This window comes from Solanum lycopersicum, chromosome 9 (assembly GCF_036512215.1).
Source record: "Solanum lycopersicum chromosome 9, SLM_r2.1".
Classification (NCBI taxonomy): domain Eukaryota; kingdom Viridiplantae; phylum Streptophyta; class Magnoliopsida; order Solanales; family Solanaceae; genus Solanum; species Solanum lycopersicum.
In genome coordinates, this window is record NC_090808.1 from 2,376,840 (window position 1) to 2,431,749 (window position 54,910).

Below are 54,910 nucleotides of genomic sequence, written 5' to 3' on the forward strand. Positions count from 1 at the left end.
ATAGTTAGGACAATTATATCAATTCTCGAATGTTATATTCATTCATTTAACCATAAATTCGAACTACTATTAATTTTGTAATATTTATTTTATGATTTACGAATTAAGTAACAAATTCAGAATTTAATAAATTTTTTATTCGAATTTTAGATTAAATTTTTAAAAAATATCGAATATCAAATAAAAGATACTGTCCGTTCGATAGACAATTTAAAAAGAAGTAATTAAAAGAAGAGAGTAGAAATATAATGAGTGGACTTTATCCATATTCTTATTACTAGTAGTAGTTGTACTAGTAGAACTATAGAGTGAGCAACTTAAAGCTAAAGTGAATAATTTTTCGTAAAAAAAAAATTCGAAAAAATTCCATCAGTCCTACCTAACTCCGCTCCGATACGAATTTATTCCAACTTATAGTGATGACTATTTCAAACCAACATGCACCATAAAATACAGTGTTGCATTTTGGACTTTTAGTTTTATAGTGACTTGTAGATATACGTGTGCCACTAATTTTTGTAACTTATACAAAAAAAAAAAAAGAGTATAATTTTATGCTTTTTGTTCTTTATGTTATTGTCATTTTGAGTCATTGATGCAATTTGGATAGTTATGATTAGTTCACAATTAGCCAATCAAATTAAATATTCATGAGGGATTAACCAATAAGCTATTGTCATTTGTCGTCTTATCGATGAAGCAAAAAAGTAGGAAAATATTTATCGAAGATAGAATTAAGTAAATAAAAATATGGCTCTCTTTAACGGTTTAAGTTTCTGGATAAGATGATCAGACACTTTAATATGATAATAGTTTTATTGTTGGTCTCGTGCGGTCATGCCCGTCCATTCTAACAATGTATTCTCATCTATTTACATCGTAAAAAAAAATTAAACTCTGAGACTCACAAGTGAGTGGTAATATTATAGATATAACTAGCTATATAAATAAAAGAAAATTATATTTGTATATTTAGAAATAATTTAATTATAAATTTGTCATTTTATCCTTAATTTAAGAATATATTTCCTGATTAAAATATGCTATATATTATAAATTCATTAATTAAATTATTAGACTTTTCCCCAAGATAGAATTGGCAGCAACATATTTTATTTGGCATACTTTGCCTTAATTATATTATTATTATTATTTTTACTTGAAAGCCAACTAAACTCCCTACAACTAATAATTAAATAATATTGGAATGTGAAAGCTATTATTCCAAAATGCTTAATAAATCTCTTCTCTCTTATTTCTTTAATTAAAATTATTTGATCTCAATGATGTTAAGCTTCAACTAATTTCAAAAATAATTATTAGTTGACATTCCCATAAGATCTATAAATATCGTTTACTTTAATTTGTACTCCATATATTTTTATTGATTTGTTCATATATTAGCCTTAATTACTAAGTACTTAATGGTTATTTCTAATTCATTTTCAACCAAACGTCGTTGATGAAAATGCAATGAGTATTGATTAGTAAAGCTGTAACGCTCGACCTGACCAAGTTTTGAGAGTCAATCGACTAATTTTTGAAAATATAATGGACTAACACGTACAAAACTTATTACACTTGAATTTCTATTATCTGACACTGAAAAAAGAGATTAATGAAAATGGAACGAGTACTACTCACCCTACATGGCCTCTTTTTTGGAGCTCCTTCCAAAGAGGTTGGGATTAGATTTTCAGTTGGATGTTGTCCCCGGTCAAATCGTTAATGACAGATCTCTAAAGACGTACTACTTTCAATCAAACAAGTTAGAGGGCCAATGAAATCGACTGATTTATAATAATTAGGGATAATATAATAAGATTATCATTTTATTTATTGCGTCTATCAAGTCAAATATAAACAAGTAAATATAATTGTTGGAAATAGTTTTAGTATACCTAATATGACTTAGATAAAATTCTTTAATTTAAAGAGTCAAAACACTATAAGATCAAGAAATATTCTAAAATCATTAACAACAAGAGTGGTTATAAGTTACAACTAATTTCCCATACCCGTTTTTCTCTAATTTTTTTTTTTTAAAAAAAAACATTATATTTTTCAATCGATATCTGATAAATAAGCCTTTAGTTATGAATTTAATTTAAAATGACATATTTGTGACGTTGACAATAATCTGATGAAAATTTCTACCGAGAAAATTTATGTGTTTTTTCTAGTATAGTAAACCATTCTTACCAAGATTGTTTTCATTTTGAGGCTCGAGTTGAGATCTTTGATTAAGAATAGAGAAATCTTAATTATCTTATCAAAATTCTGATATTTTAATTCCTACATTTTTAATTAAAGTAAGTCATTTTTTTTCACAATTAATAAATTAAAGTTATCTTTGCATGATATCGAGCTATTAAAACAAATAATAATACTTGCATTAGAATATATTGTCTACCTACATCACATTCTCTTGAAATATCATTCTTAGTTTCTTGAATTCTGAATAAACACATAATGCTTTGTATATCAAGTTGTCAAATATTAATAATCATTTTCAAAAATCTACATATAAATGAGAAGTTAGTACATAAATTCTTTTTTAGCAACCCTAAGTGTGTATGATTAAGGTACTTGAATTATTATTATTAATTAATGATACAAAAAAAGAGTGGAGCTCAACTCATTAAAACATGCACACTACACTCAATAATTCAAACCCTCATGGTGCTTATTTAGTGGAGATAATAATAAAGAATAAATAATAAATTTTATTTATTTGTTTGTTTTTAAAATATATAAAATAATCTTGACTGATGACAGAAAGTGATTAACTTTACCAATTTAATATCATATAATATTATCTGTTTTAAATCAAACTCGTTTAATTTCTTCAAAAAGAATCCATTAGCATTTTTTTTACAACTATATTACCATATCACTCACAATAGAATTTAACCATATAGAATCATCTTGCAAAACCATTGACTATTCTAATATTATTTGTTATGCTAAGACAAATTCAAATACAATCTTAATATGATATGATATTTTTTCGATTTAGATAAAATTCATATAATATTTTTTTAAAAAAATCTTATATTATTAAAATACCAATATATCATATTAATAATTCTTGTTTAAATTTTTTTATAAATATAAAACTTAATTCACGTATTTAATAAAAATCTAATTTTACGATCGAACGAAAGGGAAAAGAATCAACAAAAAGCAAACCATGAGATGAGTGCATGATAGTTTTCTTTTTACCAACTCAAAAGCTACGTACAAAATGATGTCACATAAAGCAATAACTTTAAGACTAAAAATGCTTTACTTGAGCAAAATTATAACTAGTATATTATTATAATTACTATATACTATATAACTTATAATGATTATATTAGAAGGGTTACGCGCCCCTCACAAACCTTAATATTCTAATTAATTAATATAATTATATACTATGGTCTATGAATATAATTATGGGCACATCATACGTTATGAATCTTTCTCTTTCTTCAATTCATTTTTATTCCTCACTTCATATATAGTTCAAAAATACTACAACTCATAATTACAACAATTGCTGTCCAACTTTGTTTAATTTATTTATATATAATCTTTTCCGTATAGTACGTATCTTATTTTTTTTGTTATTAAAATAATTGCCATACATGTATTAGAAGTGCACAAGTTTTTTTTTTTCAAAAAAAAAATTATTAAAGGGAAGTATAGTATTTGATCAATGAATGGTATCAAGTTATTGGATTTAATTTAGATTGGATTAATTACTTTTAATCTATGATTGATAAAAAAAATTATTTGCAAACACTATCAATTACGCCTCGACGCCAAATATATTGAGATCAACGATATGAATCATCACTTTTTTCAGTTAAATTCAATTTGTGTTGTTATTACCCGAAGCAAAAAAAGAGAAAAAATAAGTTAAATATATTTAAAAGTAATTGTTAAAAAGTAATAGTATTGAAGCAATAATACGTATATTATATTAAACGATAATAATAAATATGAGTGCTGATAACCAACACTCTATTTAAAATATCGTAAAAGTCTGAATGTGGAGACGTTAACTTAATTAACATTAATTATAGAAGAAGTGTTTACGAAAACTCTCTATGAATTAACAAATTATGCAATAATTTATAATCTACCACAATATATATTCCTTCAGTATTCATATTTTGAAGCTGACAATGTGAACAAGCTCAAGATCAATATTATACAAAATTGAAGAATTAATAATATAATGTTGTGAAGGTTAGAAGCAACAAGCAAATTTTATGGAAAATTCTAAGGAATCTTTTTTTTGTTTTTAATAAGATCCTTGTGTCAAGGCATTCATTATGGAAATTGTAAGAAAAAAATGGGTCCTAAAAGCTTAAGTAAATAAGGTGAAAACAAAAACACAACACAAACATTCCTCATTGAAATTTGAAAACTTGTTGGGGTCTAATTAAACAGTTACAAGAATGGATATATGGGCCACATGCATCAAGTTGACACATGTTTTGGGGTGGGTAGGGGTGTGGGGGGTAAAGGTAGGATACCGATTTCGGTTTTAATTCGAAAAAAGGATCTGAAAATACTTTTAATTTTGATCAAAATTGTTGCTACGATACTAAACTTTATGAGGGACCTTGCACCCCATGAACTATTTAATAATATATTTTAAAGGTATATATGTGTCAACGTAGACACATTACTATTTGTAATAATACAATATTTTTATGTCCACGTGGGTACATATATCTATTTAAAATACACTATTAAATAGTGCAGGAGGTAAAATGTCATTTCCAAAGTTTGATATTGTAACAACAATATCGATCAAAATTCATATTTTAGACCTTTTGTAGTTTTAATATGTGATACTAACAATATAATACTGAGCATGAAATTTAGGTAAATAGTATCACTCATCTCTTTTTTGCTACACGATGACCTTTCTTCGTTCAATATACTCGTTGATCTGTCTTTTTCTTTATTGGTTATTATTCAAACAAACGCTTATTCATATTCTTATTAGTTATTGAAAGTTCTTTTAGTTACATAAGAAGAAAAACTTTTAAAATTTGTAGCCATGTTTAATATTATTTTTAAAAAAATATATAAGAAAAATATATATATATATATATATATATATATCGCGTAAGTTGGAATAAAACAAAGATTAGTTAATTAAGATGGAGTTCCCATAATCATAAATTGATTGGTAATCACGCAATTAATTCACACTTAACCCATGACAACGTGCACATTATCCAATTCCAAAGCAATAATCTATTTTTTTAAGAACCTATCCTATAGTCTAAACATTATCTTTTGCATTAATTACTCAGCTTATACTTAATTAAATAAACTTAATTCTATATATCACAATCGTTATTTACATTCATCTTTATATTTTTTTATACTTAACTTTGACATATCTCTCAATAATAAATAAAATAATAATTTACTATATCACTTCTAATTGTTATAATTCATCTTGCTCATTTAAGAAACGAATTAGAAATGAATAATACTTAATAATAAATATAAATTAACAAATGAACATCAATTTTAGTATAACAATAAATAAAAATACTTGAACGAGATGGCAATTTATCGATATTTATGTAAATATCAGATGCAAATAAACTATAATTATTTACGTTAATACTAATGATTAATTATATGATCCAAAAAAATGTACACGTTGTAAAGGGGAACATGTCATTATTCCATACTTAACCAAACCTAATCATTTGGATGAAACATAAGATTATTAATTATCATCCTAAAAATTAATTAATTAGGAAATTTTTCATAAAGGACGGCGTGATTTTTGGGTCTTAATCCAATTAATTAATTAATTATAAAGTGATGGGCCTAGTTGTACTAAGTAGTAGCACATAAGTGGGTGGGTCGGGTCAACTGCACATGGAATTTTGCTTCATTTTATTTAACAATCACTAACCCCATTAATCCCAACTAAGTCCACTCTCCCCCACTACTTACGTTATAATCAGTTTGTGTATATCTCGATTAATCATATGAAACATTTATTATTTCTTTTGTCAATGTATATACCATATTAAGACTCGTACAAATAAAAACGTTACTTCAATGTATTTGTCTATACCGCTTGAACTCTAATCATGTATTTAATTAGTAAGGCTTGCGTAGACTACTCCAGCATGGTTTCTGATGGACCATCAGATCAAATAACACATATAAAAACAGATAACGTTTGACTATTTTCACTCTTATTCCCGTTATTCCCCACTTTTATATAATTTGATCTAGGATCGTATCCTTAGTAAACTACATGATGTACGTATGTCATACCTTCTTAATAGACTATCTGAATATATTTTCTTCACTTTTTCGAATCATCTCAATTTCACCTCCCTCATTGTGTCCATTACGAAAGCCACTTTACCTTATCTGAACACTCCCTTAAACATCTTATTCAATTAACACTCCATTAATTATAGCAATAATTATAGATTTATAAAAAGTAACACTTGTTTTTTCTAAAACGGTTAGTATTTTTATAACAAAAATCATTTTGTCAAACAATTAATTAAGATTAGCAATAAATGAACTTATCATATTTATGGACTTGGCAATTACTAATTGACTTAATCAAACAAACAAGTTATTATAATGACAACCAAAAACATTGTTACCCTTAATTATTACTAGTACCTTGTACAACAACAATAACATAACATATATATTCACGATAACGTGTATACAGATTTACCCCCTACTCGTATCGTAGTTACGATTATAACTTTTTTCCCCCTTTTCTTTTATATTAATTGTGTGGTGCCAGGCTTGCACTCCAATCCTCCACAAGGTATATCGTTGGCATAAAGTAATGGGGTTGCTTCAAAGCCAACCGAATCTTACTCTTTTCCTCACTTACATATACAATTAAAACTTTATATTATACAAAAAAAAAATTAAAATAATATCAATTATCTATTTATCTATATATATATATATTGCAAAGTTTGTTAGTGCAAGAAAACAGTGAACATTTTCAAGATTTCTACTCACGGGGGCGGCTTCTTTTTTTCATTCTACCTAAAAGAAAAAAAATCACTCTTAATAACACCATCAAAACTATATATTATATACATATATATAGTCACTTTTGTTACATCATTTTCTCAATCTAAAAAAAAAAAAAGAACTTCTCTTTGTTTGATTACTTTTTTCTTTGAAAAAAGTAAGTGGTTTTTTAAATGATAAAAATCAAGAAGTGTTACACTATGGAAGTTCATGACGATCGTGGTTGTGATCAAGATCAACAGTTGAATATGGTGATTAAGAGAAGGCGGACTAAGAGACCTAGGCCGCCTTCTCCTTTAACTTTAGGGATTACTACTAGCTCATGTAGCACTGTGGAAGGTGCTAGTAGTGGTGAATTGGTGGATGGACACGTGGCGAACTCTTTGTTACGTTCAAATAATTGTGGTGGGATGATTGATGATAAGATTGTTAGGAATACGAATCAAGAAGAAGAAGATATGGCGAATTGTTTGATTCTTCTAGCACAAGGTCATAATTTTCAAAAGTCATCGTCGTTGTCTCAATCTCCAACGTTAGATGTTTATCAATGCAAGACATGCAATCGTTCCTTCCCATCTTTCCAAGCACTTGGTGGACACAGAGCAAGTCATAAGAAACCAAAAACCCTAGAAGATCAAATCAAGAATCTGAAATCAAATGATCATCATCATCATCAACAAGCTGAGAATAATATTCGTCTTAAACTGAACAACAATGATGATCATGTCACTACTCTATCACTCCAAATCCCGAACAACAGCAACAACAACAGTAACAACAAGAATAAGAATAGGGTTCACGAGTGCTCGATTTGTGGGGCCGAGTTCAACTCAGGTCAAGCATTAGGTGGACACATGAGAAGACATAGGCCATTACCAAATAGTATTGCAATTACATCAAATCATCATATCCATGAAGAATCTCATCATCATCATCATCATGATCAACAAATTATCAAGAATAACACAAGGGCATTTTTGTCATTGGACCTTAATCTTCCGGCGCCGGAAGACGATCACCGGCCGGAAAATTCTAAATTCACCTTTGCAACAAAAGAACAAGTCATTGTCTTCTCAGCTTCATCTTTGGTTGATTGCCATTACTAAATCATCAAAAAAAAAAACACTCACTTTATTTTTATTTTATTTCTTAAAATCTTGAATTATTTAATTTCAAACCATTGACAATTGTGAATTATAAATTGTTTAACATTCATTTTTAATATTAATAATATATATTTATTTGATATTTAATTAATAGACATAATTCTTGTATGATTATTTAATTTTCTTGTTTTGAATTCTTTGAGTATGGGGTTTAATTTACTCTCATGTGTTTGGCCTTTTATTTAAAGAAAAGTAATTTTTTTTATCCATCTGATCTGGCTTTCTTCAATATTCTTTACTTTAATCATGTGTTTTTTTAAAAAGAAAAAGTAGTAACCCCCCACCCCAACCCCCACCCCCCACCCACCCAAAAAAAGTACATGAAAGGTCTCATTCTTAATTAGTCATAATTTAGTGAAAGAAAAAAAAACGATTTTATGTACATAGGTAAGTTATATTGACTTGATAAAATGACCAAATTATTTGAATTTTCGATATGATTTTTGTTTTAATTTGTTATACACTAACCTTTCATTATTACACTATCGATAGTTACTCTCTTAAGAAATAATAAATTAAATAACAGGAATAATGTTACTTTTTCCTAATTACTTATTCACTTTTATTTTTATTTGTTCATTTTAATAAGGACGATTCTTTTTTAATTTATTATATCCTCAATTAATCACTTTATAAAAGATAGAACTTCTTGGAAATATTAATTTTATTAATGCATCTACTTCATACTAAGTAATAATTGTAAAATGACAAATTCACTAGGTCAATAATTATTTTCTTAATAGGTGTATCAATTTAAGAGGGCTTAAGGACGTAGGAAATATTAATAAAAAAGATAAAATAGACATAAAAGGTAAATTATCTCTTGATTTTTTAAACTGAATAATTATTATTACATAAAGTAAGTAAAGGATAATGCTAAATGACCAAAAAAATTGGCTAAAAAATTTATAATATCTTTTTTTATTTTAAAATAAACTAATCTTTTTTTTATTTTTTAATTAAAAATATTAAAATTAAAAGGATAAAAATATTTTAAAAAGTAAATTCTTATATTTAACAAAAGTATATATTTTTTGGGAGTTGGAAAAAGGAGGATTATGAGTAAAGAAAAGGAGTTGAGAATAGAAAGGAACCATGAGTTGCTCACAACCAAAAGTGAGGTGGATTTGGTTATTCTCTTGTTTTCTTCACAAGAAAGTTGTAGCTAACCAATAAAACTTTTCCTTTGTTAAATATTTATTTTAAAATACGACTAATTTAAATTCAAAAATCCTTCTTATATGGTATAAAACTCCTTACTAAATTGTAATTTCATCTCAGAGGATTTAAATTTGAAACTACTAATCAAGTATACTAAAATACTTACAATTAGAGGCGACGTAGCTAGGGTACTATTACATATGGGTACAACGAATCCAATTACGTATTTTTTGCTAAAACTTTACGTTTTTATATTTATATTAAAAAATTCATTCATTAAAAACTATGCTTAAATTAAATACTTAATCGAGTAAACTACACGAGCTATGAATTTAATAACAAATTAGCATCCATAACTTTCAAACCCTATACTTAGCTTTGCGCCTCTAACCTGATCTTCTTACTATTGCACCATAACTTTTGATCGTTAATAAATATATATGTGCAGTTGTGGAGCCACATGTAGTCGACACTCCTTTGTTGGAAAATTAAATTATGTAGCTAGACTAAAAATATCTTTTACGTATATATATATTACATATTGACACTCCTTGACTTTATACGATTCTATTTCTTTAGATTTTTACATCTCTTAGATAAAATTCTAGATCTGTCACCGTGTACGTGTGTCTTTTTCGATGACGTATAACAAAACAAAATTTAATTTGCAAGTTGCAAGTGGTCACTATAGGTATATTAGTTAGTAGTATTATATAGCTGGATCATTCATTTTCTTTATTGGATGTCACCCTATTTTGTACGTATCACTCTAAAATTCCTTATTGCGCAATTTAATGGACAATTGCTTTTTATTTAACACAAAAAGGAAAGTAAAAAAAAAGACGTATTTCTTTCGTTACATTTTATATGATATATTTTGACTGAACACAGACAAAAATATTAAAATTTGAAATATAAAAAAATTACTATATTTTTAAGTAATCGTAAATCATTTATGTTAATAATTGATAAAAGGTATTATAAAATAAAATTATTTTATAATTATAGTAAGATCGGACGAAGTACTATAGATATAATCATACTCATATATGTAATTAAAATATTACAAGTTTTTAATAGTATACATACACTATAATGAGTTCAATTAATTAGGTAACAATCCAATATTCTTTGCTAGTTCACTATTGACTATAAATATGTAATTTAATATTTTTTTTTATAATAATATTGTTTATCTAAGATATTATTTTAAAATATCATATCGAATTGTTATTATTAAGAAACATATTGTATTTTATATATGTATATAATACACTAAGGTCTAGTATTATTTGTTTGTATTATGAGTAAGGCATCTTTTTGTAGGCGGTGGATAGATGAAAATGTAAATTGCAAGCAATTCAAAGAATTAATTTGCTGTATTATTTATGCCAATGAAATTATTTATCATATATCGTAAAGTTATTTTTGTATGATTTATAAGTTTATGAATTTAATTTTTACTATTTGTATAATGATAATTAGGTTGTTTAGATTATAATATGTTTAAAATTTTACATGAGCGTGAAATATTTTATATAATATAACACACTATTTTTTATTTGAATAAAAATAAATGTAGAACTGGAAATTAGCTGTTGAAAACTAATTTAAATTGCTTGAGACACAAATTATTATTTTTTCATATTAAAGGGAGAAAAATATGGGCACGATTTACGATGCATGGCACATGTTATCTGCTAATTCTTCTCCATGATTTCCTGCTACATTGGAGCTTGCTTACTTGCATAAAAAAAATTAGAAAATTATTTCAGATACGTCAATTTTCTTTCGTTGATACATCTCTATCTCCTTTTGAATAATACATTATTTTCATTTTGATACGTCTATCACATATATATTCGTATATCTTACGTACTCTCAGATACATTCCTCTCTTCTCGGATACATCTCACATCTCTCATCTATGTACTTGGATGTCTAAGCAGGGGCGGACCTACAGTTGTGCAAGTGAATCCACTTTGTTGAAAAATAACATCGTATATATATGTATATTTAATCAGTTTTTAAAATTATATATATAAATATATAATTTTGACCCCACTAACACAAATTTAAAGCTTGGCCAAATGGTTGAGGAGGTTCAAGTTCTCCCGGCCAATCCGGATTGAATCCCAGTATGCTTTTTTTATTTTTAATTCGTTTTTTTACATTTTTATTTATTTATTTTTTATATCTTGAACTCACTTTATAAAAATTTTTGGTCCGTCACTGATGTCTAGTGATGCCTCCGGAAGTCTAATGATATATCAGGAAGTCCAGTAATATATCGAAATTCATAAATTTTAAGTAATTTTTGTAATTTGAAAAAAAATAGTGAAATAATATAATCTACTCAAAAAATTATGAGATAATTTACTGTTATGTACTCTTATTAGTATTAATTAAGTACTATTCATTCAAAAATACATTTTTAAAAAATATTAATTTCATTATACTTGTATAAACAGTTTACGATATTCAATAAATCATATTAAGAGTATGTTTTAAGCAATTTTAGCACATAAATACACTCTTCATTGAATGTGTAATTTTTGTCTTCATTAAATGTATGTCTCTTTTATTGTTGTCTTATAATAAGTTGAAAAATAAAAGAGGCCAACTTAACAAATCATCAAATGATGCACATACTTCTTGCTGCTACATGAAATATATGTTTTAATTTTATTTTTCTTTTGGGGCAGCTACAAATTTATAATTGGTCTAATTATATGTGCATGAATTTGTTTGGTAATAAAACGGAGAATTTTTTATCAAATTAAGTCATTACATAAAGTAATTTATTAAAATAATATGTTTTTTAAAAATTTTACAAAACTAGTATAAACATATTTTACAGTAACTTTTAGGGTATATTTTTAAAAGTTGACGACGTTAGGTTGATATACGTTACTGTGAATAACGTTTTAGTAGTAAAACGTTACTGTGAGTAACGTAAATAAACATAACGCCGTCAACTTTTAAAATATACCCTAAAAGTTACTGTGAAATACGTTTATATTAGTTTTGTAAAATTTTTTAAAAAACATATTATTTTGATAAATTGTTTTATATAATGACTTAGTTTGATCAAAACCTCTAAAAAGAATAAAATTATCTCAATTTCAAATAGACGAATTGCGTTGAATTTGGATAAATTAAAAGTGATTTATATTACCAAAAGAATAAGTCATTGTATCACTCGACACTCGGCCCGAAAGCTACTTGAGCTTAAATGGGCTAAAAATAGAATCATAACCTCCCGCTATAGATTTTTACTAAGTTTTAATTGTCAAAAACAATTTTTTTTTATTAAAGTTATATATAGTATATCAAAATAGAATAATATTTTGTTAAGATTTATCATAGATTAATTCGATTACACGTATATCAACTCAAGTTTTAATAGACTGAGTCAATCTAGGGATATATCAAATGATCAATAACCAACTCGAATTTGAACAGATTAGACGAATTATATTTTCACGAGCTAATTATTTTACGAGGTCTACCCCTACATACTTGTGTTATTGGCTGGACAAGTTGCTTGTTTTAGAACTCTTTTTCATATATAGTCCCACTTGAGTCTTGCATGTAGAAGTAAAAAGTTTTCCTAAAAGAATGTCAGAAATAACACTCAGTTTCATGTGAAAAAAATGAATATTTTTATATATAGTTTATAATAAATGCAACAAGTTTACTTAAATATAAAAACCTTTATAACTGTCAATATTTGTCTAGTGGAACATTTTCTTTAAATGAAATAAGTGTGTTTTGTGGAATTAAAAAGGGACATGAAAATTGAGTGATATTTTCCTTTTTTAAAAAGAAAGTAGTAATATTTCAAGTGAAATTGAGAAAGAATATTTATAATCTGAAATTGTATTTAAACATGCATTTCACTCGTAAAATAGAATATTAAAGTTTTTTTTGTCCATTACGAATTAATTTTTCAAACTTCAAAGACTCGGTCTTTAGTTTTTGGTGAAACTTTTGACTATATAAAACCATAAACAAATGTCGTTATTTGGAAATTTGACATGTTATTTTTGAAAGTTTCAATTCTATCGTTCTATGTAGGACTTATATATTAATTCGATCCGACTTATTATTTGGAAAAAGAGAAGTCCAAGTAATAATTCCATTTGTTTTTTGATATTGCTTTGGGCTTATTTAGTAACGAAAGTCCAAACTTTCTTTTGGAAAACTATTGGGTAGTTCTTGTAGCAAGGCCCATAAGTTTTCAACGAGCAACTAAACACTTTCATTTGAGCCTAAAGAAATTCGAATAACGTTTATAATCAAATATTTTGAATTTAAATTTAAAAATTTAACGAGAAATTGATAAGAATGTTTTTTTTTTCTAATAGAGCTTCACCATGTTTTTTTTTCTAATAGAGCTTCACCTTTTTGAGATCAAAAGTTATATCAGGATATATCAGGTCAATAAACTTATAAATATGACGGTATTAGATTTAATTACTTACTTAAAAGTTTAAAATTCATTTTATTGTGTAGTTTCACATTAGAATTTAAAAATGATTACATTTTGAAGAATTTATAAAAAAGAATTATTTTTCTGACAAAGAACTTTCAAATGTTGATTATTTTTTTAAAAAAATGTAGCTTGTATGGATTTTTATAGGTATAATACACAATAAATATTCAAATTTGGTATTGATGGCTTAAACACTCCACTTTTAAAGATGATACATAAACTAACATAATGGACACAAGTTAAAGTGTCTGTATGTGCATATTCAAAGTTTGAGTGTATAAACATTAAGTTAAAACTTAAATTTGAACATTCTTTTTTATGTATTTTGTCATTTTTATACATAAATACTACATTAACGTGTTTTTTAAACTTGATCCCATACAACATCTACCTTTTAACTTTTGAGTGTGCATAAAAATACTGTTAAACTTAACTTGACCTCATCTTACATCTATTTTTTATGTTGAGTGTATTATATGCACTAAATAATAGTTTACTTGTGAGAACTTCATATTACGAAATAATTGATTTGTGTTATATCACCAGAAAAAATCGAAGTTACAGAAATGGCGGTACAAAGGGGACGTAACGGCATGATGGGTGAAGAAGATGACGAAGGCGGTTTATTCGAGGAGGAATTGGAGTTCGAAGAAGAGCCAGATTCTCACATACCTCTTCACCTCCGTGACATTTTCAACGCCGCCGAGTCCGGCGACGTCGACGCCCTTCGCCAAGCCCTAGGTTTGTTCTCCGTACAAATTTTTTTTGTTCGTAAATGCTTATATTTAACTCTGTTTGAGTATTATAGAACAATTATAACCACAATAATTGCTGCTATGTTAAGTTATGAGTTCTAGCGTTGACATGAACCTCACATTTATATCCGGTTTAGCTCGAATCGGACCTGTACTATTCCGATTCGAACTCCAGATGCACTGGTATGCAATGTAGGTGTGTAACTATGGTGAATGAAGTGTCTATGTAGGTGTGAATTCATGGTGAATGAAGTGTTGCTATATGCAGCGGCGGAGCTAAAAATGAACGAGTGTCAAAAGGTGGCTCAGCCGCTGTGTATAGGTGTGAAGCTATGGCGAGTATAAGTGTTTCCTATAGGTGTGAAGCTATGGTGAGTATAAGTGTTTCCTATAGGTGTGAAGCTATGGTGAGTATAAGTGTTTCCTATAGGTGTGATTTGTGAAGCTATGGTGAGTATAAGTGTTATCTATAGTGTGAAGCTATGGTGAGTGAAGTGCTTATGTTATATATAGGTGTAGAAATATGGTGAGTGGAAGTGATAAAAGGACACAAGGTAGAGTAAAATTGCATCAGTAAATTATCTAGAGAAACTTGTAACTTCTGGAGTCCATGTAGACTCAGCAAAATAATAACTAATTACATGCTGGTTCTTCTGTTGGTGTGGAACTATGGTGAGTGAAGTATTGAAATGGGACGAGGTAAACTTAATTTGTCTGGAAAAATTTACAACCTCTTGGAATCCATGCATACTTAGCAAAACATATAGCTCAATGGAGGGAATAGATGTGCACAGGTGATGCCAATTAGGTTGGAATAGGTTTTTTGTCATGTTAGTATGTTTACGTTTAGTTCTATGCTTTCTAGGAGTCTTTTGCCCCTACTTGATATTTTTATGCCATAGAAAATATAGGGAGCTTCTAGTACACTTCCTATTATTTATTTATTTTTTGTATAATGTTGGTCTGAGATGTATAAAAGGAGAAATATGGTCAGTAAGGATTCTTTTAACTGAATCTAACTTATTTCGGACTGAGGCGTGGTTATTTGTTGTATACTAATCTCGAATCAAACTAAAAACACTCCTATTAATGCGGAACCCACTGTAAGATGCAAGCATACTAACATATTAAGCTTTAATGTCTGTTGAATTATTAACGTTATTTTTTTCTATTGACCTTATTTATCTGTATGGTCTTTGCTAGTTTTGACATGTTGTTCAACTTACTGTTGTAAAGGGCATAATTCCCAAGGATGAACTGATGGATTTGATTTTATGGAAGAATATTAAGCTTTTGGGGGGCAGGGGATTGTGGTTGAATAGCTGAAGATTTAGTAGTGCTACTCAGAGATTTATATAAATTTGCTTATAGCTTTGATTTTAACATAAAAAAGGAAGTTGTTACAACGAAATGAACATGTGATAATTTAGTCTTAGCTAGTGGAACCAGAAAAACATAGATCTGTTAGTGTAATGTTCAAATAAGTAAGCAATTTATAATTTGAGGTCCGATTTTTAGTAAAAGTGGTGGTACTTGCTCCCAAATATGTAGAATGTATGCATTCTTTTAAAAAACAACAACATTGAGTTGACAAGAAAGTTGGCGCATATTGATGATTGTTGCTATGCCGTACACAATGGAACAACACAAGCACACAACCACGCACACATGTAGATAGAGGGGTAATGATAGAGCACATTTGTGTGAGGTTGTTCTTGGCATTTATGTGGACACATGCAGAATGCCATATTGGTGGTTGAGATGAAGGAATGTTATGGAAACAAGTGTGAACATTGGCTGTGCTTTAGTGTCTGAAACCCCTTTGACAAGGTTGGTTTTGTTAACACTCCTATCCATCCCAAGGGTAAATGAAAGGAATTCGAATGATTTAAGCTGGAATGTAACAAAGCCCATACATATATTAGAACGCAAGAAAGGGAGATCTGGAGATTCACCTTCTTATCAAATTCATTCAGCTAGGTGGGATATAGTACCTACTCTCTTGTGGTTTAAGGGTGATGTGTGGAACATTGGCTTAATTAAGCTTGACTACAGCAAAGCCAGCACCTTCACAACATAGCAGGGTGGAGGGCAACACAATTCACTCAGTCTAACCACTCTTGTACTTCTTGACTGGTAAGACTAAAAACCCACCCTTCTCTCATTTTCTTGTGGTTTAGGTTGTTGGCTTTGAAAGGAGGAGATAACAAGGTTACTCAGGCTGGTGTTAGCAGCAGTAGAAGTGCCTTGCACCTGAAACTTGGTAAATCACACTTTTGAATTGTGATTCACGTGTTGCATCCTATGACTACTTTTATGTGGGAAAGTTTGGAACATCATTTTTCTCTCCTGCCCAGTCCAATAACAATTCATTTCCATTTTCTGTTAATCTAAAATGACTTTTACCGAGCTGCAATTTGATCGCTGCATTGTTATTTATGGTTGATTTTGTCACCCATGTTTCTGGGAGAAGTAAATAAATTGTTCTATATATTTTTACTAATCAAATATAAGTTTTCCTATATACCTTGTTATAAATTTTATCTGTCATACTAATGAAACTACTTGATGGGCTGCTGCAGATAATTTTAATGGAAACATTGATGAACCTCTAGAAGATGGGGACACTGCTCTTCATATTACTTGTCTGTATGGCCATCTGGCATGTGTGGAGGTTGGTCCACTCTCTATTCTCAAGTCGGAAACAGTCCCTACAGCAGACATTACATTACGGTGGATCTTTGGTGTTGATTTCATTATCATGTTTTTGACTAATACTAATATAATATTGTTTTTGACTCAGCTACTGTTAGAGAGAGGAGCTTCTGTGGAGGCTAAGGATGAAGATGGAGCAATTCCATTGCATGATGCTTGTGCTGGAGGTATACCATAAGTTTACCAGTGTTCCAAGTCCTTCATTGACGAATCTTTTCACCATAACGAGATGTAATAAACTAGTAAATTGTACAGTCAGGTTTTAAACGCATTTATTAAGCATTAAGTGAACTAACTACATTAACCCGAGCCTTTTGAGGAAGTGAGGAGTAAGGGGATCAATGTAGGTTTCTGTTAAAAAGGAATCATAAGCTTGCATTTCTTACTTTCTGAATGCTGATTATTTCAACAGGATACACAGAAATAGCCCGTCTGCTAATCAACAATGCACCTGACCCTGAATGCGTGAAAAGGATGCTGGACACCTTTGATGAAGAAGGTGATGCGGTGAGGCATTTCTACTAATATTTAACGCTATGCAAAGTTTCAATTATTTAAATATTGGAAATTAGTAAATGAAACAGCTACAGCACTTGTACTGATTGTATTTGTTGTAATTTTCATAGCCTCTCCATCATGCCGCCAGAGGTGAACATTTAGATGTGATCAGATTATTGATAGCTTCAGGGGCTTCTGCTTGTAGGAACAATTTATTAGGAAGGGTAAGTGCAGCAAATACTCAAATTAGACTTTCTTTTTTTTTAATTTTATGTCTGATTAACTCAATTTGGCTCGATTGACTTGTGATTATCGCAGACCCCATCTGAGCTTGTTGAGCCTGAAAGTGAAGCTTGCATAATCTTAGACGAAGCTATAAGTGCTGAAATCGGCCGTCCCTATAGGTCTACGTAAAGAAAATTTGGACGCTCGGCTATTGTCGATATGTTTCCCCTTGTTCTGTAGGTACTAGTGTTATATTAGAAACTCGGATATTATGCTTGAATGTTAAAATACTCTTTATATAGTGAGATTGCACATTGCAGTATGAGAAATACTCATCTTTTTTGAAGCGACTGTTAAATGATTCATCAACTAGAATTATAGAATATGGAAACTTTATTTGTTATTTTGTTATGCTTCCTCATTTTAAAGGAAGAATTTTGAAGTTGGGATTTGGGGTATCTTCACTTACCAGTTGGCACGCCATTTAAGTAGCAATAAATATAACAATAATCTTAGTGTGTTACACTTAGAATTGACAAAGTAAAAAGGCATATATATATATATCATAATGAACCAGTAAGAACATATAGTGCAATAAATATTTAGCTGATTCTTATAGGCAATTACTGATGAAATGCACATTAAAATTATGAAATACCACCCAATTTGACAGCAATCTGGCAAATATTAACAAGAACATTGGTCAATGACCAACATCGATCAATTACTTTACATGAGACTACTAACCACTTTCAAAGCAGCAGCAAGATAAAAACAGTAAAGAAGAAAAGAAAACAGCATATACATATTTGATATGTGCACCATCTAGTGCACAATTTTTTTTATCATGAGCAGCAACCACCACCGCCCTGTTGTGTTTGCTGTTCTTGTTTCTGTTTCAAGATATTTCTCTTCCCTACAGTGGATCCTTCTTCAAGGAGACTAGGCACCTCCATTATCTGAATACGATAATCTAGTTAGAAAATCGATGGAAACATTAATCCTGGAAAGATATAAGTTGACCAAATGAATCCGGTTTTGAATCAACCAGATCAAAACTGTTGGACTGAAACATTTTCTCAAAGCTTGAAGTTAAAGGATATCAAGTCTGGGAACATTGGACTGTTGACCTGTCTAGGATGTGAAAGTGTTGAACACGATGTATCTTAAAGAATAAATTGAACTGATCTACTGACTGAGTTTTAGCACTACATCAAAATATAATATTTTATGAGGGTATTCGATCTAAAAGGTCAACTTGATTCATCAAAAAGATAATGCTAAATTAATACCTGCAGACCATGTTACTAAGCATATGATGCTAAACTTGATAACAACATATCTTGTGTTACCAACATATCATTTACCTTTAAGGCAAGCTCTTCAAAGCAGTTTTGCACATTTTCTCGAGTTTTAGCACTACATTCAAGAAATAGACCTCCAAGTTCCTTCGCTAAGGCAATGCCTTCTTCCCTGGTCACAGCTCTCTCGGATTCCTGATAAAACCAATAGTAAAGTAAGAACAAAAATTGGCTAACAAACTTCATGCAGAATTTATTCAAGCACCAACAATCGACTGCAATAGAACGATAAAAGATACTCCCACTGAAAGCATTAAGATGTAACCAAACTCATCCTCTAACTCTGTTGTAATTCATTCTGCAATAGAACAATAAGAAAAGATGGATAGTACATTCCCTGAGGCATATATTCTCCAAAAATTATCCAAACTCATCCTTTCTATGTTTTTCTTTCTTTTTTGAGGTCTGTTTAAGTTGCATATAGCTTTTCATTATGGAAACATTTGCTTCAACATATCAAATGTTGTAACTGCAATACAACTATTTGGGAAAGAAAGCAGATCAAAGATCTACTAATCATCGTTTTCATGACTTCCTTTATAGCCATCATGCAAGTTCCCAGATTCCACAAGAAAATTTAAGTATACCACATTTGAAGAGGTGATATCTACTCTTAATTCACTTATTTTCTCCATGAAATAATGTCTCCTAGCATATTCAACAAGCAAATTGGATGGACTTAACACCATTATCGAGAACAGTTGGAGAAAGAGAGAGATGCAAGCATATTCATTTTTACAAGAAAAAACATACTCTGTCAACTTTATTTCCAACCAGCATCTTTACACAATCCTGATTATTACTATACAGCTCCACCTCTTTTGCCCACACATCAGACAGGTTTGTGAAGGTCTCTCTTCTTGTTACATCATAGACTGTAAACAAAATTTAAATAAACAAATTAAATATAATAGATAGAGATGCATTCAAAAATTTAGAGAAGACAAAGCATCTAAGAGGAATGTAGAAATGTGTCAACAAAGAAAGCACAGATAAATGCTTCTTATTATGAAATAAGAAAATTACTTTTCTTGTCATGTATCTGAAAACTACATGGACACCTTTTTGAATCTGAACAATTTCTATCAGTCATCCCACAAACCTTGTTCGACTAATGGAGATTGAGAGCTGTCAAAGGCAGAGATATATGATTCCCTTATCAACCCAGACGCTATTTAGTATTTGTGGTTCGTTACTCTCTAGGAGCCAGTAAGAAAGGACTGAGGCAATAATCAGCAAGAATTTCATCACTGAGAAGTTCTATAGTGCTGTTATGAAAATAGATTGGGATTCCTGATTTCTATTCTTGGCAGATAAAACTCCAGCAACCCAAAAAAACTACAGAAGATTATCATGAAAACTTATCACTGGAACCAGATTTATTCAAGTTTAATCAGATTATTCAAAGAAGGGGAGCCTAGTTTCATGCCATAGAATTGTCATTTAATAGAACAGATGGCAATTAGATTGACATTAACCTAAGAGAAGAAGCTCCAAAAACCAATAGAGCGAACATTCACCAGTATAATCAAGAAAAGTCATTCTACTTTTGGACATGCAATAAACAAATATGAACAACTGCTGCATCAAAAATTAAATTGCAGATGATTGTGTTTGTCCATGATTACTAATTGGAGTTGTGTTTGAATTTTTGTGAGTGATTTGAAAGTGAACATCTTTTGATGTTCTTCATGAAAAAAGAAAACTTGAGGGGTTTTTCAAATTATGGAATTCAACTTAATTTCAAATTATGGCCAAACATGATTTCCAGAATAAAGTAAAAAATATTCATGGCCAAATGACCACTGAATTATGCTTAGTTCAATCATGGTGGAAAAGGGCAGAATGGCGTTAAACAGCAGTGAAGATGAATGATGTAATGACAGAAGTCAAAAGTCCCACTTGTAAGGTATGAAAATGTATAAATTCACTGATTACTTACCAAGAATGATCCCTTGAGCACCTCTGTAGTAGGAGCTTGTCAGTGTCCTGAACCTCTCCTGCCCAGCTGTAGAAACATGATATGTACAGTTACAATCTTCCATTGGATCCAAGTAAAACCAGATACTTTATGAAGTTTCTTCGGCAAAGAACTGAGACAACCAAGTTAATTGGAACAACAGTAGAAATTATACCTATGAAATACTTGATTTCAGTAGGGTCTTTTTCCTCTTTTAATCTGTAAAACTGATTTCAGTAGTTACATCGTAATGTCGAATTCCAGAACTCACGAGCCTTAGACACTTCTCCGGGTAGTGATTCAATGTTGTGCAATATTAACATATTAACCTTGTTGCATAGAAAAAGTCTATGTAATCTGGTCTTATGCTACAATGAGGGAATGGGTTATTGTCTCCTAATGTGGTGGTAGAGAAGCCTCATCTAGTGAAAGAGCACTCAGATTTAGTAAAGTACATGGTCTAATAGCCATCTACCTAGTTGTGTTTTCCAGTGTTGGCCCCAATGTTCTGTTATACACACTCTAGAAATTTTGGCGTGTGGGGAAGGTATTAGCATCAAATATTGGACCAGGGAATGGGTTATTGTCTTCTTAAATGATCTTGAGACATTCTTTACATCATGAGCTAATTTTTTCCTTCTGGGGGTTGAGTTATGACATATCCATTCTCCCTTACAAGTCATGCATCTTAAAATGCAGGTGAAAATCAAATTGACACACCTTTAGTTAAACCAACCAATAATCATGTAGATCAAGTAGTGTTTTTGTTATCAGGTAAATTAGAGGTTTCAATAGATTAAGTTGTTTTTAAGCACATAATCCACACCATTGCATAAAGAGATCTAATTGAACATTCTTAAATCATGGAGTTCTAAAGTTTTAGTACAGATCTCATGAGTACAGGTAGACATTTGGCACCATATAATACAGTAAAATAAATCCCAGAGTCTAGGCACTGTTTTGGTTCTTACCTGTGTCCCAAATGGTAAGCTTCAGTTTTTTCCCACTAACAGTGAGTGTCTTGATCTTAAAATCAACGCCTAATCATAAGAAAAGGAAAAGTAAATTCAGTAGAAAATTGTATTGAGAGATTAACCATCATATGAGCATTTAGTTGACGACTTCAAAAGATGTTTAAGCAAATCACTAGATCTATCAGGACGAGAGAAAGACAGATGAAGGAAAGGAAAAAAAATTGAAACACTCTTAAGCTACATTTCTTAATTGCTGTTTTTTCCTTGTTCTTTCTATCCTACATTCTTTTGCCAGTCGGGGCATTCTCCTAAAGCAACATGCAGACACGAAGGCATTCTAGTTTAGGTTCTTTTATCATGGTGATGGCCAAGCCAACTTGTATGCATGTAGACTGATCCACCAGATACCTTCTACCATCACATTCAGCTCTATGTTACTATCCATAAACAACTTAAGATGTGATATTTCTAAAACAAACACTATCATATTAGTTTAGGCATTCCTAAGATATAGCAGAAAGGTATGTACATTTATGTATAGCAACATTAGTCCTTTGGTATAATATTCAATATTGCATTTCAGATACATAAATACCTTGTTCTATTTCTAATTCAGATAAACTTTATTATCAAGAATTCAGGATACAAAAATACTTTGTTTCTTACTAAAAATGAAATAATTTTTTTACTAGTTTTGGAAAATAATATGTATAAGACAAGTTTGGAGCAGGAGCTAGGATCTAGATAATGATCATTTTCTAGTTCTAAAGTATACATTCAATAAAACTGCTAAGAATCCAAAAAAATCCTCTCAACAATATGCAAACCTCTAATCGCAACACAAACTCCTGAATTCTATGATTTCCGAATCATACACATCTTTCAGATTTCACTTTACGCAGTAAACATTGACAATCAATGTGAGAATCAAAAACTTTAGTCAATCATTAACAAAGAACAGCACAGCCTGCTGATTCGAAAGGACTTGAAAATCATAGTAGTTAGTAGTGATTAATCTGAGAATCAAACAAATTAAACTAAACTACAAATCACAAAATACTCCGGCATGTTGTATGCTTGTTCGTTCATTGACAGAATTTCATGAATCAAAATTCCGAGCTAACTCCAAAATCCAAATCAAATGATCAAAGCAAAAAAAAACTTGAGCTACAAATCATAAAAAACTCCGGCATGTTGTATACTAGTTCATTCATTCATCGGATTCCTAGATACAGAATTCCTAGCTCATAACTCCAAATTCCAAATCAAATGATCATCAAGTAAAAACTACCAAAAAGAACAGGAAAATACAGAATACACATTTTTTTCTTCACAGCATATGTTTGCATTCACGCACACACAAACTGAGCTAAAAGGAGCAAAGAGAGTACCAATGGTAGGGGCCAGATCGTCAACGGCATTAGAAATGAAGCTAACAAGCAAGCTACTCTTTCCAACTCCAGAATCTCCGATCAACAAGATCTTAAATGACAGATCGTAACTGCTGTTGCTCTGCCCCGTCGTCGCCGTCGATGGACCCATCGGCGAACTCCTCCTTCCTCAACTCAACTCTCTCTCTCTCTCCTTCCAATTCAACACAAAAACTCTGCACTTTCTCTCTCTAGAAACTATGCAACAGTGACACAATGGCGACAGAGAGAAATACAGAGGGCCAAGTAAAAGTATTCAGAAAGCTTTTGGCATGATTCACTACTTTCTCTCTCTATATGTATATGTAGAGAGACAAAACGGATTTATTGTATGTATAGGTTTTGTAGAGAGAGAGAGTGGGAGGGAAAACGTTTTGCAGTTATTCTTTTCTTTTTCTTTGTTAACAAGTGACTTCTCAGCAGCTACAAAATTAGAATCAAATAAATATTTAAAATTAATAATGAAAAGTTTGAAATTAATTAAATTATTTTCTAAATAAAGGAGCATGATTTGCTTTTTGAACAATATAAAAAATATATATATTAGTGAAATTTCATAAGTAGGATCGGAAGAAGATAGACATCAATTTTAAATTTAAAAATGAAAGCAATAACTACAATGAAATAATATGAAATGAGAGTCGAATACAACACATAAAAAAACAAACAATAATAATGACAACAAAATAACGTGTTAATCTAACCACACAAAGATCATGTGATAACCCCAAAAAAAATAATTTACTAGAATTGAATTGTTTCGTCGTTTAGCTGGAGATGAAAATTGAATTTTTCACCGTTTATTATTGTTTAGCTACCGCCTGAATTCTAATACAGTAAAAAGGTTTAAAAATCAAACTCTACCTCTTTCCGAATCCTATAGCTTAGCATCAAATTTTCGACCGACAAATATATGAGCAAGCATCTTGAATCTCCAAAAAAAATTATTTAAAATTTTGACGTGATATCTATGATACAATCATTCATATATATATATATATATATATATAAAAAAGAAGATAAAACTTTCTAGGAGTGAGAAATTAGAACATTTCTATTTTAGTTTCATCAAAATTCTAATTTTACGTTCAATTTATATATTATGTAAAAATATATTTAATCTTTTTTTATTTTTGCATGTATTCAAATAAAGTTAATTTACTATAATTAATATTTGCGTAAATATAGTAAATATTTTCCGTTACACAAGGAATCCAACCGCCACCTGAAAATTAGTGGCATGTAAGGTAATTAAGATGAAAATAAGGGGTAAAGAGTTATATAAGTTGGGCTCCAGGCTTTGAGTTGTAACTTTTGGTGGTGGGTCAACATCTAAGTGGGCCTTTTGTTGGTACGGGTTATCGGGTTTGGGCCCAAAATTGTTTGATTATGACTTATGAGGGATCTTTCTAGTGCATTAGTACTTTTTGGTGTGTTGTTTAGGATTCTTTTTCAAGATATTTATGCAAATAATCGATTAAATTTATTATTTACTTTTAGATACTTTGTGTTTGAGTTAAGGCCTTTCGAAAATAATATTTCTATCTATACGATATAACGGTAAGGTTCGTGTATATTTCATATTTCTCGGTCCCCATTTAATGAAATTTCACTATGTATGTTGTTGTGAATATTCCAGCTAATTTTAGTATAAACGGTTGAGCGAGCATTAGAAAAAGATCAAGAGAAAAAGGATGGGATTAGTGGAGCAAAATGAAGGCATATATATTAACTCTTTTGTAAAGCACAATTTTTGGAATTTAACTCTTTTAGAATTTATTCCATTATATAATTAAATAAAGTATGTTTCTAGGCCACTCTATTTGGTGTGACATATCATGACTTCAATTAAGATTGTAGTTTGTTACTTTCGTCCTTGAAATTGGTTATGCTAAGTTTGTCTTATGGGAGATCTAATACATATGGTCATAGTCATATATATAGACTAACCAGATGAGTGGACGATTATTCAGATTAAATTTTTTTCAAGATAAATAATGATAGATGCGAGAGAAAATGAATATCTATTTTTTTAGCATTTGTTAGGCACAAATGTTGGAGTTTTAGCTCTTATAGGATTTATTTCCAATATAAAGTTAGGTTATGTATGTTTGGGACTACTCTATTTGGCTCTTGTAGGATTTATTTTCCAATATAGAGTTAGGTAATGTATGTTTAAGACTAATCTATTTGGTGTGACAATCACTTTAATTTAATTAAGATTATAGTTTGTTATTTTCATTGTTAAAGTTGTTATGCTAAGTTTGTCTTATTGGATCAAATACATATCGCGATAATTAGTATATATATTATATACAGATTATATTTATATTGTATTTTTAGTTGAAACGATTGAGTGAATGGTTACGAGAAATAATGATAGGGCTAACAGAAAAGGAGAAAATTAAATGAAGCATCTACTTTTCTTATAGTTATGCACAAATTTTTTTACATTTATTTCCAATAAAGAATTAGGAAATATATGTTTCTAGGTAGGACTACTCTATTTGTTGTGACATATTACTTTAATTAATATTGTAGTTTGTTATTATTCATCCTAAACTTGTCTTATGGTAGATTAAGATATACAAATATATGATAAATTTTTCAAGATTGTAGCTTGTTATTTTTCATATTAAACTTGTCTTATGGGAGATAGATATCATTAATTTATCATAGAAATTTATTTATAATTATTTGATAGACCCAATTATCTAACCCAAAGTCAAAAAAGAAAAAAATTAGGTCAAAGTGTACTTCTAAATGGTTACAAATATTATTGAGTGTGTTAAAAAAACCAAAACATTGTAGGCCAAGTAGTATTTAAGTTTGTGGGGAATGGACTTATATATTTAACCTTTTATATCAAGAACATTTTAATATACTCGTATTATTATTATTATTATTATTTTGCTTCAATTATATTATAATTAAATACTTATTTTTCAAATTATTTTCAAGATATCATAAATAGGGATAGTTTGATAAAATATCTATATCAATAATTATTTTTTAATATATGCGTCAATTCAAAGTGTGACAGGTAAAAGTGAACGGATGAATTAGTATTTATCAGATATCTAGAATATGTTATGCGCTTTTAGTAATTACTTTTAGATTTTTTAGTAATTATTTGAAATAGTAAAAAGATTTTAAAAATGAAAATAATCACACCTTTTTTTCTTTTGAAACAATATAAATAATATGAGTAGAAGGGGCTAACTATTGAGCAAGAAAATGAATATACTATATATATCCAATATACTTTCGTACGTAGGGTTTGAAAAAAATAACATATATACAATCTTATACACAGATTCAATTAAAATTAATTAGCTTCGATCTAATTTACAATCGATACTAACTCTGTCTGATTCTGTATTTTAATAATACATTTTTTATTTGTCAAAAGATCTCTCAAAAAAGTTGTTGAGCTTCATATTTAACAAAATAATAATAATAATCAAACAAAAAGAAAATATTTGTGCTGGAAATTCTTTTCTTTTGACAAATATAGAGGCCAATTTTGTTTCATAATAAAAAAAAAATCAAAAAAGAGAGAAAAAAAAAACTCTTAAAACTTGTCCAAATGGTCCCAACAGAATCTCTTTTCTTATTAATAGAGTTAAATAAATTATAAGAATATCATATTTTATGAAAATTAATAAAATTTATGACAACAAAGTACATCAGTAAGCGTGCATTATTTCATGATTATGTTGAGGCAACTTCAAATTAACAAAATTAAACATTTAAAGTTTTTATTTTATAAATAATTTTATTTCTTTTCCTTAAAAAAAGAGTAAAGGGGTAGCAATCATTCTTTTAAGAGAAGAACTTTTATGCGTTTGATCAAATATTTATTTAACTATATATATCATTTTAAAAAATATTTACATATAAATTAATCGATAACTTTAAAAAAATGAAAACAACCTTCTATAATCGATCAAAATACTCTAATTATAGAAAATCTTAGATAACGAGTTAAAATATATTAATAGTGTAAAAAACATCTATATTTATAGTGTGTTTAACTAAAAAAAATTATAATGAAATATTTTATCTCAATGCCAATTACCTTAATGATATGATAAAATTTTTATATAATGAATAAAATCAATACTGTTAGTGTAAAAAAAAATTTAATGAAGTATTTGATCTTATATTTAAATTACCTCAATGACATGTAAAATCCATAAATAATCACTTTTTTAATTTTTGTAATTGAAAAATTATAAAATTTACGAAAGACTATTTTCTGAAATATATATGTCGAAAAATGATCCATAAATGTTGTTACTATTTCTAATAGTCGCACAAATATAACTCTTAGAAAATTATCATGATTTTGAACAATATTAGAACTCAAGTCTAATAGTTGTTCAATCTTCCATACAATAAAATATTAAACTGTCATTCAATATTTTTAATAATTTGTATAAATATTTCAATTTGATGTTTCTCCTTTAATTTTTCTCAAAAGAAATTCTTAAAGGTCCATAAATTATAAAAGAACTAAAACTAAAAATAGAATCCTTTATTAAAATCTGTCCTTTAATTTTTGTGAGCTTTTCTTAAGTAATTTTTTTTTTAAGTCCAAAATAAAAGGAGAATATATTTGATAGGACAAGAGTTTTTTTTGTTTGTTTGTTTGTTGTATATTACTTTCTTTAGAAACTTAAAAAGGAAAAAAAAATTAATTGTTCATTTTTATGAGGTTGACCAGTGTCAACATCAAAATTTTAATGTATATCAAAAGACAAACCACCTGATTTATATTATTCAAATTTTTTCCTATTAAATATTGACAATAACATATATGAATCCAAAAATTTAATGTTTGTTGTTGAAAAAAAAGGCCCCCCTTTAATTAGCACACACCTCTATTAATTGGAATGAGTTGTCTCAATTCTCTCTTCTTTATTTTTTAAATTTGGTGTTTATATATATATATATATTCGACTTATGATTAATTTAGTTAAGTTTATGTTATATGAGGTCCAATTTAAAAGGAAAGTATATCATAATAAAATTTTATATCAAGATTCAATTTTAAAACTTCTAATTAAGAATGAAAATCATCATATACCAGAATTAAATTAAGTTCATATTTAACTTTATATCAGGCTATTTTATCTTATTACAATAGATATAAAAAGCACCAACTTTTTTTAGAAAAAATCTTTGCCTTTTTTTTGTTCAAGTATATTTACTAATTAACTAACATGAATCTATTGGTTGAAAATATTAAGTTGATTTTTTTAAAAAAATTTACCATATACTGTTTGATATTCAAATCAAAGCTCTCCTTAATTTGGATTTACATCGTGTAAGGTCATTAAGAGAAAAACTATTTTTTATAAAAAAAAAATATATCAGATTTCATACCTGAAACGTTTAATTAAGATTAAAAATATAATCTTATTCATCCTACTATAAACGATAGTAAATTATATGTAATTACTCTACTACATGCTTGTGAATTGTGATTCATGTGCAAGTCTTCACGCACATATGTATACAAAATATATTATTATTTCGTGTTCAACTCTGATTGTTTATTTTCATGTTCTTTCCTCCCGAGAAAATTGTTAAAACTTAAAGAATTCCATCAAATATGTTAATCTCAATAATTATTCATAAAAATTTAGAAAAAAAACTCTAATTTCAATTTATGATTAAACACAACTCCAATTTTTAGATATCAATTTTGATTTTAAAAATAAAATTATTTTTTTCAAATATTCACAATTTTCATAATTAAACACCATCCTAAATAATTATTGGGCCAATCTATGTGACTTCCAATTGCAAATAGAACTGAAATATTGGGCCAATCCATGTGAATTGCTTAATGACCCGACCCGGCCCGTATGACTTAACCGGGTCGGGTTATCTATATCAACTTCTCTATCGGTAGCTCTTCGAGTTGGGTTCAGTGAACGAAATGGACAGAGAATGGGGTTCGAAGCCGGGAAGCGGCGGCGCCGCCTCTGCCCAGAACGAGGCAATCGACCGCCGTGAGCGGTTGCGCCGGCTGGCTTTAGAAACCATAGACCTCGCAAAAGATCCTTATTTCATGCGAAATCATCTCGGAAGCTATGAATGTAAGCTTTGCTTGACGTTACACAACAATGAAGGGAATTACTTGGCTCACACTCAAGGAAAACGGCATCAGACTAATTTAGCTAAAAGAGCTGCTCGTGAAGCTAAGGATGCTCCTGCTCAACCTCAGCCTCATAAGCGCAAAGTTACTCTCAAAAGAAATGGTATGATTTGATATAATAATCAGTTTTTTTGGGTTGATGAGTTCTGTTATTTGAATTTGGGACTTAATATTGGTGATATATAAGAGATATTAGTGTTATTATTACTTTGTTGAATTAGGGACAGGATTTAGGGTTTAAGACTATCAATTCTTTATGTAACCGTAACCACAATTCCACACTGTAACTGTGTAGCCTAGTAGTTAATGAAGTAGGACAAATCAGTGGAGACCAGGGTTCACTTTCAGTAAGGCAAAGTTCACTGCCGTTAGCATAAGCCTTGAGCTTTAATGGACAAATCTATTAGCTACCCTATATATGTGTTCGTGAAAGGTAGTAGGATAACATTTGATTTGAAACCGTCCAATCACCTCATGAGTCTGGTTCGGCTCTGCCACCTGCCAACGTTGACCCTGCTCGTTTTTGCGCCAAGGTGATAAGGCCTTGATATACATGTCTGCAGTGTATGCCATACGAATTGGACGAACACCACATTTATCAAGAAAAAATAAATTATGTACCGTAAGATTTGATTGTGTTGAAAGAATGTTTAGAAATTACTTCGCCTTCTAGCACCCAAGAATTGGAGAAGTTCAAACATAGGTCGTAGGAGACTGTGGGAGTGGATGTGAGGACAAGGGGCTCTACAAAACTTCCTTGAAACTTCTGGTCGTTCATATCCCTGTGAAACCAAATAAGTCAGCTGATATGTTTTGATCTGCCTAGCTTTGGTGAATGGAGTTTTGCAGAGTAGCGAAGTTGAGGTGGAGGCAAGTTCTCTCAGTTATCCATGATAGTGAAGACAAAATATTTCACCTTCTATGAAACAATACTTGACCAAAGTTCCTTAAACTATTGAACCTTGTAACTATTTAATCAATCAGTTATGCCTTAATCCTAAGTTAGTTGAGATGGTTTTTTGAATCCTATATAAGCATTACATTAAATTTTGCCCATTTACCCATTTGGGATGAGATTCATCATACTTTGAATATCTTTCAGGCTAAGAAGTTTTTAGATTTTGAATTTTTGATGATGATTGATTATCCATTTTCCTCGATTCTTGAGTGTCCTGTGCTAATTTCTTGCGGCCTGGAACTGCAGTTAAAATTGGTAGGCCTGGCTACCGAGTGACCAAGCAATTTGATCCGGAAACAAAACAAAGATCTCTTTTATTCCAGGTGAGACTTACTGTTTTGTGTCTTTTACTTTCAATTTGATGATGTGTCTGCTGTCAATTTAAGTCTTGTAGTCATCATTGTTTGCTGCTGATGGTTCATACTAAGTAGTTCATCTAATGGCCGAACTTCTTTACCTCTGGGAATAGATGTTATTTTTCACTTGTTCCGGAAGTAAGCATTTTCACTGTCGAAGCGAAGAACTACAGAACTATCGTTTGAAAGTTCAAAATGGGATAAGGAAAGGATAGCCTAGTGGAAATGGCTAGCTACCTCCAACAATGGGTTTTGGGGGGTTCAAATCTTTCAGGGGGGAGTGGGAAAAGCCACTATTTGGCTAATGGGAAGGTAGGTGGGCTTTAGGGAGAGTTTAGTGGGTTATAGTATATCCAAATAAAAGTTAACAACTACGCAAGCAATAGTATTAGTTTACTATATGTTAAAGAATACAGTGCTTTGGGTGTTGTTATATATGTTTAGAAATGTGTGAGTTGGGACATCCTACATCGATTTGTTCAGCCATGATATAGAGGTTTTAATAGATTATCTATTTGAAAATATATTCGGGCTTCAAAAACTTTACATCACTTGAACCAGATTGTTGTTCGACTCAAGTAATTTAGGCTTTCTTTTACCTATCCTTCCCATCAGGCGTTGTTCACGAATGGATACCCAGTTATCAACAAGCCTTCCCTATTCTGCACTACAATTGTTTTGCTTGTCATGCCTCTATTTTTTAACACGCCTTTTTAATGTGATTGGATGGATAACCGGTGGTTCCTATAGTTGCATACTTGCGTTTATATTGACATTATATATTTGTTGTAGGAATTTGACCTAATTAATATTAGGAGATGGCCTTATATTTTGTCTGATTGACAGTCACAAGATTTTGAATTTGACTATTTCCTTTCAAAGCAAACTTGAGTTTAACCGATTCCCACTTGCAAACCACGATATTATTTAGGCTAAGAATATGAGAAATGTTAGTCTGTAGTTTATCAAACTGAAGTGATTGTTTTTGCCAAAAAAGTCTCGTGTTGCAGACCAACAGGCAGGCTGCGGTTATTGTTGGGGTTATTCGAGAAAGGAGGTGTACCTAATATGTACAAAGACATCTCTGGGTTACACAGCTGGGTAACAAACTTTGGCATGTTGCCTTGCCCCAAAACTAAAATATGAAAAATAAAAGCAACTATCATGTGTTTCAAAATCTTGGAGGCTAGTGTAAGAACATAGAGACCAAGTCTTATGCTCTGGATGCACTGCATGGATTCTTGTTTATTGTGTGAACTATGATGATGAAACAGTAAAATAAGGCAGCACAAGGACTTCATCCAGATTATATGTAATTTAAAAATGTGATAACGGAAGAAAATGGTTTAATAGTTTGACTAACTATAAACTTTACGTTGCTAAAAAAAAAATAGTTTGACTAACTATTGGTTCCTTAATAGTAATTGGTCTAACTATAGGTTACGTCGATTATTTTCTGCTACTATAATGCACCAACCTCTGCTAATGTACTCAAAGCATGTGTCATGATAGAAGGAAAAAGTTCAGATCACAAGAAATGCACTTTTGGCACATGACATATGATAGACAAGTATATGATGAGTTTGAATAGCCAAGTTTACCTTCCATTCCTTTGGTTTCCCCCTTTTCTTACTTTATCTAAGTGTTGCACTGGCTCATAGTTTCATGATGGTGGTGAATGTTGCAGATTGAATATCCTGAGATTGAAGACAACACAAAGCCAAGGCACCGATTCATGTCCTCATTCGAGCAGGTTTGCATGTCATATATTCATTTCTCGAGTGGTTCCACTGTATTTAACAGTGTGCTATTTAAGTGCCCCTTTTCTGGACTTTGCAAGTTGGAAAAATAAAAAATCTTATATCTTTCCAAGATTAACTAGGTATTAATCTTATCTCTTTTCCTTTGGACAGAAAATCCAACCATTTGACAAAAGATATCAGTTTCTTCTGTTTGCTGCTGAACCATATGAGATCATTTCATTTAAGGTAAACTCTTTTCTCATGGTCGAACATTATCTTGACCACGTTAATAATATGTTCCTACTTTTCGTAGTTTATTGAATCGTTTCTGTTGCATTATGCAGGTTCCAAGCACTGAGATTGACAAATCAACTCCCAAGTTTTTCTCGCATTGGGATCCAGATTCGAAAATGTTCACTGTGAGTCTTCTTACTTAAATTACAAACTTGTACTACTCAGAAGGGTTTCCGAAAATTCACTCTTATTTTCATGGTTAGCCTCTTACTCTCTCTTCGGGATGAATTAATTTCAGTTGCAGTTATACTTCAAGACTAAGCCACTGGAGACTAACAAGCCACCAACTGCTCCTACAGACAACGGGTTGTCAGCACCAGGTGCCTCATCCAGGCCTCTACCTCCACCACCCCAAGCTCCACCTCCACCTCCACCACAAGGTCTTCCTCCTGGAGCTCCAAATCCTCCACCCAGAGGCCCACCATCTGGATCAATGCCTCCACCCCCTCCCCCTATGGGTAACGGACCTAGACCTATGCCACCAGGAGGTAACTTACCTGCCCCACCACCTCCTCCCGTTGGTGGTGGAGCTATGGCTAATTTCACTCCAGGTGGACACATGGGTAGACCTCCAATGATGCCTCCACAAGGTTTTCCAGGTCAACAACAGATGCAAGGCCAAGGAATGCGCCCACCACCTCCACCACCCAACATGGGTTGATGAACCGAAGTCATAGAACCTACCTTTAATTGCATGGTACGAAAATTCGACTTTTCGTGCTGATTTTTGAGTTTGTGGTTTTCGTCCATTTAAATCTTACAAAATCATTTATGTTGCCAGAAACTGTTGTATCTGTTAGGCCGACTCGTTTATCTTTGAAGGCTTTTGAGAATGTAATAGAATACCATTTTAAAAGCAGCTTATTGCTTTTCAGATCCTAAGATTAAAAAAAAGCAACTTCTAAAATCTCTGTTTTAGGTGTATACAAGCTATCTTTTTAACACATCAATCGTCTGCTATGATTTTGGATTCAACAACTTGTAAAGAAATTGCTATCAACTACAAATCCATAATCCGCATTATACACTCTTCAATAAATTACAAACAGCAGCTGTGTGTCTCTGCCATGGTAACCGCTAACAGCTAAGGATACTGTTCAAGTTGCTACAGCATATGTAGGGAAGACCTTTCGAATGAACTCCAAGAACCTCTCCGAGTAGTACGTTGGGTCAACTGCAGAAATGGAAACAGAATCAAACTGAATCGATTTGTATGCATGTTCTAACTTCTTGCTCATGTTGTATTCTTGCAATATATCAATGATCCCCAGGTATAACACAACGTCATATACTTCGTGGAACACCTGTGTTTCACCTTCTTTTGGTATGTACTCCGCCCTTGCTGGCATATTCACCCCAAGCTGAATTTGGAATCTGCTTGACGCGCAAAGAGATGTGTTTAGGCATGTAAAATTGTCAACACCAAAATCATAACATGAAAGATCAACTTAAGTCTTCATTCTTTCTGAAATAGATATATATGTATATATCATTTCATGAACTCGTGAGCAAAGTTGCGCGAAAGAAAGCAAAACTAGATGCGCAAAGGCACAGAGGCTTTCGTGCAACATCTCTAGCAGTTGAAAGGAGGCGTAACAAGTTGCTGGCTTTCACCAATCCCAATTGTCATGTGTGTTCTTCTGTTTGGTGTTTTCCAGTGCAAGAAACTCAATAGGTCTTTATGAAACGGACTAAAATGGAAAGTAAGACCTTCAAATTGAAACGGAGGGAGTAATACATCCCAGTATCTCACTGTGACTACAAAGAGTGCTACAACTTAAGAAAATAACAATGTTCAAGCCTGGCAAAAAATTACCTTGCTGTCCCGGGGAGGAGGAGGTCCACTTCCGCGTCACCGGTAGCAGATGACGCTCGTAATCGGCTGCCTCTGACATGCGGACCCACAACGACACTATCATCACTTCCACGTGGGACCAAAACAAGGCCCTGGGGCGATATTTCATCCTCCAGAGACTCTGAAGTAGTAAAACAAAACAATTGTTCATAGAAAGTCATAAAGCCAAGAAAAAAAAGAAGATATATATAACTTTATTCTTTTTACGAGATTACTAAATTATACTCCCTCAGTTTCAATTTAAGTTTCTTACTTAACTAACTACAGATATATGACGAGATTCGACTTTATTATGAACCATCATTTAACTGAAAAGCCACCAGCTATCAGGTCATACTTCTTTTGTCCTAGTGTTAATTGTTGAGTCTTAAAAGAGTAATACCTCCATTTCACTTTGTTTGTCCACTCTGACTTGACACGGAGTTTAAGAAAGTAAATAAGACTTTTGAATGTTGTGGTCTTAAATAAAAATTACAGATACGTAGAATGTATCAAAATGTAACATGTTATGTGGAAAGTGAAAACTAAGAAATAGTTAAAATTAAGAAATTACCAGAAAGGGAAAGAGACATTCGTCTTGAAACAGACGAAAAAGGGAAGTAAGACAAACCAATTGAAACGGATGCAGATATTTTTTGTTTAGAGAGACAAACCTTCTTCTGCAACAATTTCTAGTCCATCTGCCGTGGTGCGTCCACTACACGAAATGAGAGATTGTAGGTGTTGAGGTGCTCTATAATGAACACCTAACAAGAGGCTGTAATCCATAATGTTCTCTTCCTCCAAGAATTTACTGTCAATTTCGATCTGCCTGTAGAAACAAACGATTCTGTTGAAGATGTAATCAAGTAAATAAGAGCGTACTCCAACAGCTTAAGCTATAAGAGTGTACTCATTCTAATCGCTTAAGGTTTTAGATGAGATAAGTCGCATATTTCAACATTGTATCAGCAGACAGAGGCCCTGCTTTCAAGTCTCACCATCATGGCACCACCCATATAAAAAAGAATTTCCACATGATTGGCCGACGAAAAACGGAACTTGCTCGCACATGAAGCGACATGTTGGATATAATTAGGTAAATATAAGTGTACTCTCTCTAACAACTTAAACTTTTAAATGAGATAGGTTATACAAATTCCAACAGGTAGCGAGTTATTAACTCAACAATTTACATAGATCTTAAATAACTCTAGTGTGATTTCACTGACCATCAAACGCTAAAAGAAAGAGTTAAGGTTGCTTTCAATTCGGAAACACATAACTCCGAGGTGCAAAAGACAAATGTCGCCACGAACCAACAACTTTAAACTGTCATATCTTATGAAACTTGGCAAAAAATACTTGAAACTCTTCCTACCAACCAAAAGATATAGTGAAACAGAACAAGGAGGGCTACCATTTCTTTGCAAGTACATCATATGACTTCAACAACTTACACCAGACCATTACAATCAAGGGAAAATCTTTAGGCTAAAATATGAGGCACATGAACCTGCGATCTCTGCGTAAAACTAGGTCATATAAGTATATATTTTTTAAATTGGTATAATATTATCTGTTGGCACTCATGCTACAAGAAGGCTAAACGGTACACTTGGTTGAATGCTGAGTTATTTACTTAGAGGACTAGGGATCAATACCCACTTACCATCAACATTTAGATATATTTACTACACACTTAAGTTAGGATGGCATTTGAAAGTAACAAATGTAGGTACATTAGAGAAAATGAGAATATTTAATAAAAAGTCACTTACCTTAATAAAGCTTCGCGCCAAGAAGGCTCTAGATAAAAGCAGTAGTTCAAATCTAGATCCTTAAGTATAGTGTTCTCGTCAATTTCAACCTTATCAGCAGATCGTCCTAGTGAAGAACCTTTAAGATCAAATCTTCGGTGGATTCTCAACTCCGTACAAAACATATTTCCCATTACTACAAAGCGGAACTGCAAGAACATCACAAAATTGTTACTCTTATGTATATCAGAAGTGTTTGTTACACTTGTTTTCCTACCTGGAGGAAAATTATACTTTTACTTGACAAGGTACGCCCCTCCCCACCCCACCCCACCTCCACACACCTTCAGACCTTCTAAATCAAACTTACTTATAATAATCTATTAAAATATTTTAATCTTATAACCACGCAGGTCAAATTAGATCTATTTTATTGACTTGGAGGGAGATACATCAACATTCAATTGAACCTTCCAAATTACATATGTCTAGACCTATATGAATTGTAGTGTAAGACATGTGAGATTCTTCCAGTGGCAAGAGAACTCCATATCCAACCAAGAGGTAAGGAGTTCAAGTCATGACAGGAGCAAAGTGGGCAAGGTTCAATGTTCACTCCTAGGTGGGATTTACCACAACAATTCATTACTCCCTTCGTTTTTAATTTGTTTGTTTGATTTTGACTTGGCTTGGAGTGTAAGAAAGTAAAGAAGACTTGAATCTTGTGGTCTTAAACTAAAGATATGTAGAATGTACCAAAATATCCTTTAATCTCGTGGCCTTAAAAATGTCGTGTCGAAAGTTGAAATTAAAGATTTGCTAAAACGGGAAAAAGACATTCTTTTTAAATGGACTTAACAGGAAAATATGACAAACAGGAGTATTAAAGAATGTAGAGTAAATAGAATCCAAACAGCTTTCACATGTCGCAAGATAACGTAAGTTTTGTTTTTTATATTATTTCATTTTTAATGAAATATTAACACAAGTACATAAAAATAATACAATTAACTTTTATTATATGCAGATCAAAATCTACAAGTATATTACCTTTTGTCCACTGGAAGGTTTTATCCTGTGAAGTCCAAAAAATTTAGTGATGAGAGTATTCTCATATGTCTTGACATGGCGATGATAATTCGGAAGCATCCGCAGCAAAACCTATATGTGAGATGAATGGTCATGATGCTCTCTTTTCATACCTAACTAAAACGTAAGAGGAACTCCAATAAAACAGTTAAACAGGCAAATCTTTAAAAGAGACATCTGCAAGGATCTCCCAAAACTTAGCTGACGTTAAAACTGAGCAGTTTTCTTAAGTATGAAGCCTTGCAACAATAAGGGGGAAACTCAACTGGAATAAATTTGACAGGTCAGAAGCATTTCAAGGGGTATGTGGAAGAACTTTAAGGAAAGTAATGAGACAGGTAATATTAAGCAAGAGAGTATTTTGAATAGCCCTGTCTGCTTCTCTTTTTTATACATGCAAAGTTTATGCATAGTCCCACAAAGTGAGGTCTTGGGAGGGTAGAGTGTATGCAGACCTTACCTCTACCTCTGAGGTAGAGAGGTTGTTTCTGATAGACCCTCGACTAGAGGAAAAACAATCCAAAACACTCCACAAAAAGAAGTAACTGAAGAGAAAGCATAACAAAACATTCTGAGCAGTAACTACATCAAAATAATCCTATAATCGAAGTATAAGAAACAACAAATAGTAACAGAAATTGAAGTACACGATGTTGCTGCTCTCACAATCATAATTTCCTAGTGCAGAAGATAACTTGTGGCCCAGAAGAACGATGTACATACATTAAGTGTTGCCTGAGAGGATACTGTGCTATCATCTAACCATAAAATCAAGGTGATAGCGAAACAATTAAACTGAAACAATCAAGATAACCAAAAACTGCCTTTGAATCAATGATTTCCTAATTCCTCTGGTTGCGCCTTTGATGATATTTCACTTCACATACAGAAAAACGACTTCTTAAGATATCACTCCTTTTCCAACTTATTGTATCACTGTGATTTTACATTTTCTATTTCCCCCAGCTAGACAGATAAAAAGTTTCTGATAAAAGTGATTTGTGACAGCGATAGGTTTAAGTCAAGATTACACACCTTAACTTCAGATTTACGTAATGTCTTAATCATGAAACGGTCATCTTGAGACAGGAAAAATACACTGCCACTTTTTCCAGGAGAAGAAAGCTCTCTAAGGGCATCATTTCCACAAATTGACATCATGTAATCAGCAGCATCAATCTTGAACATCTCCCTCAGATTCCTACAAGAAATAAGTCCATTTTAGTTCCTACACGTAAGCATATAGAAAATCAGAAAGCCTAACAAACTAGTTTTGACTTCTAATAATACATCAACAGTAACAAGAAAAAGCATCTAGGGAGGGATACAAGGAGGCTACTCTACTTGAAGAAGAAAAACATCTGCAGGAGGGACGCGAGCTACTTTGGTCGGGCATGCATGCCCCACTTAACCTCCACAAGCGCAAGACCAGCCTTCACAAAATCTCAAATATGATAACCGGAATAAAACCATATAGAAGTTCTAATTATACAGCTTCGGCAAAGAAGATAACATGAAGCCATTTCAGTTTCTATGTGAGTGTAGCATATCCAAAATGCTGATAAGTTAGTGAAGATGCCTCAGAAAACACCAAGAAATAGCATTATTGCTACAGAAGAACATCTATTTCTCAAAATAAGTGACGTTCACTGATCTGACATGCAATAGACATATCTAAGGAAGATAAACAAATAAAAGCAAAAAGAAAGAAAGAAAAAAAGAACATGCATTATGAATCTTAATTGAAAACCACATCTAGCCCGAAAAAATCCAATATGCATGCAGCTGCTTAGAGTTTTTCAACCATTGTTAAATAAAAGATAGCAAACCACCAACCTGAAGACCATTGGGCAATAATCTTTCCACTTGAAATCTTCAGACTGGTGTGTAGGTGTCAACTGAGATCCTCCTTTTGGAAAATACATCCAAAAGCTAGCACGCGGACCAAAATCTGAAGTTCGTATATCTCGTCTTTGTATAGGTGTAATTTTCCCCACAGTGTATCTGGTCACATTTCAACTGGTCACACGCTTGATATATGATAAAAAGGAGCAACAAAATCGTGCTGGAAATGATTGCCTCCCTCAAGAGGATGATGAATTGAGTATGAAATATCAAATTAAATAAGGCAACATATCCAGGGATTTCTGTGTGCCTAACCGAACATATCTTTTTACATCCAAGTTAAATATTTAGAGGATTGTAGCAATCTCAGAGTGATGGAGGAGCAGGAATCGGGAGAAGAAAATTGAAACTCGGTGATTAATTTCATGTGAAAAAAACAGTTCATATTTGCACATGAGATCCTCATTCAATGCTATTCCTACTTCAGGAGTCAAGAAAATCTCAGAGTAGATTGTGTAAGATACTAGTAAGGTTGATACTAAACCCACTTGATCCAGGGATTTTCTAACTTCAGATTACTGTCATTGATTATCTGCCTCAGTATTGCTTCTGAAAACCCGATAACATATTTGTAGTAGTTAGTATGGTAGCTCTAAATACAACAGTTTTAGCATAGTAAACACCAGAGTGTTTGCCAAGTATCATTTTTTGATTATTTTAACTTTTTACGTCCTTCAAAAATCAAGACTTTGTAAACTTACATCTGAATTGGCCATCAAGAAGAACCCAGAATTATCCAATTGATATTTCATGATTTCTTCCTCTGAACGCATTTATATATACACAACTATTGGTACCATAAAGATTTTCAGCAAGTACATCCATATTAAAGTTCTCAAATAGAAGATGTCTTGAAGTTAGTAACTTCCTTTGACTTCCAATGCTATCCAGAGGCATTCTCGTCCTCAAACTATGCATGGCGACACAAGAAAAGTAAGGCTCGTAGGAGAACTTCCTATGATTCTTCTATATGCACATAAAAACTCGAATACCAATGTCCTTCCAGTCTTCTCTCTTTTCATTTTACCTAGAGAAAATAGAACATACCTAAAAAGCAGCTTGCTAAATGCATTAATTCTAGCAAAATAGTATGAATGATCTATACAAAAATAACACAATATTTCTTTCTAAATGCATTAAGTCTAGCAAAATAGTATGAATGATGTCTAGCAAAATAGTATGAATGATCTATACAAAAATAACACAATATTACGTTCAGGGAACCAAGTGAATCAATGAAAAATGAGTGAAATAATCGTTAGAAAATTGGGGAAAACAGAACAAGTTAAAACGTATTCCAACAAACACATGCTATAAAGTCATCAGTAGCCACAAGCAGCGCACCTAATCCCAAGCTGTAGACTTAGCATTAAATCATAACTCCTGTGACCCTTTATGATTGCTTCACCTGGTCTCTTTAATTCCCTTACAAATCTCTTTTGCCTCCTTCTGGCTCTCCCAGATGGTGGTGAAAAACGCTCATTTAAGACAACCTCACTGATTAGGATGCCTTGCATGTACTCTCTTTCCAAAATTGGAGCACTCATAGCATCCTCCATGTCTCCATCTAAATTATGACCAATAACTTTCTCAATGGCTACTTCAAGACTCCATCGTCTTTCCAGAGAAACATTTGTAGGTCGCGACTGACTGAAATTTAACAGGTTTCTCTCTGGAAGTTTACCACTTACTTTAACATTTCCCATATCAACTGAAGCGGCATGATGGATATGGGAGACTTGACTTTGTTTTCTCATATCTGGCAGTAACCCTCGTTTTCTCAATGCATTGAGGTACAATTCTTGACCAGCCGTAAGCCTGCTACCACTAGGATAAAATGTTCCTTTTCCATCCTTTAGACTATGTGTCCATGTACCAATATAACAGCTACCATCACTCCATGTATACATACCGACGCCATGCATTGCACAATTTAACCAGCTCCCTTCATACGAATCTCCGTTAATCCAAGTGAGAGTTCCTTTCCCTGATATTTTCCCTCCTTTCATGTTTCCAAAGTAGACATTCCCGTTATCCCATGTATACTTACCCGGTCCTTCAGGGGTTCCTTGCATCCAGGACCCTTCAAAAATATCCCCATTGGGATACATTTGATATCCTAAACCATGTTTAAGGTTAAACCGCCAGCGTCCCCTGTAGATCACTTTATCAGGTCCAATATATGTCCCCTCACCATGCATATAACCACCTGAAAATTCACCATCATAAACAGCACCTGAAGGAAATTCTAGTTTCCCATGACCATGTGTTATCCCATGTCTCCACTCACCCACATACCGACAACCATCAGACCACCTATACTTTCCAGAACCTTCGGGTATGTTGCCCAGCAGGGACCCAGAATAGGATTCCCCATTTGGTAACAAGAGCTCCCCAACTCTAAAGTTGGTGGATTCAGAAGTAAGACAAGCTTCACCATTTGTCAATTTGGTAATGTCATTATTGTCATTAATTAATGAAGAATCAAGTGACTTTGTCCTATCCGATAAAGTAATCGTTCTTTCAATATTGTCGGCAATGGCCCCAAGACCAGACATGCATAATTCCAGAAAGTTTCAAGTTTATACTGGATAGGAAAGGGCCAAAAATTTCAGATAAGCTAAAGCACACATCCGGCTTTAAAACAAATTTCCCTTCTTTGACCTGAAAATAGAAAAAACACAACAATTAACACCTACATATAGCAAAATCAATCTACAGACACATTTAACTAACTACAAGAGAAAATATTTACCCTGTTAGGTGTAAAAAAAGTTTACAGATGTTGATATGACATTCTAGAATTCTCTGACACTACTAATAAAACAATAATTAGCGATGGACAATATTTTTAGCTAAAAAGCAAAATCGTTGGTTATCCTATTTAGCAATGGGTCATCTGTATTTGCAATAATTGTCCATAAACTTAAGTAGCATAAACTGCATGTTTGCCTTCCGATGTTAGTTGAACTTAATCTCTTATATGAACTCCAAACAAAATTAATGAGCCAAATCTCCTACTAAATCAAAGATTATTGGTACTCAGTATACAAAACACTCCATCCTTCCATCCTCGAGGACAAAAGCATAAGCACACACAAAATGAAAGAGGTGATGGTGAAAGAATATCGAAATGCTGAGGATTCTTAGACTCTATTGATGTTATCCAATCCTATGAAATGCCAACACAAAGGCCGTAAAAGATATATTCACCAAGAAATGGGTAAGATCTGTTTTAAGTAGGTTAGAGTCCAACATTGGTAGGGGAATGGACTGATTGTCTGCTTGTATAGACTTGGACAACCTTCCCTTATAAGCTATCTTTTGGGGTTGAGTTAGACTCAAACGCCATATATTACACGAACGAGTCATAATGACTTCAATCATGAGAATAAGCATTTTCCAACACCATGACATCCCTTAAAATTTGTTTCCTTGACGACATATTAACATTGTACTAACTGATAAGATTCAATACAAATATCCAGTGGGCACAGCTAGACTCTTGGTTATGGATTCAGAGTAGCCCTGTATTTGTCTTAAGAAATCTATTGAATATATACAAATTTAGAACACAATAATTCAAAAGGACTAGAATCCTGAACTCAACTTCAAATCCTGGCTCCACCTCGACGAGTATCTTATTGTTCAAGGTTAAGACCACGATGGCTAAGTTAATCCCATAGGCTCAAACAATTTATTCTAAATGCTCATTTTGTCTTTTTTAGCATTTATTCGCAAAAAAGATCAAATCTTTGTGAAAGAAGTATGTACAATCAAAATCAATCTCTTTTCAATTCTCAGCTCCTTCAAGAAACACATTACAACTCTCCCCCTCTCTGTGTCATTCTTAGCTCCTAAATACAGCTGCTACACAATTGGAAAATAATCTCACATCACAAACCATACCCTTTACTCAGAAACAATCCAACTTAGAATTGAGAACGAAATAAACAAATTATATCACACAAACTTTTGCAGAATATACTTTTTTTACGACTGTAGAGTCCAGCTCGCACACACCTTGACTAACTCATGGGATATCAAACACCCCCTACCAACAACCACTATACATATCTCTATCTACCAAACTAGGACATACGAGAAAAGACTATACAATTAGAAAATATTTCACATCACAAAACCACACCCTTTACTCAGAAGCAATCCAACATACAATTGAGAATGAAAACAAACACATTTATTCATACAAAAATTTGCATATTTTTCTTTTTCTTTATAACCATAGTTTGGATCGACTTTCACACACCTCAACTAATTCACGGGATACCTGAAACCCCTACCAACATAAGTACCACGAAACTCCGTCCACCAAAGCCAAGACTAATAAAAAGTAAAAATAAAATTTTCCAGATATTGTTTTCTCTAGCTTTCACACACCTCACTAATTCACGAGATATCTGACACCCCCACCAACAACAGCTATCACGTAACTCGGTTCATCAAGGTCCGAATATATAGAAAGACATCACCTAATATGTTCAAAATTTTGCAAATATTCCTGCTAAAGTTTCTCAATATACCCATTTTTCTTATTTTCTCCACCAAGCTGCAAAAATGTTGACTTCCATTTTTCACCACAAACACCAACACAAATAGTTGAATAACAAAAATCCCATTTCAAGAATACAAAAAAGAAGCAAACTTTAAGCTCTATAAAACTATATTACAAAAAAAAAAAAAGATAAACAATAATCATACAAAACAGAAGCAGAAAAAGAACTAAAAAAATCACCTTTTTTCAAACTTGCTGATTTTTGCCTTTTTCTGATGACTTCTGCTCAACAAGAGAAAAAAGTCTGAAGAAAAAATATATATATATATATGAAAATTGGACCAAAAAAATGGGACAAATCCCAAGAAGAATAGAAAAGTATAGTGTAAAAATTCAACAAGTTATAAAAAGTTTTTTTGAATTTTTTACTTGTATAAAATAATATTATGTTTAAAATATTATCAAGAAAACGATTAGATTACGATATTGTTTTTTTTAATAAAAATTTACTTATAAAATACTACTTGTGAAATCTAAGAAATAAATAGCGTGTCATTTTCAAGCTTTTATATATAATAAAATAAAATAAACCACCACAAGGGATGTATAAAGACTCTTATACCTTGCAAAAAGTCTTTTTTATTTTATTTCGATATTTTAATGTGCCGTAAGTTTTAAAGTTGTTATTATGTGATTAAATCGTACAATTTTATATTGTGGAAATAGTTTCTTTACAAAAACGTAATAAAATTTTGTGGTTAGACATTTCTTCAGATCTCACGAATAACGGGAATTTAGTGTATTAGATTGTCTTTTTTTTCGTAGTATTTGTGCCAATTTTTTGTGTCAGAACTAATTTTACGAGGTTACCAAATACCAATATATATATCAAATTCAAATTTCTAATATATGTATCAAATCCTAATTAGAAGTTTACTAATTAGGATTAAACTTAAGCGGAAACCCTACTAAAGTACACTTAGATTGCTAATTATGTGTAACCTTTATTTATGTGTACTGTAATATGCAAGCAAATTTTTTGTTATTCGAACTCTTTGAAAATATATTATCGCATTTGAAAATAGCGTATTTTTAAAAAATTCCAACATATTTTTTGATATTTTTGAACATAGGAACAATCTAACTTAAATGTATTGAATGTTCCACTTAGCTATATAATTTGTATTTATATAATGACTAGTTGGATTATATGATTTTGTTTAATTTAATTATAAAAAAATTAGACCATGTCATAGCTAAATTTTAGTCCACTGTTTTTCATAGTAACATCCCATTATGTAACAAAAATATTTTTAACAGAACCTGCCTAATTATGGTTGTTGAAATGACACTAGACCCCACATTTTGAAATTTAATAATAATATATATAGTAATAAAAAAAAATTAAAGCTTATTAAAAGAGCTTTTTTTTTCCCCTCTTGGATAAGCATTTGATTAATATGTATTCACCCTTATTTTTTAGAATAAAATAATAACAAAGTTGGATATTAATTGGGCGATGAAATGATTAAAAAAAAATTCTTTTAAATAGAGATCTCGAATTTAGAATTTTTTAAAAAATTACAAGAGTCTCCCCCGGGAAATGAATCTTGTTGTGAATTTAATGATGGAATTTTGACGCGGATATTAAATATTAAAAAAAAATATTTTTTCTTTAAAGAAAAAATAATTGATCTTCTTGTTATAATATAGACAATTGGAATTCCATCATTAGAAGTTTTTTTTTTTTTTTAATTTCAACACTTGTGGAAATAAGATATGATTAGTTAGTTAGGTGAATGCATTATCATTATTATGCACTAGAGAAGTATTTTAAAGTTTATTTCATTTTTTTTTACCTACATACTTTATATTATAATAATTAATAATTAATAATTAATATTGAATTATAGAGAGAAGGAAGTCAAGGGCAATTTTGGAATTTGAGTAGGTAACTATATATTATGATGTTTACCTAAATATTTTATATTAGCAACTAATATAGGGCCACAAAGCAACTTTACATTGGGGAAAAATATAAACCTAGATATTAGGCAATAGTATTATTATCTAATCACACCACCAAAGGTTGTGTCACTAGAACCATAAAGTATTTCCTGATCGTTTCGAGTTCGAACTTTAAATATAAAATTATTTTTCAGTAGAGAGTTGGTGCAAAACTAAATAAGGATAAGGAATTTCATATGGACTTGATTCGAGAGAAAGTTATATTATTTCTATATGATTAAAATTTATTATTTTATGTATATATAGTAAATGATGAACCTTCTTTGATCTTTTTGTACGTTTAATTTTCATATTTTCAATCCTCTTGATAAACATTCTAGCGTAGCACGCCACTAATAAAGTGTGTTTTATCTTGACGTAAAACTTTGCTGCACGAATCCAAAATAGCAAAGCAGTAAAATGAATAATTAACGGTGGATAAGAAAATGAAGGTACGATTTTTATTTTTGTTTTTGTTTTGTCACTTAGACATAGTTGGTGCATGAAATCATAACAAATTTTACTAACATAATAAAAGTTTTTATATTAAGATAAATATAATAATATTGGAGTGTAAAACATTGGACATGGTCCATAATTGTTTATATCAAACAACAACTACATGCTTATATTTATTATCACTATTTAAATTGCTAAACAAGTTGAAACAAGAGATTTATCATTTATCTATGAAAGGGAACGAATTTATTTATTTATTGTTTTAATAATAAATTACTTAATTCAGGAATATCTTCTTATCTTTAAATTAGCCGGCGAATAGCAAAAACATGTTAAATACAACAAAGTAATTTTTTAAAAATAAAAATAATTGTATTTTGTTTGAGAAAATTATATAACAAGTTCAATTATTAAGAAATCATACTACTAAATATTGCTTTTAATAAAGGGAAAATTGTAAATAATAGCAACTAATAACCTAAAATAAATGGAGTAGCTAGGGTTTGATTTAATTGTGCTCTATAGCAAACGTTTGCAAAAAATTGTCAGGCGTCTCACTCTCAAATATCTCGCTCGCCACTCTCCTCCAATCTCTCGCTCGCTTCCTCACTTTTTATACAAACACAAGTGTATAAAAATTGTTTCTAATTGTATAAAGCAGAGAAAATTATATAAATACATATATTTTTGTTCCCCTCTCTCCCCTATTCCAGATCTCGTTCGCCACTCTCCCAAATCTCGCTCGCTACTCTCGCCTTTCTCACTTATACAAACAGAAGCAAAATGTATAAATTGTGTTTCTGTTTGTATAAAGCGTGAGAAAATTGTATATACATATGCAAGTACATATATTTTCGTCCTAAACACTTATAATTATACAATAAAAATACTCCTCTGCCTAGTTTCTTTTGCCTTTCTCTCTTTCTCGTTTTATACAATTCGATTCTTTTGTATATTCCTTGTCAAGTCTTTTTTGTCTTTCTCTCTTTCTCATTTTATACAAATTCAAATTGTATATAATCATTCTATACACTTATAATAGTACAATTCGTTTTATACACTTCGTTTTTATACAGTTCTCTGCCCAAGTGTATTTCTCTTTCTTGTTTTATACACTTCGTTTTATACAATTTGCTTCAACTGTATATGTATAGCGAATTATACAGTTTCTATGTTTGCTATGGAGCGCAATTATGCAAATTTCACTATAGTATATAAATATGAATTTTTTATTTGCTATATATGAAAGTTGCCCATTAATAAATATATATGAAAAAAAAATGAACCTATAATATCTAGCCACCTTTGTAACATTAATTAATTTATCGTTCATCAAGAAAAGGTAGGAACAATATACCTAATAAATTGGACGGTGGGAATATGTATATATTAGGTGAAACAATAATTAGTTAATAGAATCTATGTTTGGTTTATAAATTAACAATATTCTTTTATAAAGTTTATAAGTTCTTTTTAAGTGAAAATTCTAGATAAAAGCTTTAGCTAATCTCATAATTTGAGTGAATATATATATACAGAGAGATAGATAGATCTTGTTTCTAATTTTGTTGAACGGAAATTTTTTTTCTGATATGCTATCGATTAAATATTTTTATTTAAATTAATAAATTTTCAATTAAATATTTATTTAAATATTTTAAATTTGACTGAATTCGTAAACAAAACTCCGTCCTTACATAAAATCATTAAAAAAATGAATTTAATTAATACTCTAGATGCCATGTTCCATTTAGATGAGTAGTAGCTAATACCTTTGTGTAGGGGAATATGTTAAAGCATAAAAAGTCAATTATGTATGTTGAATATATATATTTATTATTTTCTTTGCGTAAAAAGAATAATTTTATCAATTAATTATCTTAATTATTACAAATAATAATTTTGAAACTATTATAATAATGTGGAAAATTAATACAATACATAATAGGACAAGTAATTAATAGGCTGATCATTAAAATTTGTATTGCCGTGAGGTGATTTGAAATTTACTAATTGTTAATTAAAAGTTTTGAATTCAAGTGTTTAAAGATTGAAAATGAAGAAAATTTTACTAATAATTTCGTATCCAAAAATAATCCTTAGACATATAAAATATAAATTTAATCGAACTTTAATATAACTATCGAATAAAACGAAATAAAGACTGATCAATCATTAAAATTGATGTATCATGCCTGTACAATATTCCTTCACACAGTATATATAAGTCTTTTCTCTTACTTTGAATATATACCACTTCATTATATTCATCATCATTTTGCAATCCACCATACATTTTAGTGGATTTTTTTTTTGAAATATAAATTAAAAAAATCAAAGACTTTAATATATTGATTGTCTTTTAAATTTATCAATAATTAATATTTTGATATTTAAATAATGACTTAATTATTTCAATTGAGCATCTTATCGACACGTGCTAAAGAGTTTATATAATACAGAGAAAAGAATCTAAAAAATATTTTAATTGATTGAAATTGTTGTTACGATATCAAATTTTATGGAGGACCTCTTACTCTCCGCATTATTTAATAGTATATTTTAAATGTATATATGTGTCCACGTGGACACAATTCTATTTATAATGAAACAATCTTTATGATGTCCACGTGGGCACATATATACCTCTAAATACACTATTAAATAGTACATGGAATAAAAGGTCATTTTCAAAAAAATTGATATGATTACAACAATTTCGATTAAAATTCAAATATTTTTCCGTATATTATATTACTAGATTCTTTTATTCAAAATTTGAATTATTTTAATGTATGTATGTTCTCAAATGTATATTATAGGTTAATTATTTGAAATATATATCGTCTTTTAATTATACAAATTAATTTCGATAAATAATAAAATATAACATATTTCAATTAATAATAATGTGTATAATTCCAATTAATAATAAATATATATAAATAAAATTCTAATGGAATAGAAAGACAAATCTTAAAGTCGGTGAGAATATAAAGTACAAAATATTAATGTTATGAGTTCGACATTTTTATTTAGGCCTTATAATATTGGACTATTTCAAAATTTTGGACCACAATTTGGTTTTATTGATGCTTTAATTTAAAGGGAATCTTAATAATAAAATTTTTTATCGATTATTATAAGATAGAGAAAAAATTTATATATATTTTTTCTTTTTCAATTCTGTTTATAAACTTATACTAAATATATCTCTATTGTTGTTTAAAGTGAAATATATATTAATAAAAGATTTACTTAAAAAATTATAATAATATATCCGCCACATTCATAATAAAAATTATATTACATAGTCCCCACAAGTCCACATTTTTAAAACTAAAACTTTGGACATTTCCATGACAATGACTACTCAAATAGTAGCAAATACGTTCACTCCTACGGATTTTGATGGGTAAGTATTTCGGTATTTATAATTAGAGGTTTCGAATTAAAATTTTGTTATATTTTTTTGGAGTATGATATTTATAACGGAGGGAAGATTGTTGAGGATGAATATCACATATATTTTGAAAAATTAAAATTAGTGATGGACAAATTGAATCATGATTAGCAACAGACTATAAAAAAGTATTTTAGTTAATTTTAATCTTTCTTTTTGTAGTACGACATGTTTTATAAGGTATGTTATAAATTCACATGAAGTTTTCGCTATTTGAATTTAACGATAACATAGCTCAAGAATTATATCCGTAAGACTTGTTGAGACAAAATGAACAAAATGTGACATATGATTTTAGGTGACACTTTATTATCGGATGATAAATCGTGACGTATATTTAAATTAATCAAATTTAAAATGAGAGTCGAATACCAAATAAATTTTAAAACTAATTCTCATGAAAACCAGCAAAAAATAAAATATTTAGAATATAAAAGATTGAAGTTCTTATTTTAAAAAATGATGAGTTAAATTTTCAAATTTTTATAATTTAAATGAAAATGACTTTTGTATATAGGGAATAATTTGTCGGTAAATTAAGCATTATAAAAACTATGATGTATAATTTTATAATTCAAATTTTCCAGCTCTAATTATCCTAATTTTGTCTTTTAATAGCAGCCATATGCATTGCCGTCCTTTATATTTCCACCTTCATTAAAATAATTAATCCTTTTAATTCCAAATATTTTTATAAATTTTTTTTTCTCTGGCCTTTTATGATCTATATAATAAGATATTAGTACTAAAAAATTACATTTCTAATGGATCAAAGACAATGACAGAAATATCCTTTAAAATATAGTTTATGTTATTTTGGTTTATTTAAGAGTCTGAAATTATTGTATATTTCTGTGATTTAATTAAACTTTCTTGATGTTACATATTTATTTTTTAAACTTTATTTTATAATAATTCTTGTTGAATCTAACAACCAATGTTTATTAAATTTATTATTATTATTTAACATAGATCAAAAGTGAATTTGAAGGACCAAAACTGCTTCAAAAAATTATTTTAGGGATTACTTTATAAATTAGTCCAAATATAGAGGATCTTTTTTGCCATTTTCTCCACCAAAATTTTTAAAACTTGTGGCTGACCTTTTTTTCCCCTTGTAAATAAATAAATAAATTAAAGGACAAGTCTTTTGTTTACTTGCTTCAAAATTATTTTTTTTAATTTGAATATATTTTTTTTAAAAAGGAAGAGTTATTAATCCCTCTCTATCATTTATATGATACATTTTGTTTTTTTGAAAGTCAAGCAGTTTAAGTTTTATCGAGAATTTACTTATGAAATTTTCAAAAAAGATAATTTTTTTTTATACATTTGTATACTTCATAAAAAGTACTATACGTCACAATAATTAATAATTTAAAATATTTTTTAAAATATATAAAAATTTATGATTAAAAATAAACTTATTTGAAATTCGAAATACGAAATGTATCACATAATTGAGCTAGATGAAGTATTTGAATTTTTAATCCTGAGGGGTAGCTCGGCTGGTAAAGGCTTGAGGACAAAGTCCTTCAGGTCACCACTTCGAGCCCCAGCAAGGCCACTGGAGGCATTACAAACCGGTTGCGTTTCCATGACCCCGTGGAACTAACTGTGGTACACCCGCTTTGAAACAGCAGAATTCGGTGAATACAGCTAGTCGGATTCACAAAGCGACACCCGAAAATCAAAAAAAAAAAGTATTTAAACTTTTTAACATTATATATAGTTATATTCAAGAAAGCAATTATTAGGTTCAATTTTTTAATAATAAATTTGTTTCATTGTGTTATTGCTCTGGGTTTTTTGTGGGTTATGTAAACTTGAGAGAAAAAGATAATGTGAAAGTTAGCATCTTTGTCTTTTCTCTTTTTGTAGCTTTGTATGATTAAAGTTGATTCTGGGAAATATATCATTTTCAGCATGGAATTAGAAAAAAGAATAAGCATGCCAAAAATAAGTTACAATTTATTTTGGACATTTCCCTATGGACACACCTACTCTTGATAAACTTGGTTGATGATTTATTATTAAAAAAAAAAATTATTTGAATTTTCGCTTGATAATCGATATTCATATTGTATATCGATTTAATTTAAACTCATGTTGGGAGGTTTCATATGCAACATGGGTGATGGATGTGGTGGTGAGGGGGATATTTTTATATAGAGGTTACTTCGTATATGAGATATTTGAAGTCGACACGGCGCGCGATATGGTTAATGATGGAAGAGTATTACCACTCCAACACAATCCTTATTGGTTGTTATAAAAAAAATTAAAAATATAAAAGAGACTAACAAAATCACATAAAAACGCATTTGAGGAATTCTGATTTTCAAGTTTCATATTGAACTATAACCCGTGTAAGTTTCCTATTTATACTATCATCTATTATATTTATCTAAACACACTCAAGGTTATCAATTGTTCCTTTTTCTTTTACCTGTCTAATCACACTTTCGATGATTTGATTCTTCTTCGGCCTATCTCAACCTCTCTTAAACTTACTATAATTAACTTTTCACACCTCCTCTTTACATATCTGAATCATCTCAATCTTACTTTCCTCATTTTATTCGTCATGAAAATCGCTCCAATATTTTTTCGTGTATCCTCATTCCTAATTTATTATCTTAATATATAGAAAAAATGCACAAAGTACCTCCTCAACCTATGCCCGAAATTCCAGAGACACACTTATACTATACTAAGGTCCTATTACCCCCTGAACATATTTTATAAGTAATTTTCTACCCCTTTTCAGCCTACGTGGCACTAGCTTGAAAAAAAAAAAGTCAACAAACATTTGGCCCACAAGATAATGCCACGTAGGCCAAAAAGGGTAGAAAAAATTACTTATAAAATAAGTTCAGGAGAATAATAGAACCTTAATATAGTATAAGTGTGTCTCTAAAATTTCGGACATAAGTTGAGGAAGTACTTATGCATTATCCCCCATATATATATATATATGCTCATACTTTATTGAGTATTTTCATCTCCATTATCTTCATTTTCTGATTATTGTGTAGTGTTTTCAAGGGGCTAAATCTAGTTAATTAGCCATAAAGTAAGTACTACTATTAAATTAAGTGTACTCTATATATTAGTATATTAGCTTTCTAGAGGGATGAGTCTATATATAAGTAATTAATTAGCCATAATATTATGCTTTATTGATATTGACTCATCCATAATAATTCTTTATATTGGCCAGTGGCTACTTTTTGCATGTTGAAGTTAATGCAAAATATTGATCCAATTAAATAATATGTCAACTTGTATATTAATTATTACAACCAATATATAAGAAAACTGATTTATTATTTAAGTGAATTAAAAAAAAAAGTTATTTTAGAAGCAAGGGCTACCTATTATTGAGATACGAAATTGATCGAATCTAGAAGTTCAAATCTTTTATTAAAATATATAAGATAAATTTATGAAAGGTAAGGTATATATAAATTTTACTATTCTATTATCTTTATCATGTGGAAATATTATTTCTGATAAATTTTCAATTCGATAAAAAAAGAAAGAAATTAAAGCATGATAACAAGAAAATATATCGTCAAATATAATAAATAACAAAACAAGTGAAGCAATAGACAATAATATACTTGCTAAAGTTGTGCAATGTCATGATCTCTAATCACCTCCTCAATTCTTCGTTATCCAACCTTTGTGTGCGTACTTGTCTTAACTCACGTTACAACCAACTGGCTCTCACACCTGCTGACACGCTCGAACAATATCAATTTTATTTTCCTCATTTTTTTCTCGTCACGAGGGTAACTTCACCTTGTTCCGTATAACTTCATTCCTAATATTATCTCTTAAGTTCATACATACATTTGATCATTTTTCAACTCTGTTATATTCATCTTTTAAATGTGAATATTTTTAACTGATCAATACTCTACTTAATACAATAATATTAATCTAACTATCACAAATTTACATTTGTGTATCAATATAAAACACAAATAAATTTGACCATTTTGAAAAATATAATTGACAAATTTAGCTTAAACTCACCAACTAGTTGTTGTTGACTCCAAAAAGGTTGTGACTTGTGGGGGTCAATAAAGTCGACACCTAGTTTGAGATTTAGAGCCTGTTTGGCTCAGCTTAAAAGCTAGTCAAATTGACTTAAAAGCTGGTTTTTGACTTATTTAGTTGTTTGACAATACTCAAATCAGCTTATTTTAAGTTAAAAAAACTTATTTTAAGCCAAAAGTTAAAAGCTGGGGTAGAGGTGCTTTTTTATTTTTAGCTTATAAGCTGTTTTAAGTTGACCACATTTTTATCTTTTTGTGCTTAATATTTTTATACAATCTCCAAATTACCCATATAACCCTAACATTTCTTTCTTCCATTTATCCCTTTTCACGTTTGACATAACAACTTCAGCACTTTTATCCAAACGCATAACTGCTTATTTTAAAAATAAGTTTCAGCACTTTTAAAAGTACTTTTTTAAAGCTGCTTTTATTAAGCCCATCCAAACGGGCCCTTAATTTGACTTACTAATACTGATTAATTAACTTTTATATTATTTA

The 54,910-nt window shown here is 30.6% G+C and overlaps 5 protein-coding genes across 8 annotated transcripts; 3 read left to right on the forward strand and 2 right to left on the reverse strand.

The window, feature by feature from the left end:
* Window positions 1–6,812: 6,812 nt before the first annotated feature.
* Window positions 6,813–8,300, forward strand: LOC101256516 (zinc finger protein ZAT5). Its single transcript, XM_004246559.5, has one exon. The coding sequence runs from the start codon at window positions 7,221–7,223 to the stop codon at window positions 8,151–8,153; it is 933 nt and encodes a 310-aa protein (XP_004246607.1). The 5' UTR covers window positions 6,813–7,220; the 3' UTR covers window positions 8,154–8,300.
* A 6,037-nt stretch (window positions 8,301–14,337) lies between these two features.
* Window positions 14,338–18,468, forward strand: LOC101256213 (uncharacterized). The gene is made up of 6 exons (XM_004246558.5): window positions 14,338–14,613; window positions 17,210–17,301; window positions 17,431–17,509; window positions 17,755–17,849; window positions 17,969–18,064; window positions 18,159–18,468. Exons 1-6 carry the CDS (start codon window positions 14,439–14,441, stop codon window positions 18,252–18,254), a joined length of 633 nt encoding a protein of 210 aa, XP_004246606.1. The 5' UTR covers window positions 14,338–14,438; the 3' UTR covers window positions 18,255–18,468.
* A 220-nt stretch (window positions 18,469–18,688) lies between these two features.
* LOC101255914 (ras-related protein RABC2a) lies at window positions 18,689–24,258 on the reverse strand. The gene is made up of 6 exons (XM_004246557.5): window positions 23,752–24,258; window positions 22,358–22,426; window positions 21,369–21,434; window positions 20,180–20,301; window positions 19,433–19,561; window positions 18,689–19,024 (listed from the first exon to the last, which is right to left on the reverse strand). Exons 1-6 carry the CDS (start codon window positions 23,900–23,902, stop codon window positions 18,911–18,913), a joined length of 651 nt encoding a protein of 216 aa, XP_004246605.1. The 5' UTR covers window positions 23,903–24,258; the 3' UTR covers window positions 18,689–18,910.
* A 5,450-nt stretch (window positions 24,259–29,708) lies between these two features.
* Window positions 29,709–34,216, forward strand: LOC101255621 (uncharacterized). The gene is made up of 6 exons (XM_004246556.5): window positions 29,709–30,062; window positions 31,164–31,240; window positions 32,961–33,026; window positions 33,187–33,261; window positions 33,360–33,434; window positions 33,548–34,216. The coding sequence occupies exons 1-6, from the start codon at window positions 29,741–29,743 to the stop codon at window positions 33,968–33,970; spliced, it is 1,038 nt and encodes a 345-aa protein (XP_004246604.2). The 5' UTR covers window positions 29,709–29,740; the 3' UTR covers window positions 33,971–34,216.
* On the reverse strand, window positions 34,158–45,003 carry LOC101255328 (phosphatidylinositol 4-phosphate 5-kinase 9). 4 transcript variants are annotated; one of them, XM_004246555.5, is made up of 9 exons: window positions 44,654–45,003; window positions 41,242–42,561; window positions 39,829–39,996; window positions 39,028–39,193; window positions 37,954–38,064; window positions 36,925–37,112; window positions 35,818–35,975; window positions 35,126–35,285; window positions 34,158–34,683 (listed from the first exon to the last, which is right to left on the reverse strand). In XM_004246555.5, exons 2-9 carry the CDS (start codon window positions 42,453–42,455, stop codon window positions 34,407–34,409), a joined length of 2,442 nt encoding a protein of 813 aa, XP_004246603.1. In that variant the 5' UTR covers window positions 42,456–42,561; window positions 44,654–45,003; the 3' UTR covers window positions 34,158–34,406. The 4 variants fall into 4 exon arrangements, with proteins under 4 accessions (XP_004246603.1, XP_010325958.1, XP_069145053.1 ...); XM_010327656.4 differs by having other exon boundaries at window positions 44,168–44,898; XM_069288952.1 differs by having other exon boundaries at window positions 44,442–44,893.
* Between the last annotated feature and the right edge of the window lie 9,907 nt (window positions 45,004–54,910).

Coding starts and splice junctions, on each gene's coding strand:
- LOC101256516 (XM_004246559.5), top strand. CDS start 7,221: ATGATAAAAATCAAGAAGTGTTACACTATGGAAGTTCATGACGATCGT.
- LOC101256213 (XM_004246558.5), top strand. CDS start 14,439: ATGGCGGTACAAAGGGGACGTAACGGCATGATGGGTGAAGAAGATGAC. Junction 17,850..17,968: donor TTGATGAAGAAGGTGATGCG/GTGAGGCATTTC, acceptor TAATTTTCATAG/CCTCTCCATCATGCCGCCAG. Junction 18,065..18,158: donor GGAACAATTTATTAGGAAGG/GTAAGTGCAGCA, acceptor TGATTATCGCAG/ACCCCATCTGAGCTTGTTGA.
- LOC101255914 (XM_004246557.5), bottom strand. CDS start 23,902: ATGGGTCCATCGACGGCGACGACGGGGCAGAGCAACAGCAGTTACGAT. Junction 22,427..23,751: donor CGATCTGGCCCCTACCATTG/GTACTCTCTTTG, acceptor TCTTATGATTAG/GCGTTGATTTTAAGATCAAG. Junction 19,562..20,179: donor TTGGAAATAAAGTTGACAGA/GTATGTTTTTTC, acceptor TGGTTTTATCAG/GAATCCGAGAGAGCTGTGAC.
- LOC101255621 (XM_004246556.5), top strand. CDS start 29,741: ATGGACAGAGAATGGGGTTCGAAGCCGGGAAGCGGCGGCGCCGCCTCT. Junction 31,241..32,960: donor AAAGATCTCTTTTATTCCAG/GTGAGACTTACT, acceptor TGAATGTTGCAG/ATTGAATATCCTGAGATTGA. Junction 33,262..33,359: donor ATGAGATCATTTCATTTAAG/GTAAACTCTTTT, acceptor TGCATTATGCAG/GTTCCAAGCACTGAGATTGA.
- LOC101255328 (XM_004246555.5), bottom strand. CDS start 42,455: ATGTCTGGTCTTGGGGCCATTGCCGACAATATTGAAAGAACGATTACT. Junction 38,065..39,027: donor TACGTAAATCTGAAGTTAAG/GTGTGTAATCTT, acceptor TCTCACATATAG/GTTTTGCTGCGGATGCTTCC. Junction 35,286..35,817: donor AGAAATTGTTGCAGAAGAAG/GTTTGTCTCTCT, acceptor TTACTACTTCAG/AGTCTCTGGAGGATGAAATA.